The 72,089-nt window shown below is 35.4% G+C and overlaps 4 protein-coding genes across 4 annotated transcripts; all 4 read left to right on the top strand.

Moving 5' to 3' along the window:
• The first annotated feature begins 14,617 nt into the window (after positions 1-14,617).
• On the top strand, positions 14,618-15,592 carry LOC112855651 (olfactory receptor 4K15-like). The gene has a single exon (XM_025919264.1). It carries the CDS (start codon positions 14,621-14,623, stop codon positions 15,590-15,592), a length of 972 nt encoding a protein of 323 aa, XP_025775049.1. The 5' UTR covers positions 14,618-14,620.
• Positions 15,593-31,770: 16,178 nt separating this feature from the next.
• Positions 31,771-38,242, top strand: LOC112855242 (olfactory receptor 4K15-like). Its single transcript, XM_025918818.2, has 2 exons — positions 31,771-32,685; positions 38,159-38,242. Exons 1-2 carry the CDS (start codon positions 31,771-31,773, stop codon positions 38,240-38,242), a joined length of 999 nt encoding a protein of 332 aa, XP_025774603.2.
• An 8,293-nt stretch (positions 38,243-46,535) lies between these two features.
• Positions 46,536-47,516, top strand: LOC112855125 (olfactory receptor 4K5). The gene has a single exon (XM_025918675.2). It carries the CDS (start codon positions 46,545-46,547, stop codon positions 47,514-47,516), a length of 972 nt encoding a protein of 323 aa, XP_025774460.1. The 5' UTR covers positions 46,536-46,544.
• A 15,529-nt stretch (positions 47,517-63,045) lies between these two features.
• On the top strand, positions 63,046-63,981 carry LOC112855193 (olfactory receptor 4K1). Its single transcript, XM_025918742.2, has one exon. The coding sequence runs from the start codon at positions 63,046-63,048 to the stop codon at positions 63,979-63,981; it is 936 nt and encodes a 311-aa protein (XP_025774527.1).
• The last annotated feature ends 8,108 nt before the right edge of the window (positions 63,982-72,089 follow it).

Consider the following 72,089-nt stretch of genomic DNA (forward strand, 5'->3'; position numbering starts at 1 on the left):
AGTGAGGGAGAGATAGAGAGGGAGACATAGACTCCAAAGCAGACTCTGGGCTCTAAGCTGTCAGCACAGAGTTTGATGTGGGGCTGGAAATCACGAACTGCAAGATCATGACCTGAGCTGAAGGTGGACACTTAACTGACTGAGCCACATAGGTGTCCCCAATTCTACCAAACACTTAAAGAAGAGTTAATACCCATTCTCCTGAAAATATTACAAAAAAACAAAACAAAACAGAAAGGAAAGCTTCCAAATATATTTTATGGGGCCAGCATTACTCTGATATCAAACCAGACACAGACACAAAAACAAAAAAAAACAAAACAAAAAACAAACAAATGAAAACTACAGGCCAATATTCCTGATGAACAGAGGTGCAAAAGTCCTCAATAAAACATTATAAATCACATTCATCAATACATTAAAAGGATCATTCACCACAATCACATGGGATTTATTCTGGGTATACAAGGATGGTTCAATATTTTCAAATCATTCAATGAGATAAACTATATCAACAAAATAAAAGGTAAAAATCATGATCATCTTAGCAGATTAAAAAAAAAGCATTTACCAAGTTTCAATATCTGTTCATAAAAACTCTCAGCAAAGTGGGTTTAGAGGGAATATGCTTCAACATAATAAGAGCCATAATGTAAAGCCCACAGTTAACATCATACTCAATGTGGAAAAACTGAGAACTTGTTCTTAAGATCAGGAACAAGACAAGGATGTCTACTCTTACCACTTGTACTCAACATAGTACTGGAAGTTCTAGCCACAGCAAACTTACAATAAAAAGAAATGAGGCAACCATATTGGTAAGGAAGAAGTTAAATTGTTACTATTTGCAGATATATATACAAAAAAACCTAAAAACTCCACCAAAAAACTACTAGAACTGATAAATGAATTCAGGAAAGTAATGCAAAATTAATACCCAGAAATCAAGTTGTGGTTCTATACATTAATAATGAAGTACCAGAAAAAGCGATTAGGAAAACAACCTCATTTACAATCGTACAAAAATAATAACATACCTAGAAATAACTTGACCAAATGGTTGAGAGATCTGTACTCTGAAAACTGTAAAACACCGATGAAAGAAATTGAAAATGACACAAAGGAAAGATATTCCATGCTCATGGATTGGGAGAACACCTATTTTTTAAAATGTCCATAGTACCCGAAGTAATCTACAGAGTCAATGCAATCCTTATATAAATACCAACAGTATTTTTTCACAAAACTGGAACTGATAATCATAAAACTTGTATGGAACTACCAAAGACCCCAAATAGCCAAGTCAATCTTGAAAAAGAACAAAACTGGAGCTAAAACACTCCAGATTTCAAAATATACTACAAAGCTGCAGTAATCAAAACAGTACAGTACTGGCACAAAAATAGACATGAGGATCAACAGAATAGAATAGAGAGCCCAGAAATAAACCATTACTTATATGGTTAATCTATGACAAAGGAGACAAGAATATACAATGAGGAAAATACAGACTCTTCAATAAATGGTTCTGAGAAAACTGGACAGCTACATTCAAAACAATGAATGGACCACTTTTTAAGACCACAAACAAAAACAAACTTGAAATGGATTAAAGACCTAAATATGAGACCTGAAAGCATAAAAATCCCAGAAGAAAACATAGGTAGCAATTTCTCTGACATCTGTCACAGCAACATTTTTCTAGATATGTCATCCCAGGTAAGAGAAACAAAAGCAAAAATAAACTGTTGGGACTGCATCAGAATAAAAAGCATTTTCATGGTGAAGGAAACTATAAACAAAACAAAAAAGCAACCTATTGAATGGGAGAAGGTATTTGCAAATGATATGTCTGATAAGGGTTAATATCCAAAATAGGTAAAGAATTCATACAACTCAACACCAAAAAAATCTGATTAAAAAAATGGGCAAAAGACCTAAAGACTCACTTTTCCAAAGAAGAAATACAGATGGCCAACAGACACATGATAAAATGCTCAATATCACTCATCATCAGGGAAACAAAACCACAATGAGATATTAATTTACACCTGTCAGAATGGCTAGAATAAAAAGGAAAAGAAATAACAAGTGTTGGCAAGGACATGGAGAGAAAAGAACGCTTGCACACTGTCAGTGGAAAATAAAACTGGTTCAACTACTGTGGAAAACAGTTTTGAGTTTCCTCAAAATATTAAAAATAGAAATACCATATGATCCAATAATTCTACCACTGGGTATTTACCCAATGAAAATAAAAGCACTAATTTGAAAGGATACACCCACCCCTATGTTTTTTGCAACATTATTTATAATAGCCAAGATATGGAATCCACCTAAGGGTCCACTGATACATGGATGGATAAGGAATATGTGGTTTGTACACACCCACACCTAACCCCGCAGGAATATTATGCAGCCATGAAAAAGGATGAGATCTTGCCATTTGTGACAACATGGATGGACCTAGAGGGTTTATGCTAAGTGAAATTAGACTGAGAAGCACAAATACCATATAATCTCATTCATATGTGGAATATAAGAAACAAAACAAATGAATAAACAAAAAGCAGAATTAAACCAATAAATATGGAAAAAAGATGAGTGGTTGTCAGAGGGAAGGGAGTGCAGGGATGAGAAAAATGGGTGAAGGAGAGTGGGAGATACAAGCTTCCAGTTATGGAATGAAATAGGTCATAGGAATAAGAGGCACAGCACAGGGCATATAGTCACAGGGCACAGAGCCCAATGTGGGCTCAAACCCACAAACCATGGGATCATGACCTGAGCTGAGGTCAGATGCTTCACGGATTGAGCCACCCAGGTGCCCCATAATACTCCTTTTAATAATTAACTGCTTTCCCCCACCAAATGGCTTTTTATTGTTCTTAAAGGAAGTTTGACACTATATAATATTTCCTATCTAGATAAATCCCATATACTTTAGATTTCAGTCATATTGTATTCTTTTGTTTCTTCAGTTTTACATTTTCACCAAATGTTTACCTCTTGACACAGATACTGGTGCTTTTTCTTTTTTCCTGATTTAAAAATATCCCCATCTAGAAACATGAACATCCACTAACCTGGATAACTCTGATTCATCTATTATGTGCTAGCCAATACCTTCCATAAATTTTTTATATAAGCTTAAAGCCTTCCATAATTTACTCATACCACTCCCTAACTCTCTATGGTAATTTTACTTGCCAATTTTACTTTATTTGTCAAGGTATCTGCTTTCTATCTTAGAATATATATTTTGAAGTTGGGAACTATTTGATCATGTACTCCAAATGCATTCTTACCTCCTACTTTAGTAACTGGGAAATAATTAGTGTTCAACAACTATTGAGTGAATGAATGCAGTAATATATTGTTAAGAAATGACTTCATATTAACCAGGCATTTGATTTGATAGCTTATAATAAAACTACAAAATAAGCTATATAATATGAAGACATTATAACTACTGTTGAAATCAGAAGTGATTTTTAAACTTATTTAGATTTAAAAACTTTATACAAAAGATGAGGAAATGCTCACATGTTCCCCCTATGCATTTATTACCCAGCTTCAACAGTTATCAACACATGTATAATCATCTTTTTCCCTATTCATATAAGTAAAATTGCTAAGTACAAGAGTCAATTGTATATATAATTTCTAGCCATTGATAAATGTATTGCTATAACAATTGCTACATTTTGCATTACCATTTGCAATACATAAGTCCCTCATAACCTATAAGATAGTACATTATGAAATTTTGAATTTTTACTAATATGATATATTGGAGAATGTATTTCAGTATAGTTCTGTTTTCAAAAGAGGAGCTCTTGAAATAAAAACAAATAATGTATTTACCAGTGAAACCAGAAATACAGCTCTTGGAAGGTAATACTACTAATAGGACAAGTATTTGTCAAAGTAAAAAGGGAACCATAGAAGTTATCATTGAAGATTAGAAAAATGGCCATAAGTTCATATGTTGAGGAGATCAATTAAAGAATGCTATGTAAAAGCAGAAGACACGTTCATCCAGATGAATTTGTTTATTTCCTAAGAAAGAATAAATTGCCAAACTTGCTTAATACGAGAAAGAAAACTGAAATCAACAATAACTATAATAACATACATTGAAAAAGAGACTTCTGGGGAAGATGGTGGAGTAGGAGGAGCTTAGGTTCACCTCATCCCACTGATATCAGCGTCAATAAGCCAGAAAACAATCCAAAGACTAGTAGAACCAACTCCCCACAGCTACATGTAGAGAAGAGGCCACATCAAAGAGGATAAGAATGGCAGAGAGTCAAATTGACCCCTGGAGCTGTCTGTGGGAAGGAGGGACACCATGGGCACAGGAGGGGAGGGGAGCAGACCCCACACCAGGCACCCCAAGCACAGGAAATCTGCACTGGGAAGATGAATCCTCATAACATATGGCTATGAAAACCAGAGGGGCCTAAACTTGCAAGTTCTTTTTTTTTTTTAATTTTTTTTTTTTAATGTTTATTTATTTTTGAGGCAGAGAGAGACAAAGCATAAACGGGGGAGGGTCAGAGAGAGGGAGACACAGAATCTGAAACAGGCTCCAGGCTCTGAACTGTTAGCACAGAGCCTGACGCGGGGCTTGAACTCACTGACCGCAAGATCATGACCTGAGCCGAAGTCGGCCGCTCAACCAACTGATCCACCCAGGCGCCCCAAACCTTGCAAGTTCTTACACTCAGTGTGGCTTAACACTTAAGACTTTAAAAATCAGTGGGTTCAGCTCTGACAAGAAATTGAGTCCCCATCCTTAAAGAGACAGCACAATGTTCAGCCCCACTGAGATACAGCAAAGCAGCAGCCGTTTGAAAAACTGGGGTATAGGGGCACCTGGGTGGTTCAGTCGGTTAAGCTTCTGACTCTGGGTTTCAGCTCAGGTCATGATCTCATGGTTTCATAAGTTTGAGCCCCACATCAGGCTCTGTGCTGACAGTGCAGAGCCTGCTTGGGATTCTATCTCTCCCCTCTCCCTCTGCCCCTCCCCACACTGCTGTCTCTTTTGGAAGGAAGGAAGGAAGGAAGGAAGGGAGGGAGGGAGGGAGGGAGGGAGGGAGGAAGGGAGCAAAAATGGGGTATATGGGGGGGACTTGTTTACTAATCTGAGAGTGTGTGCTGGAGGCGCAGGAATCTTTGGGAGATGTTTCCAAGAACAAAAGAAGTGGCAAGTATCATTTCCTTCCAGCCTAGATACACAACACCTTTGGAGAGCAGTGCAGTGCAAATACTCTCCACCTAGCATGCTAACAGCACTCTCCACCCCTGTGCTCTTTTGCAGACCCACCCCCTCGTGCCCAGTCACAGCTGAAGTTCACCAGAGTGGCAGAAGGTCCCTTCCAGAGCACCAATACAGATCTTTTTGTCACTGAGTGTCCCGCCACACCGTGGTTTCATGCAGACTTGCCCACTACAACAGACCCTTGACAAAAATCCATCCAAAACAGTGCCACAAGCCTGGCGATATGCAAACAGCATTCACAGGGGCCAGCAACACCCCAAGGTGATACTTGCCCCAAGAGAGTTAAAACCACACCTACCAGCTCAGTAGTGGCCTGGGGGCTGATATCTGGTCTGACTATAGGCCCCACCCACCAACAAAAGCTGCTCAATGAAAGCTTCTCAACAGACAACACAGGTAAAGTACCCCGAAGTTCAGTGCTATTGCATTTCTGGCAAACACCTGGTCAGACTCAACTCAAGCCCAAGGTGGCCCCAGACTGGCCCACTAACAACAAACTCTAAGGCTATAAACTGATTTTTCAGCAGAAATTTTTCAGGCCAGAAGGTAGTGACATGATATATTCAAAGTGTTGAAAGAAAAAAAAAATCTATGATCAAGAATATTCTATCCAGCAAGAATGTCTTTCAGAATGGAAGGAGAGATAAAGGGAAAAGATAAAAATGCTAAAGGAATTCATCACCACTAAATTAGTCTCACAAGAAATGTTTAAGAGGACTCTTTGAGTGGAAAGAAAAGATTATAAGCAGGAATAAAAATAAGAAGCACAAAAGCAGTAAAATTAAGTATACCTATAAAAACTATTCAAGGGATTCACAATATAAAAGGATGTAAAGTATGACACCATATGCCTAAAACATGCAGGGAGAGGAGTGAAAATTTAGTGCTTTTAGAATGGGCTCAAACTTAAGTGACCATCAACTTAATACAGATGGCTAAATGCCTAAGATGTTATATATAAACCTAATGGCAACCACAAAGCAAAAACCAGTAATATATATGCAAAAATGAAGAGAAAGGAATCCAAGTATATCATTAAAGAGACCAAACAAATTATGAAAGAGAGCAAGAGAAGAAAGGAACAGAGAACTCTTAAATTACTTTGTATATAAATAGATTTTGTATGTAAATGGACTAAATACTCCAACTGAAAGACACAGGGTGACAGAATGGATAAAGAACCAAGACCCATATATATTCTTCCTACAAGAGACTAATTTCAGACCTAAAGACATACAGATTGAATGTGAAGAGATGGAAAAGCGTTTATCATGCATATGGAAGTGAAAAGGACGCTGGGGTAGCAATATTTATATCAGAAAAAATAGACTTTAAAACAAAGACTGTAACAAAAGACAAAGGAGGACAGTGAGTAATCATAAAAAGAACAATTTAAGAAGAAGATATAACAATTGTAAACAGTTATGTGCCCAAAATAGGAGTAACCAAATACATACAGCAGCTAATAACAAACATAAAGAAAGTAATCAATAGTAATACAATTATAGAGGGGACTTTCTAAACAGATAATCTACAAGGAAACAGTGGCTTTGAATGACACACTGGATCAGAATGATTTTACATTCAGAACATTCCATCCTTAAAGAGCAGAATACACATTCTTTTCATTTGCACATGGAACATTCTCCCGAATAGATCAAGTTAGACCACAAAACAAAGCTTAATGAATTTAAGAAGACTGAAGTCATACCATGCATCCTTTTGAATCACAATGCTTGGAAACTAGAAATCAACACAAGAAAAAATCTGGAAAGGACACAAATACATGGACGTTAAATAACATACTACCAAACAATGAACAAGTCAACCAAGAAATCAAAAAGGAAATTAAAAAAAAAATACAAGGAAACAAATGAAAATCAAAACACAATGGTAAAAGTCTTTGGGATACAGCAAAAGCTGTTCTAAGAGGAAAGTTTATAGCAAACAGTTGGAAAAAGAACAACAAAACCCCAAAACACTGGAAGCGAGGAAATAATAAAGATTAGAGAAGAAATACATTTAAAAAAAATTTAAAAACAATAGAACAGATCAATGAAACCAGGAGTAGGTTATTTGATAACATCAACAAAATTGATAAACCTTTATCCAGGCTCTGAGGGGTGGGGAGGACTCAATCAAAATCAGAAATAAGAGATGAGCAGCGACTCACCAAACAGAAATACAAAGCATTACAGGGATTGTTATGAAAAATTTTATGCCAACAAATGGGACAACCTAGAAGAAATGAAAAAATTCCTAGAAACATATAACCAAATGAATCAGGAAGAAACAGAAAATTTGAACTAACTGGTTATCTAATGAAACTGAATCAGTAATCAAAAAACTACCAACATACAAACGACCAGGACCAGATGGATTCACAGGTGATTTCTACCAAACATTTGGAGAAGAGTTAATATCTATTCTTCTCAAACTATTCCAAAAAAACAGAAGGAAAGCTTCCAAATTCATTGTAGGGCACCAGCATTACCCTGATACCAATCTAGATAAAGACACTACAAGAAAAGAAAACTACCGGCCAATATCTTTGATGAACATAGATGCAAAAATCCTCAACAAAATATTAGCAAACAACCAACAATATATCAAAAAAAATCATTCACTGCAATCAATGGGGATTTATTCCTGTGATGTAAGGGTGGTTTGCAAATCAAGCAATGTGATACATTACATCAATAAGAGAAAGAATAAAAACCAAATGATCATTTCAATAGATTCAGAAAAAGCATTGGACAAATTACAACATCCATTCATGATAAAAGCCCTCAACAAAGTAGGTTTAGAGGGAACATACCTCAACATGATAAAGGCCATAATGAGAACCCACAGCTAATATCATACTCAATAATTAAACGCTATGCACTTTTCCTCTAAGGTCAGGAACAAGACAAGGATGTACACTCTCACCACTTTTATTCAACATAATACTAGAAGCTCTAGCTACAACAATCAGACAAGAAAAAGAAATAAGAGACATCATTATAGGTAATAAAGAAGTAAACTTTCACTATTTGCACATGACATGATATTATACATATAAAACCCAGAAAGCTACTACAACTGTTAAATAAATTCAGTAAAGTCACAGGATACAAAATCAATATACAGAAGTCTGTTGCATTTCTATACACTTAAAATGAAGTAGCAGAAAGAGAAATTAAAATCACAATTCCATTTACAATGGCATCAAAAAGAATGAAATACATATGAATAAATTTAACCAAGGAGATGAAAGACCTGTTCTCTGACAACTACAAAATACTGATAAAAGAAATTGAAGATGAAACAAATGGAAAGCTATTCCATACTCATGGAGTGGGAGAACAAATATTGTTTATACACCAATACTACCCAAAGCAATCTACAGATTTAATTCAATCCCTATCAAAGTACCACCAGCATTTTTCAAAAAATTAGAACAATCCAAAAATGTGTATGAAACCACTGAAGATCCTGAATAGCAAGAGCAATCTTGAAAAAGAACAAAACTGGAGGTATCATAATCCCGAATTTCAAGATATACTACAAAGCTGCAATAATCAAAATGCTATGGTACCGGCACAAAAATAGACACATAGAAATGGAACGTAATAGAGAACCCATAAATAAACTCACAATTATATGGTCAATTAATCTATGACAAAGGAGGCAAGAATATGCAATGGGAAAACGATTGTCTCTTTGGCAAATGGTGGTGGGAAACTGGACACCTAGGTGCAAAAAAATAAAACTGGACCACTTTTTCACACCATACACAAAAACAAACTCTAAATAGATTAAAGACCTAAATATGAGACCTGAAATCATAACGGTCCCAGAAGAGAGCACAGAGAGTAATTTCTCTTACTGGGTGTAACAGCAGTATCCTAGATATGAATTCGGAGGCAAAGGAAATTAAAATGAAAATAAACTATTGGGTCTATATCAAAATAAAAAGTTTCTGCAGAGCAAAGGAAGCAACCAACAAAACTGAAAGACAAGCTGCTGAGTTGGAGAAGTTAGTTGCAAATGACATATCTGAAAAAGGGTTAGTTTCCAAAATATATAAAGAACTTCTTAAACTCAATACCCAAGAAATCAAATAATACAATTAAAAATGGGCAGAAGACATGAATGACATTTCTCCAAGGAAAATGATCAGATGGCCAACAGACATAAGAAAACATGCTCAACATCACTAATTATCAGGAGAATGCAAATCAGAACCACAATGAGATACCACCTCACACCTGTCAGAATGCCTACAATAAAAAACACAAGAAACAACAGTGTTGGCAAGGATGTAGAGAAAAAGAAACATCTCATGCCACTGTTGGTAGGAATACATATCGGTGCAGCCACTGTGGAAAATAGTATGAAAGTTTCTCAAAAATTAAAAATAGAATTACCACACAATCCAGTAATTTCACTACTGGGTATTACCCAAGGATTTTGAAAACACCAATTCAAACAAGTAAAAGTTTCCCTCTGTACATAGCTTTTGTTGTTTATATAATACAAAAAGCATTAATGCTAAGTAGCATGATTACATGCAACACATAAATATGAACTACAGATAGTTCTCTAACTATCTACAGATAGTTCTCTAACTGAGAACTAAGGCACATAGAATTGAAAACTAAACAGAATGCTTTAATGTAAGTAAAAACTAGGACTGCACACTGCAATAAATCAGAAGTCCCTCATGTACATAACTTAATTATTTATAGCTAAAGTTAAGCATTACAACACTAATGTAACCATATTCACTTATATATAAAAACACAAGTTTCATACATCACAAAACCTTCCATTAACACAGATGTGATATTATCAGACAAGCATCAGTATAATGCCTCTTCTACTTGTTTTTGCATATTGCTATGCAGTACACCCAAGTACACTAGAGTCCTATACCCAAGTACAATTAAAATGTTAAAGAATCTCTCTGCAAGTGGTGCTGGATACTACTAAGAAGTGTACTGCAGCCATATTGGTTATGATTTTCAATGCAGATGGGTAAGTTACATTAAGAGCTGAAGTACTTTAAAAGCTTAAAATATTCTTTCTTGAACCAAAATATTAAAAAAAAAGGTACACGTGAAAAATTAACTTTTCAGACACCTTTGCAACTTTGTGTTATTCAGTAGAGCCCCTACATGTAAAAATAAAATGTAGTTTTAATTTCTTCTTGTAAACAGATTAATCCTAGTGCAGTCCTGTGCTACACAACAATTTGAGCAAAAAGAGTAATGCAGACATCTTCTGGGGCAGGCCAGCACAATAAGCTTCAAAGAGAGCTCAAGACCCTGCTGGCTTGATGGCTATACTCATGATAATCAGTTGCCATGCTTACCTTTCACAGAATGTCCTATTTTACAGCTTCTAGAAGACCAATTAGTCAGGCTTACATATGGCACCAAATACCAGTTTCATAGAAAGATCTGATCCTCTTTCTTGTTTTCCTCCTACTTCCAGAGAACATGTTGTGGAAATTAATAGGGTGAACTTTAACTATGGTAAAAGTAGAATGCCAGTCCTTTTCTGGTGTACCATTGAAAAAAAATACAGGCATATAACACCAGCCAAAGATTATATCTTGATTACATTCGCAGATACTGCAAACATGAAGAGATTTCATGTATTATGTTTAGCATGTGGAAACTAAATTTTGTCCCTGTTATCTATTTCAATTTGTTGTGAAGATTTTCATCCAACTTTTTTCAGGGGAGGACATATCCGTTTTGTAGGGCTGTATCTGTCCAATTCTGCTTCTAACAAATACTCAAATATCCTAAAACACCAATTATAAGATAGACAAGGAAAAATCTGGAGAACATCAAATGAAAATAGCCATGCATCTGCTCTTTAATGTTTTCCTATGATATATTAAAATAAAAACATTTCAGTCTCAGAGGAAAAAAATAAAAAAGTTAATCTACAATGTCACAAGACAAACTCAAGTTTATGTACAATGTCTTCCAATCCTTCAAAGAACAGATAAGACTAGGGTATAAAAAGACTTTTCTGAGTACTCCAACTTATTTTATGAACCTATCGTTGTCTCAGTACCAAACTGGATGTGGTAGCACAAATAACTCCAAAATACTACAGGCCAATGTCACTTGTAAAACTATATGCAATAATCCTACATAAAAATTAGCATATCAAACACAGGCTATGATATTCTCATATAACACATCATAATTAAGTAGAATTTATGCTAAGAATACAAATATATCCACACTGGATACTCTATTAATGGTGTTTAACAGAAAGATTAAAAGAGGAATTCATTATACATCCCCATTGTGGGGGATTAGATATTCTCTGAGTTTTTCTATTTTTCCCACTAAGGTGGGGAGTATCACTAAAAATTCAATTCTTGATGAAGTATTTCAGAAATCCCTACATGTCAAAATTTCCCTAAAACCATCAGAACATAGTGCATGTAATTGGTAATAAGAAAGACACAGGGGAAATGTCTGTGTTGTTGTTGAGAGAAAGGTAATAGTGATTTGGTTCTCGGACTTATGCCATTTTCCCTGTTCAACAAGCTAGTGAATATCTAATGACAAAAACATTCACCATGGGACACATCTATCCTCCCATAGTCCCAGTTCAATCCCCAGTCTAGAATGAAATAGAGAAATGATAAAAGGGAAAAGGGTGAAACAGAGAGCTGAGAGGAAGTCTGCCTAAGTCAATATTTATTATAGTTATGATAGCTCAGCTCAAAAATATGTACACATTTCATACAGCTCTCTTGTAAGAGAATTTGATTTGAAACTAGCCAACACTTATTTCAACATCCTTAAAAATCTTCAGATATTAAATCAGGTATGTTTTCTTTATTTTATATCAACAATTTTCTTGATCCATCTGCTTGGGATTTTCTCTTTGGAAAATATTAATATGACCTTTAACTACAGAGAGAAACTTAGAGCAACGGCTTATAATATTTGGACTTACAGTTTTGTGAAAATTTCTTCGCCCTGACTGCAAAATATTTACATCCATGTTAGTGTGGTACAGAAAATTTCACTTGGGTATAATGGAAAATGGTTTAAGGATCAAGTTCTGTAACATTTGAGCTGATAGTTTTGGTTCTAAGTTTTTTTTTTTTTCTTCCAAAAAATGGAGTAAAGGAGACTCTACAAAAACATACTAACATCACTTTATATTTATCCTAGTTCATCCCAGCCCAGTCCAGCACCTAGACAAAATTGGCATTTAGAAGGATGCAGTGTCACTCTCTGTGAAGATTTCTGACATTTTTCTTCTCCTGTCTCCCATATCTATTTCTCATTCACTTTCACTAAAATAAAGTTGTCATTTCATAGGTGACTAAAAAATTTAAAAAATATGGTCAAGAAGAGTTTTACTCCCAATCTTTTCTTAAACCCATACTTTATCCTTTTGAATATGAATTCCCTTCCCCACAAGAGAATGGTCCAGGGAAGATGCCCCTTCTCACTCCAAGTGATAATTATTGATCTAAAGATTCTTTGGAATGGTTCCATTTTAGTTATGTTGTCACAGCATTCATTGTTCATTCACTTGACTGTTTTTTTTCATGTTTCTTTGGGGGAGAATCTCTGTAAAGTTCAATATAGCAATAACCCAGTTAGAAAATATTACCAGGGAATAAGGTTTTCCAGGTTAATAAATTTTAAGCTAGAATTTATCTCTTTAAGCAAAAAGCATTAACCATTTTGGAAAACAAAATACATATCCCCCTCCTACCTTTGTAACTAGAAAGTGCTGTTATCACAAAGTGCATTTATGGTACATTTAGAAATATTTAATAGGGTTTTGCATCAACTTCTTAAACTAATTTATCATTTTCCAATCTTGATAATTCCACTTGTCTATTCTTAAACCATACTCTTTAGGTTTCATTAGAGATTCTACTATCAGGGACTGTGAAAAGAACTTTGAAGAACTGGAATGAGTTTCTGGATTTGTTACTTGCTAGTTGTATAATACTGATCATTAACCTTTCTGAGTCTCAATTTCCTTATATGAAAACTAAGGACAAAAACTTCCTCCTCACCAGATTGTTGTGAAAAGTTTGATGCTCACGTACTGCATGTAAAAACACTTTCAAGTTAAATAGTTTTTCTCACTGACATCACTTTTTTTTACCACAGTTTTTTTTTTTTACAGAGATTGACACTTATCATTTCTAATTATAACACAAAAATTGAAAAGTGAGAGTCTTCTTTCTTAAAAATATATAAAAAAATTGTCTTCCTTTCAGTTAAAATATTCTTGTTTTTCTAAACACAAATTAAAAAAAAATCAATCTCAAATCCTTTCCTGTCTCTTTGGAAGTGTTTTCTCCATTCTTCCAAAGAAGATGCAGACAGAACAGAAGCAGAATTGATTATTTTATAATCTATCAGCAAGTTATTATCTCAATTGTGTATTATCTTATTTATTATTTCTTATTGTTAATTATCTCAATTTTTGCCTAATGAGAAAGTATGGTGTTGTTGAATATTTTTCAAATAATATACCTTATTTTAGTAAGTTAGAGAAATCCTAATCAAAGCCTACAAATTCTATATCTTGGATATAATTACTTCCTTTGGAAGTTTTCTGCAGTGAAAAATAACATGTTATAGTTGGCCTTCAAGTGGTCTACTTTTCAACTACCTTAACTAAATCAGATCTTTGCATTTCATTGCTATAATTACCTTATATATCAATATTCTGTTCTGATGTATTTGCCATCTCTGTTTACTTATTTTCATATAATACAATGTTAGCTTCAAGGAAGTTGACTTCAAAACAGCTATCACAACTTCAGAGAAAATATGTATTAAACACTTTTAATGGTGTAGTTGTTGAGATTAAATAGTAGACAAAGGACAGAGGCAAAGGAGAACCATATTAAAAGCCACAGTGAAAAAGATAAGTAAATGCAAACTTGGTCTCTTGAGAATTCTCTAAGACTTGAAGCTGCTTGTTGGTAATCCCAAGTGGATAATGAACAGAAGCAGGGCAAGGAAGGTAGTACTAGGAAGGAACGTGGTTTTGTAATACTGATCTGTTATTTGCTTAGCATCAGATTTAACCCACAAATATATGAAATGGAGTTGTTGATTTACTACCTGTGCACCTCATAGCTTTCCTTCATTAGTAAGGACAACTGACAGAAGAAATATCTGTCAAAATTACAGATAAACTATTTCCTAATAGGACTAGCTCTAAATCATTTTAATGTTGAGACAAACCCTTCAGTATTGTGGTCTACTTTTCTTGCTGTTGATAATAATCTATTAATGTTTCTCTCTGTAGGTACTTCTCTTGTAGCCTGAGACCATGGATCAAGGAAATTATTCTAGGGTGGCTGAGTTTGTGTTGCTGGGACTCTGTAGTTCATGGAAGCTCCAGTATTTCTTCTTCGTGTTGTTTAACTTCTTGTACATTGCCATTGTACTCGGCAACCTCCTCATTGTCCTCACTGTGATTTCTGAACCTGCCCTGCACACACCCATGTACATCATGCTTGGTAACCTTTCTGTTCTTGATATATTTCTAGCCACTTATGCAACCCCCAAGATGATTCATGACTTCCTTTATGAATCTAAGACTATCTCCTTTGAGGGCTGCATGGCCCAGATATTCTTGCTCCATGTCTTTGCTGGTGGTGAGATGGTGCTTCTTGTAGCCATGGCTTATGACAGGTATGTAGCCATATGCAAACCTCTCCATTATACAACCATCATGAACTTGTACAAGTGTACAGGCCTGGTGGTAGGCTCTTGGGTCATTGGGATCATGCACTCCCTGAGCCAGTTAGCTTTCACTATAAACTTACCTTTCTGTGGCCCAAACATAGTGGACAGTTATTACTGTGACCTTACCGTGGTCATTAAACTTGCTTGCACAGACACTTATGTTCCTGAACTGTTGATGCTTTTGGACAGTGGTCTCATGGGGGTGACTTCATTCTTACTCTTGCTGATCTCTTACACAGTCATCCTAATCACTGTACAACATCATTCCTCAGTGGGCAGGGCCAAGGCCTGCAGTATTCTGACTGCCCACGTCACTGTAGTGACCCTGTTTTTCGGGCCCTGTATCTTCATCTATGCCTGGCCTTTCAGCAACTTCCCGGTGGATAAAGTCCTTTCTGTGTTCTCTACGGTCTTCACACCTATATTGAACCCCATTATCTACACATTGAGAAACAAAGAGGTGAAATCAGCAATGCACAAGCTGAAGACCAGGTATGTGAGTTACAGGCTGCTTTTCCACCTGTCTCTCACAAGACTAGATTTGCTGAATTGAGCAGACAAGAAGAAACTTGAGAAAACATTGACTTATTTTTCTCTTGTTGTTACCATTGTTTTAAAAGTTACCTTATTTGTTTGAAATGATAAATGTAATGTATGTTCTTTGTTATATAGTTATAGTAAAGAAATCCCACATGATTATGCAGTTTCTAATCTAATAAATTGCCTATATATGCTACCTAAAATCAGTGACAGGATGTTTCACAAATTATTATGTAATTTAAATTTTATGAAAATAATTTCATAAAAATTTCAGTGGATATCCATATTGGATAAACAAAACAATGTTGTTTCTTTTTAAAAATGTTGATTTATTACTGAGAGAGAGGGAGAGAGAGAGAAAAAGGGAAAGAGAGAGAGAGGGAGGCAGAAAATCCCAGGCAGGCTCCACACTGTCAGCATGGGGCCTGAAGTGGAGCTTGAACTTACGAACAGTGAGATCATAACCTGAGCCGAAATCAAGAGTTGGATGCTTAACTGACTGAGCCACCCAGGTGCCCAAAAAATGCTGTTTCTTTTATGGTCTAAAATATTCCAAGTAATCTCTAATTTAGTTCCAGTAGTAAAAACAATCCTATGAGTATTCCTGTTTTCACACATTTAACATAAAAAAGTTCGTGCAATCCATCAAAAAAAATCCATTTAGCATTAAAAAATAATTTCACAAAAATTCAAGGTGATACTCTTTTTTAATTTTTAGTTATTTTGAGAGAGAGAGAGAGAGAGAGAGAGAGAGAGAGAGAGCAGGGGAGGGGCAGAGAGAGAGAGAGAGACAGACAGAGAGTCTCAAGCAGCTCTACACTGCCAGTGCCAAGCCTGACACAGGGCTCAAACTCATGAATCATGAGATCATGACCTGAGCCAAGATTAAGGGCAGGATACTCTTAGCAATCTACACATTCAATGCAATTCTAATCAAAATTGCACCAGCATTCTTCTCAAAGCTAGAACAAGCAATCCTAAAATTTGTATGGACCCACAAAAGGCCCCAAATAGCCAAAGTAATATTGAAGAAGACCACCAAAGCGGGAGGCATCACAATCCCAGACTTTAGCCTCTACTACAAAGCTGTAATCATCAAGAGAGCATGGTATTGGCACAAAAACAGACACAAAGACCAATGGAATAGAATAGAGAACCCAGAAATGGACCCACAAACGTATGGCCAACTAATCTTTGACAAAGCAGGAAACAATATCCAATGGAAAAAAGATAGTCTCTTTAACAAATGGTGCTTTAACAGACAGCAACATGCAGAAGAATGAAACTAGACCACTTATACCAGTCACAAAAATAAACTCAAAATGGATAAAGGACCTGAATGTGAGACAGGAAACCATCAAAACCCTAGAGGAGAAAGCAGGAAAAAACCTCTCTGACCTCAGCTGCAGCAATTTCTTACTTGACACAGCTCCAAAGTCAAGGGAATTAAAAGCAAAAAATGAACTATTGGGACCTCATGAAGATAAAAAGCTTCTGTACTGCAAAGGAAACAATCAACAAAACTAAAAGGCAACTGACTGAATGGGAAAAGATATTTGCAAATGACATTTCGAACAAAGGGCTAGTATCCAAAATGTATAAAGAACTCACCAAACTCCACACCTGAAAAACAAATAATCCAGTGAAGAAATGGGCAGAAGACATGAATAGACCCTTTTCTAAAGAAGAAATCCAGATGGCCAACAGGCACATGAAAAGATGCTCAACGTCATTCCTCATCAGGGAAATACAAATCAAAACCACACTGAGATACCACCTCATGCCAGTCAGAGTGACTAAATGAACAAATCAGGAGACTATAGATGCTGGATAGGATGTGGAGAAATGGGAGCCCTCTTGCACTGTTGGTGGGAATGCAAACTTGTGCAGCCGCTCTGGAAAACAGTGTGGAGGTTCCTCAAAAAATTAAAAATAGATCTACCCTATGACCCAGCAATAACACTGCTAGGAATTTACCCAAGGGATACAAGAGTGCTGATGCATAGGGCCACTTGTACCCCAATGTTTATAGCAGCACTCTCAACAATAGCCAAATTATGGAAAGATCCTAAATGTCCATCAACTGATGAATGGATAAAGCAATTGTGGTTTATAGACACAATGGAGTACTACGTGGCAATGCGAAAGAATGAAATATGGCCCTTTGTAGCAACATGGATGGAACTGGAGAGTATTATGCTAAACGAAATAAGTCAGGCAGAGAAAGACAGATACCATATGGTTTCACTCATATGTGGATCCTGAGAAACTTAACAGAAGACCAGTGGGGAGGGGTAGGGGGAAAAAGTTACAGGGAGGGAAGGAGGCAAAACATAAGAGACTCTTAAATACTGAGAACAAACTGAGGGTTGATGGGGTGTTGGGGAGAGGGGAAAGTCGGCGATGGGCATTGAGGAGGGCACCTTTTGGGATGAGCACTGGGTGTTGTATGAAACCAATTTGACAATAAATTTTATATATAATTTATATATATATAAATATATATATCTATATAATTTATATATATATAAATATATATATCAATATATTTTATATATAAATTTTTTATATACTCTTTTATAAAAGAGTAGGATACTTAACTGACTGAGACATCCAGGTGCCCCTCAAGGTAATACTTTTAAAATTCACCTTCATCTTTTCTGCCCCTCATACAGAACTTAAGAGTCTTCACACACATTTTTGTACAGCTTTATAAAATCACTTGATGTTGGTCTGGTACCATTTATTCTTCTTACCATTTTATTTGTAAAATTGTGTTGACATCAAAATATGGGAGCACATGAAGCTTTAGACATCTGACAATAAGACCTTGTGAAAACAGAACGAGACTCCCATCATACATGCTCTGTATCAGGTATTTTTGGGGCACACCAGTCTAAAGGGAAGGCAGGAAATGCAAATGTAGTTACTTTGGAGATCACTAAACATTATGAACTGGAAACATATTTTGTTGCCCCAGTGTCATGTACCACCCCAACTTCCTCCAAGATGGTCTCACTCTAGAATGGTAGCCTCAACTGATAAAAAAAAAAAAAAATACAGTCTAACATTTACTCTGGGGAGGTATACTACTCATGCTATGCAATCACTGGGACTGTGAGTGTAACTTGTCCCAAGAACTTCATCGTGGGACACTGTCACTGTCATCTTAGATTTTTAGGTTGTACCGTACTGTTGCTTCTTTCTTGGTATTATCATTATAATCAAAGATTACCCAGACAGCAATGACTGCTACGGATATGCCACATGCAGTATCTTTTCTGTCATACTGTGAAACTGTATTAACTCTATAACTCCATAGTAAGGAAAAGTTATTGGAGTTGCCTGTGTTCTTCCTGTTTAAAATTTTTATTTAAAACATTTTTTATTATTTATTTTTTGAGAGATAGAGCATGAGCAGGGGAGGGGCAAAGAGAGAGGGGAACACAGAATCCAAAGCAGGCTCCAGGCTCTGAGCTGTCAGCACAGAGTCCAACATGGGGCTTGAACTCACAAGCTGTGAGATAATGAGCTGAGCCAGAGTCAGATCCTTAACTGACTGAGCCACCCAGGCAACCCCTGTGTTCTTCCTTAAAATCACATATTATCCTTGGTTCTACTTGAGGCTTTATGCCAATTATTCTGCTCATTTCACAATACAAGGGTTTATTTTGTAAACACCCAAATCAGGATCATCCATACCACTGCATGCTTCAAGGAAAGTAGCAGGAAACAACACGCATTATAAACTGAGCCCTTCTGTTCAAAAAGTACAGGGCAGACTATGAGATTATTCTATGAATCTTCGGAAAATTATTAAAGTTTGCCATGAACCCATCACAGGAACTTAAATCAGATGCACTGAACATATATTCCAATGAATGTGTATTCCTCTGGTTTTGGAAAAACCTTAAATCCTGGACTAGGATGCTGGGCATGACATTTTGGAACTCTGTCATTTAGAGTATGAAGTATAGCTCACACTGTGAATAAGAAAAGTACAGTTGAGCTGATCAGGAGCAGATGGGAGTTTATCAGCACAGATGGAGGTGGCCAAGGGGATAAAGGCAGCAGGAACACTGAGCCAGGTCCCCACCCAGGCTACACAGCCAGGTAACAGCAACAGAGACAGGTGACAACTGGCCTAAAACACCTCATTTCTGCAGCAACACTGGAGTCAACTGTGGTCACTCAGGTTTAATATTGTAAGTATACTGGTGTATTCCATACCTTATATCATAAACATTTTCCCAGATATTTAAAAGTCCTAATGTATCTGAAAAGGGATTAATATCCAAAATATATAAAGAAGTTATACAACTCAGCACCAAAGATCCCCCAAACAATCTGAAAAATGGGAAGAGGTCCTTAATAGGCATTTTTCCAAAGAAGATATACAGATGACCAATAGATACATGAAAAGATGCTTGATATCACTAATCTTCAGGCAAATGCAAATCAAAACCACAATGAGAAATCATCTTACATCTGTAAGAATGGCTAGCATCAAAAGGAAAGAAATAAAAAGTGTTGGTGAGGATGTGGAAAAAAAGGAACCCTGGTGCACTGTTGGTGGGAATGTAAGTTAATATACTGTGAAAAACAGTATTAAGGTTCCTCAAAAACATAAAAAATAGAAATACTATATTATCCAATAATTCTGCTACTAGCTATTCACCTAAAGAAAACAAAACCACTAATTTGAAAAAATATGTGCACCCCTATGTTAAATGCAGCATTATTTAAAATAGTCAAGATAAGGAAGCAACCAAAGTGCTCATTGATAGATGAATAAAGAAGATACGGTATATACACAATGGAATATTATTCAGCCATAAAAAGATGAGATTTTTGCCATTTGTGACAACACGGATAGACCTAGAGAGTATAATATTAAGTAAATAAGTGAGAGAAAGATGAACAACATACAATTTCACTTCTATGTGGAATATAAAAAACAAATGAATAAGGAAACAAAGTGTATGATCAACCTATAAATACAAAAACAATCTCATGGTTGCCATAGGGAAAAGATGGAGGCATGAGCAAAATGGGTAAGGGGAAGTGAGAGATAAAGGCTTACAGTTATAGAACAGATAAGTCACAGGAATAAAAGGTACAGCATAGGGAATACAGTCAATGATATTGAAATAGTGTTGCATGGTAAAAATGGTAGTTATGCTTGTGGCGAGCATAGCATAACCTCAGAGTTGTTACAAAATTGTAATGGGATTCCTAATTTAAATAACTTTCTGCTGTTGTATTTTGAGGTCCCCCTATTGTTTTGTTACACACCAACACTCCAATAAACATATTTTACATAAATAAATAAGTAAATTAATTAATTTTGGAAACAAATTGTCAATATACCTCATATACTTCGCACAATATCATAGTGTGGCTCAGTTTGGATTGCATAATTATTTGAAACTATTCGTGAATTTTGTTTATATAATATTCAGTTTCTCCACTCTGGAATATGACAATCTATTTATTGAGGTCTGATTTTCTCTTACAGAAAAGTATTTAATTTTCTATACATGTACTTCTACAATATAATGTCCTCATTTACTAAATTATTTACTCATTCAATTATGATAAGTAAACTAAAGGAGATGAGAAAATAAGAATTTAACCATAATGGAAAAAAAACCATTAATTGTTCATTATTTTATTTTACATCTATTAATTTGAAAGTATATTCAATGGATTCTGTGTATCAAACACAAGTTAGGATCATGACTTATATTGCAAATGCCCAAAGGAGCACTCAGAATTATATTTTCCTCATCAACTTTTTCCCAGAGATGTAAGATTTTAATTCAAATTATACATGTTAAATACCTACTTATTACTTTAGGTCACTGACAATGATAAATTTTAAATTAATTAAAATTCCCATATAGAAGAACCAGTCTTAGAGTACCTTCCCAGAATAAATTTTAAAATTTATAATCATTGATTAGGTCATTACATATTTGGGCAGGTGTTTAAGATTTTCTTTTGTCTTTCTTTAGGCTAACATAATTTGATAGTTCCTTCATATACATGATTTTTTTCAGCATCTCCATAACTTTCATTGTCTTCTGCATTTGTTACAAAACAAAAACAACACAGATGATTTTTTTAATTCATTGTTTTCTTTCATGGGCTTCAAGGTTTCAACTATTTTTTCCCTCATTTTTATGTAATCAATTTTGCTTTCCTTCTTGAACTTTTTCACCATTTACAGTTAATTTTTTAAATAAAAAGAAACAGCAAAAAAGAAAAACCTTTTGTTATCAATTCTTCTCTAGCTCTTGATCCACTTCTCAACTTTGTCCTTGTCCATAAACAAAATATTTATGGGGAAACCTCTGAAGACTTGTTCATGCTACCTCCAATAGTTCTCTTCTTTTTCTCTCTTGCGCCCACTTCAGTAAGGCTTTTATCTCCATATTCCACTAAAACTGCTTCTTTCAAGGTTACTAGTGACTTCTCTATTGCTATATCCAGAGATCAATTCCCAATCCTCATCCTAATTGATCTATCACAGTTGTACAATATTTGATACAGCTGCTCACACTCTCCCTGTTGAAACACTCTTCATTTAGCCTTTAGAACACTGGCTTCCTTTATATATTTTTGGAGGTGCTTTCTGAATCTCTTTTGGATCCCTCCTCCTTTCTCTGACCTCTTAGATTACCCCAGAGCTCATTCCTTGAGAGTCTTTACCATGAGTCTTTCTCCACCGTTGATCTCATTTAACTGCAACGCTTTAAAAAATATATGGTGATGAGACATAGCTTTATATTTTTAACTGGACCTCTCCTTCAATTTCCAGACTTCATTATCCATCCTCACTTGGATATCCTCTGTCCCAGATTTAACCAGTCTAAAACTGGACTCCCCCAAAACCCTCAAATACCTGTTCCTTCAAGTAAATGGAGAAATCAATTTCAGTTAATGTAATCTTCATCTTTCCAACTGATCAGTCCAAGGGCTTTGGAATTATCCTCCATACTGTCTCTTACATCTCTTGTTATAGATCAGCAAATTCTACTGAGTCTATTTTCAAAGTATTCTCAGAATCTGACCACTTCTCACAACCTCTAACCTTTACTGCTACCACCGGATCCAAATCATCATCATTTGTTTAGATTATTACAAGTACTTACTCCTAGTAAATTTCTATGTTTCCACACTTTTCAATCTACTCTAATATGGCAGTTAAAGTAATCCTAATAAGATCTGTCATATTGTTTCACTTTTCTGCTCAGAACCTTCCAAAGGTTTCATCTGTTTCATGCATATTGAAACTATAGTTGTTACAGTTGTTACAGTGTTACAGTTGTTATAGTTGTTACAGTGACCCGTAAGCCCCAATATGTCTGGTTCTTCTAATTTGACTCAAACATTTCTCATCTTTGTTCACCCTGCTTTAGTCAACCTGTTCTTGTTAATGTTTCTAGAAAATTCCAGGCACCTACCTCAGGCTCTTTGCATTTGATATCCCTCCTGGAAGAAATGCTCTTCCTTTTGATATCTGTATGTCTTACTTCTTCACTTCCTTCAGGTCTTTTCTTAAACGAATCCTTTCAGTGAAGTCTTCTCTAACAACTACATCTACAACTGCAACACCTTCAACAGTATCTATCACGCTTCCTTGCTTTATATTTTGCTCCATAGCATTTACTACCATCTGACAAGGTATATTGTATACTTATTTATTTTGTTCACTGTCTGCTTCTCCCAACTACCTGATAAAAGCTTCATTGAGGGCAGGCGTTTTGTTTTATTCACTGCTATATCCATCAAGCTTGGAAAATTTCCTGGTACATGGTAGGCATTCAGTAAATATTGTTTAATCAATAGGCTTTACTGCTATTAAGGCCAAAAAACACTCTCTGTATAAACATAGTGAAAGTAAAAGCTATGTTTTTACTCACATTCCACAGAAAGGTTCTAAATAAAAACGCTAATTTATTTCCCAAACGTATAGAAAAGTTCTAAGCAAAAATGTCCCCTCCTCAAAGTGATTTATAAGCAGCTACTGAGTATCTAAAAGTCTACAAAATATTCCTACTGCAAGGGGCACCCTTTTTCCAATACTGTTACTGGTTGAACTAATTTGTCCACTGTGGTGGAAAGGGTTGGACTTTCAGTTAGGAGACATAGTTTTTACCCTCAGATCTGTTCTACAGTTCAACTTCCTTGAATTTCATTTCCTCATGTGCAGAAGGTACCTACTTAATTTTTTTCTCAGCCAAAATAAAAATAAGCACTGACAAACTTTTTGTTAAAATGTGAAACTATAGGAGTTTACTATGTCAACAGATAATTGTAAACCTGGTCTTACAAAGGTAGATTAGAGGGAGATCTGGAACCTTCACTTCCCTTTAGGAATACGTAGGGCCACTTGCACAATACCTCCAGGGTTCCATGAATCAAAGTTTGAAATGCCCTGGACTAGAGATCCCTCTGGTACTTCCTGGTTTTTTTTTTTTTATATTCTGATTTCTTTCCCTCTTGATACTTGCTTGCAGACAATTAAGTCTGAATATCCAATCCCCCAAATTTTTATTTCCTTTGTCCTTCTTCGCCTATACCCATTCTCAACTTCAGTAGGCATACAAGAGAGTTTTGAAGTACTCACCTCTAGCGTTTTATATGCTTTAGTTAATTCTCCAACCCCTGCCAGATACATATTCCTAAAGCATATTCCCCTGCACTGAAAAGGTGAGTAGCATTCCATTTTCCAACAGTTACAAAATCCTAAGAACTGTATTTAAGATACTCTAAAATATGGTCCAATAAAACTCTGACATATGCTATACTCTAGCCAATCTAGAGCATCTGTTCTTGGATTACTTATAATTTTCTTTGCTCATGCCTTTATGTTTGTCTGTATGTGTCATGGAATCTTCCATCACCATCTCTGCCTTTCACAACATTTATGTCTCATTTAAGGTCCTTTGCAAATATACATTTTTGTCTTCTTCTGTCTCTTTTGTATTTACCTCATCCTTTTCCTCCAGCCTCTTTTCCTTATTTTCACTTTTATCTTTTCTGAACTTTCCAACAAAATATAATCTCTCCTGATGTTCCGCATATTATAAAGTGTATATATGCATTATACATATATATTTATAAACATACTATATATTATAAATATGTGTATACACATATACATATATTTAAAACATTATAAATGTATATTGTACATATATTTATAAATATATTTTAAATGTGGGGTGCCTGGGTGGCTCAGTCGGTTGAGCGCCTGACTTCGGCTCAGGTCATGATCTCACAGCTTTGTGAGTTCGAGCCCCACATCGGGCTCTGTGCTGACGGCTCGGAGCCTGGAGCCTGCTTTGGATTCTGTGTCTCCCTCTCTCTCTGCCCCTAACCCACTGGCATTCTGCCTCTGTCTCTCTCAAAAATAAACAAACATTTAAAAAAAATCAAAAAAATTTTTAAATTTATGCATGTACATATATACATATATTTATAATACATATGGTCTTCTATTTGAATTTTATGTTACATTGTTTATTTTAATTGCCCTTCACATTTGCAAGCTACTTACAGATAAGCGCTTTGTCTTACGTTTTGAAATCTTATTTGCAGTTTTGCATGTAGTATTCAATTTTTATAAATTTCTGAATTAAATTTAATTGGGGAATACAGACAAAAGTGACATATTCTATTTGGCCTAAGTGATTTATAGTTTTGCAATATTGTAATATTTTGCTATACCTATCTTTACAGTATTAGAATGAGGCCTAAAACAATAGGTATTCCACAAAAGTGCTAATATTAGTGATTGGGACAGAATTGAACCTGCAGAGAGAATGAGTTACTTTATAAGAACAGTCTAATTAAAACACTCAGAACCTTGCCTTTGGATATATTTTCACAGAAAATGAATGCTATATCAGTTATAGTAAGGCATTAAAGTAACTAATGTGTAGATAGATTGGGAACATGATTTTTCAGTAATGTGAATCCCTAGATAGAAATAATATTTACTGGTCTCTAATATAAAAGTGCTTGTTAACAATGGTCCCAGTGGGACAAAATTATGCATCATTGAGAAATACATGGTCACCCTTACTTCCTTTTAAATAAAATGTGTAAAGCACAAGGATTATTGCAAGCCATATGAAAAGAACATTTCTCATATCGTCGTGACACCTCAGGTTATACATGTGACACTTCTGAAATAAAACAGTAAACAAATTCCAACCTCTCTTAGTGAATCTGTATGGCAACTGAATGTTGATTCATGTAAGTTTTAATACTTCTGCCACTTCAAATAGGTCTCTGTAAATGAACTATTTTAGTATAATACTTTAATTATAGGAATGAGATTGACTTTGTATATGCATGTTTGAGCTCCCTCTTAATGTTCTGATTGAGTTCATTTTTCCTCATGGAACTAAACTTCAGACCCTCTTCTGCACACTCAGCGACTGTTATCTTTAAGCTTACTTCTGATTATATGGCACCTAGTGTAGTGACACAGTTAATGGTCAATATATTTGCTTAAATTCACTTGCTTCTTTACACATATAGACACACATATAGTTTTTAAGTTGTTGCACTGATTTCCATGCAAATAGTTATGCCAACATACCATTATTAGAATGCTTAGCATACGATTTTTACAATGAAAATTTTGGCCTTGTTACTTGCTTCCCATATTATTTAACTTGAGATTTGGTAATATAATGATAGAATATACTTGAAGGGTTATTGTGTGCATTCTAGATTTTATATGTACATATAATATGTATATATATGCATTTTTTGCTGAAGATTGTATATGTGTGCATAATCTAGTAGGATATATATATATGTATATATATATACTTTATACTTCTGTATATGTCTATATTTCTGCCTACATTCTTATAGAATTCTTAGCACATAATAAGCACACAAGAAATGGAAGCTAATTATCTCATCCAAAAATTATAGGGTACATATAATAATCCAAGTTTATTCTGTATTTAATAACTTCTAGATTTTTTTTAGACCTTGTGCTTTGGAAATGACTGAATCAAGTATTATACATACATATATGTGTACATACACACACAACACATCATTTCTAAGTAACTGGATGAAACCAAAAAAGGTTTTCGAAGTGGAAAAATCAGTGAAATAAAAAAAAATGATTATATTTAGTTATTTCAGTTATTTTAATGGCATCATTGGTTCTTCTAATTAAAAACTATTGATGGGCAATTTATAAACACTGTGTGCACTGAACCATTCTTAGTTTAATGTGAACTACAATGATTACTTCAGTCTCTATTATTTTACGGATCTTATAGTATTTGTGTACTGGCTTTGGTGACTCAGCTAGTGAGTAAAGTGTCCGTAATATAGTGCTCAGAAAGAGTAACATACATAAAAATCTCTAGCTCACTTTCATTAGGAAAAGTTGGAGAGCCCATTTTCTTTATTATATGTGACTTGTAGTTTGTCTCTTTTGGAGTTGTTTTCACTTCAAAGATTTTTTTTTTTAATGTTTATTTTTGAGAGAGAGAGAGCACAAGCAGGGGAGGGCAGGGGGGGGCGGGGAGAGGGACACACAGATTTATAAGCAGGCTCCAGGCTCTGAGCTGTCAGCACAGAGCCTGACACAGGGCTCGAACTCAGGAACCATGAGATCCTGACCTGAGTCTAAGTCAGACACTTAACTGACTGAGCCACCCAGGCACCCCTGTTTGTTCTTTTACCTTTAATCTACATTATAATAATTTTGGGGTGGAAGGGCACATGCTTTTTTAAGTTTATAGGGTACATAATTAATGGAATTACTCAAAAGTAAATAGTTAAAGGCAGAGATTTGGATTAATATTTGGTCTGGTTGCTAGTTATACAGTCTGAGCACTGTGTGTCTTGCAAATTACAGGACTGAGTGATCCAAGAATTCTATTTATATGAAAACATGCCTGTATTCCTTATCATTTATAAAATTTCACCTGAATTAATAACATATAATAATTTTTCTGGTGTTTAAAGCTCTCTATATTAGATGGATTCTTATGGAATCATTTATAGGCCTACAGGGTCTTAGAGTATCCCCAGATCAACAAAATCTCTGGGATTTTCATATTTCTGTGGAAAATATTTATAGTAAGCCTTGGCTTATTTTAAGAGATTAAGGTTAGGAGTAGTATATTTCCAATTGCAAGGAATATGCAAAAGAGATTAGCTTATTTATAAGGCTCCTTACCCTGGTATTAGGAAAACTGACAAGCTAGATGAGACAGAAATTTCAAGTTGAGAAGCATGCTGAGAAAACCCATTCCTTACCTTCCTTCAACTCTTTATTGATAGCTGTAATTTATAGGGCAGAATTTAATTTTCTTTAATATAAGGCTTTGATTTCCACAAAAATGCCATCCTTTACAACCACCCCACCCAACACTGGCACTCCCCTTTCCAATAATAGGCAGCATTGGAAGATGAAACCTTTCAAACTTTAACTCCTAACTACTTAAATATGCTTTTGCTTAATGTTTAAATGTTTTGTTTAAATACTGAATTAAGTAATATGCCTTTTAATAAATTTTAAAAATAATGAATCTAATTGATTATATAAAAACTTTTTTTTAAGTTTTGTTTTTGAAGAGAGAGAGCACACGTGTGTGTGCAAAGGGGAGGGAGGGAGGGAGGGAGGGAGGGAGGGAGGGAGGGAGGGAGGGGGGGGAGCCCCAAGTAGGTCCCCCTCAGTGCAGAGCCCTGATGGGATGCTCCATCTATGAACTCTGAGATCATGACCTGAGCCAAAATCATGATACACACACACACACACACACACACACACATACACACACACACACACACACACACGCACACACAAATGACCAATTCAATAAAGAATGAGGTGAAAAATAAATATTCTTACAGATCATTTTAGTGGTATAAATTTTGGTACAATAAGTCAAAAATTTCTGAGCTCCTAAACAAATAGTTATGTATAATTGTAAGTTTAGCTAAATAAAAGCAAGGTTATTACACGTTAATAACAGGGAAAATTGAAAAATTCCATAAAATAAAAATACCACAAGTACATTAAAAAACTGGTATAAAAGTACTGTATTGACATGGGGAAATATTTATGACATATTGTTAGTGGTAGGTTATAAAAGAATATGTACTGTATATATAGGGATAATAAATATTAATATTTAGTTTTTGAGAGAGACAGAGCACAAGCAGGAGAGGGGCAGAAAGAGAGAGGGAGACACAGAATCCGAAGCAGGCTCCAGGCTCTGAGCTGTCAGCACGAAGCCCACTGGGTGGGGCTCAAAGGCACAAACCATGAGATCAGGACCTGAGCCAGTTAGACCCTTAACTGACTGAGCCACCCAGGTGCCCCTAGGGATATATATTTAAATTAATGGTTATTATCTCTATGTGTTCTCATTAAAGATAATTTTATTTCATCTTATTACTTGATTTTCCTAAATTAAAAAACTGAAACTTGTAAATTAAAAAGAGCTTTGCTGTTTTTTCAGATTAAAAAGATTATATGCTTATTGAAGGAAAGAAAAACTCAGCAAATAAATAAATGGATAAAGAATAAAAACTATTATACTCTCTTACCCAGAGATAACCACTTTTAATACTTTACAGTAGGTCTTTAAAAGTTTTTATATATATATGACAGTAACAAGAGATGTCCATACAGGTGATTTTTGCAAATGAGTTTCAGACCCCTATAGTACTTTTCCTTAATTCCAGAAAAAGAAACAGAAGTTTAGACATTTATCTCATCTACTGCAGGTTTCACTAGGTGTGTGGACAAAGGAACATGATGACCTTGCATTTTTAAGATAAAGTTTAAATTAAAAATTTTTTTTTCTATTATTTATTTATTTTTGAGACAGAGAGAGACAGAGCATGAACAGGGAGGGTCAGAGAGAGACGGAGACACAGAATCCGAAGCAGGCTCCAGGCTCCAAGCTGTCAGCACAAAGCCCGAAGCGGGGCTGGAACTTCTGGATCGTTAGATCATGACCTGAGCCAAAGTCGGCCACTTAACTGACTGAGCCACCCAGGCACCCCACTTAAGATAAAGTTTAAATTAAAAAAAAAAAAGATGGAGTAGTAAGAAGGAGAGAGACCACTGGGTTGACAAAGGTTAAGTAGAGACAGACAAACTAAAGACAGACTCTATCATTTTGATTATTTTGCCTAAGGTGAGAAAGCTTCTTTGTGCCCTACAAAGGCTTCCTGGCTTCTCTTCCAGAAATGGAGTGCCACGTGTAATGAGTTAATGGTCTACAATTCACAAGATAGGCTTTTGAGAAATTTCACTCCAGAAAAAGAGCCACCTACTTTTCTTAATTAGTAGAACCTAAACTAGGGTGTACATTCCCAAGCAAGTAAGCTGCTTGAGTATAAGAAAACAACATTTAGAGTTCTCTACATTTATGAAATATTCTTTAACTTCAATTATAGTTTATAATGTATATATTATTGTGGTGATATGTACATATAATTTACAGGTAATATACATGGTCATAACTATTGCTGTTAGAGGAGTTCAGCGAAAAACTCAGGGCTGCTACCTATCTAAAGGTAAGTTTTCTTATGTTGTGGCATTCAGTTATTCTTCAATATGCATCCTGTTTAGTTTCTTCAGAGTCATCTTTAGTAAATTAATTTTAATACTTAAATAAAACTTCATAAGTTATCAACATAGAGCTATTTTTCAAAGAAAAGAATCAGAGCCTCTAAAAGAGAATTTTTTTTTTTTTTTTTTAGTTTCCTACAAACTATACAGGGATAATTAGCATGTAGAAGAAAATAAAAGCAATTCTCTTTTGGCTGATATGAAACCAAAAATTTTAGTTTTTGTATATTTGGATCAACAAATATTATTGAACATCATCTATGAGTGAGGGACTGTAGAAAAAGATCAAAGAATGAATAAAATAGAATTTCTTTGAGAATCATAACACCTGTTTACATAAATTGTTAGAGAAGATATAGATTGATAATATCAGTAAACATGGGAATTTTTTTGTACTTAATGCTGACTGAAGATCACATGTTAAAGTCACAGAAATTCAGGGTCACTGGGTAGAAAAGAGCCATTATGCATTTACACAGAATCTAAATTAGAAACTAATTAAAAAAATAAAAATATATTATTAAGTCAAATAGTAACATGCTTAAATGTAAATAAACACCATTAAAATGCATGAAGGAGCTATTGTCTTAAGTAGGATGAATACATACTTAATAATTTAGGTACTATGTTAATTTATTCCTGCAAATATTTTCATCATTGATGGAACAAAGGCATAGTACCTAACATCTATTGATGTTATGGGCCATGTGCTGTCCTGAATATTTCATCTATTCTAACGCTCTTAATAATGACAATAGTCCTTTGAGGCATATACTATTATTTCTCCCAACTTACAGAAGGAAAAACTGAAGCACGCAAAGTTTAATTAACTTCCCCAAGGTCACACTGCTAGGAATTATAGGAAATACCATTTGAAACCTGTCAGTGTGACTCAGACCTTAAGTTTCCTATTTATCAAGAGATTTATTTATTTATTTTTTATTTAGCACATATTTATTTTTTCAAAAATACAAATTGGAGGAAGAAACCAGAAATAAGTAAAGTTGATTACTTATACGGAGTGATTTAAAATGAGATGGAAGTTATGGAAGGGATGACACTATTATCAGTATGCCGTTAGTTGTGGAAGTGATATGTAAACTTATGTTTTAATTTTTTTAATGTTTATTTTTTTGAGAGAGAGAGAGAGGGGGAGGGGCAGATAAAGGGAGAGACAGCATCCCAAGCAAGCTCCATGCTGTCAGTACAGAGCCAGACACGGTGTTCAATATCACAAACTGTGAGTTCATGACCTGAGCTGAAATCAAGAGCCATATGCTCAACTGACTGAGCCCCCCAGGCACCTAAAGTTGATTTTAAAACATGACTATCATGCTGGGATTCAGAGATGAAAGCCACGGTTACAGAGTCATTACAAAATGACTGCATGCAACATTTATTTGTGTGCTTATAAGGATCTAAATACATAACTATGCTGAGGGGAATGGGATAGCAGGCTTGACTTTGCTCATTCACTGCCACAATACTATGATGTTTTTTTTCCATTTCACTTTACAGGAATGTTTCTGATCCCATCTCAAAAATTTGAAATCATGGACCAAGGAAATAAATCAGGAGTGACTGAATTTATATTGCATAGTCTTTCAGGTTCTCGAGAGCTACAACTTTTCTATTTTGCATTTTTTACACTTTTCTATTTATCCATTGTGCTGGGGAACCTCCTCATTGTGCTCACAGTCATCTCTGAACCTGCACTACACACACCCATGTACTTTCTGCTCAGTAACCTCTCCTTCATTGATGTGTGTCTATCCACATTTGCCACCCCCAAAATGATTATTGACTTCCTTATGGAGCACAAGACCATCTCTTTTGAGGGATGCATGACCCAAATATTTTTTCTGCATGTTTTTGCTGGTGGTGAAATGATGCTCCTTGTTGCCATGGCCTATGATAGATATGTAGCCATATGTCGACCCCTGTACTATGCGTCCATCATGAGTGCACGCAAGTGCACAATCCTTGTGGTGGGCTCCTGGCTTACTGGGGTTCTGCACTCAATAAGTCAGTTGGCCTTCACAGTAAACCTTCCATTCTGTGGCCCCAATAAAGTGGACAGTTTTTTCTGTGACCTTCCCCTGGTTATCAAACTTGCCTGCACCAATACCTTTACTTTTGAGGTACTGATGCTTTCAGACAGTGGTCTAATGGCCATGACCTCCTTTGTGCTCTTGCTGATCTCCTACACAGTCATCCTGGCTAGTGTGAGACGGCGCTCCTCAGCACGCATGGCCAAGGCGAGGGCCACCCTGACTGCCCACATCACTGTGGTGACCCTCTTCTTTGGTCCCTGCATCTTCATTTATGCCTGGCCTTTTAGCAGTCTCCCAGTGGATAAGGTTCTCTCCATATTTTATACTGTTTTCACCCCTCTTTTAAACCCGATGATTTACACCTTAAGAAATAAGGAGGTAATATCAGCAATGCAAAAACTAAGGACTCGACATGTGCATTTCTGAAAGTCTCCCAGATAATCCTTATGATAAATAAATAGCCTATAATAAAAGCCAGGTTAGTGTATCTTACTCTGTAAACTACTGTTATGTCTGAAATATCAGAGTACTCATTTTCTTCTTTCTGGTATTTTCTAACAGTAAACAAACCATGTTAGATAACAGAATTGGACTTATTTTTTGTTTATGAAATAATTCTTATTTAATTTGGACCAAATTTATTTATGTCTTTTCCTATAAGATGTGTCTGTCAAAATTCATGCTTCATCCAATAAACTTCATATGAAAATTTACAAAATATTAAAATATTTACCTCATATTTTAAAGTTTCAGAAGAGTGATTGATTTGCAGTTTTTCTCCAGTCATCATCTTATCTGGTATTACAAATTAGAAAGAGGAATTGCCATAAATTTTATCTTGTTCTTACCATCTTTAGGTGACAGAATAAGTTTTCTGATTATATACCTCAACTCTGTCTGTCTGCCTCTGTAAATTTATACAAATACCCACACTTACATTCTTTGCTATTCAAATGATTTCTCTCTGAATTAAGAAACTAAATAGATTGAGATTTTTCTTCTTGTATATTTTGCAATGAACTCTCACAACAAACTACCCAAACATAGGGACCAAAGAGCAAATAGATTGTTTCAGGATTCATGATCTGAACTGAGAAACCTAGGAAAATCCATACATTTACATTAACCATGTTACAAATACTAAAACTTGAGCCCACAATGCTGCTTTATATCAGCATATTAATGTGGGAAATCAAATAGCTATGTCGTGGGCTAGGAGGTTATACGGAATGCATTGCAAAGCAGAAAACTGCTTTCTTGACTTGCTGAAAACAGCATGCTATGCTTCACTTATCTAGTTAATGTATATCTAGGGGGCACTCACTTCGCTTATCTAGTTAACGTATACTTAGGGGCTAGGTCCTGCCTATGCTCATAAATTCCTTAGACCATGTTATTGCATGGAATATTTCACCTTGTCTTAACTTGTTTTTCTGCACCTTTCTATACGTTCTTACTGGCATGTAGCCCACTGAGTATTGCACAATGTTATCCTACATGTCTGCTCAATAAATACGGGAGCTTGAGAGCAGCTCAGAGAGACTTCCTTTAGCCTCCCTCTCACCTCTCCTGACTTGCATGCAGTCTTGAGTAATCCTTTGCTGGGCAAAGCCGATAGCTGAACCCACATATTAAAGTTTAGAACTGACATTCAAAGTTCAATGACTACCTACAAAAATGTATATCACTCCATATATAAGTAGACACTTTTCACCAACAGTACTAAATATATATTTTTGCTCTATATATTTATTCTCTTACTTATCTATATCATTTATGCTCTCTAATCCACAACAGCCAATAAAACGTAATTCAGAATATATTTTTTCAAAGCTCTAAGAACACAGAATGATTTTAACTTTTTAAAGGAACACTACATATTCACACTTCAATTTAATATTTAATTCTTACAGTCTATCCCCTCTTTCATCAATTAGAAGACTAAGAGTCACATGTTGTACAAGTTAAGTGACTTGAGCACATTCAAAATCAGCAAGTAGAAGAAATGATACAAATAACATCCATTTCTGATTTGTAGTATTTGAAAGGAAAGCCATACCCCAAAGGCAAGCTGTTTCTGAAACAGAGTGTGTAGAAGAAATGGTAGTTTGGAATAGGATTTAATACCAATTATGTTTTAAACAGTTTTTGATTCACTTTTCACTTTCATAATTTTACCACTCCACAAGGCTCTGGTGATTCCTTTGGGAAACATAGAATTAAAAAAATAAACCAATATAGTACAGAGTCATATGATAGGGGTGATGATGATAATGATAAAGCCAAACATACTTAATGATAACAATGTTAATTTATAAATTATGTTAATATGTAATCTCTTTTGATTCTCACAAAATTTCTGTAGATAAGAAAAATAATATTATACCTCTGCTTCTGACAATATTGAAATTTAGGTCATTCTGAAACTCTTGCAAAAATACTTACGAATTCTAGATGCATTCTTTAAAATAAATAAATGACCTCATGGCATCTGAAATAGTGGGAGCTCTGAGAGAGGAAAATTGATGGGAAGTGACTGCAGGTCATAAAAATGATGGACAGTGCTTGGTCATTAGGGGGGAAATTTTGTCTGTCCAAGAGTGTGAGGTAGGATTGGATCTTTTCAATCTGGGACTCTTAGCAAAGGTATACAGAAGAGGGTGCTATGGAGCACAAGGAAAAGCTAGTGGCCTAGCCTACAGATAGAAAAACTGCTTTGTCTTAGAAATTATAATCATGGGATTGCCCACATATAAATTTTGAGTTTGAATTTATAGTCTCTGCACAGTCAGAAGAGCTTTAACCTGAAAAATCAGCGTTAGCTTTTGGGAACCCAATGGGTCATTGAATTTTTGGGGTCATTTGAAAACACAAAGACCAAAACTTTTCTGAGTGGTTGCATCCTAAAAACTGGCCCAAAGATTGAAATACATGAATTGTGGCTGAACCTGAGTTTACAGTCAAATTCAAAAACACACGAGGAGTCTATCCACAATGAACAGCAAGTCAGGGGAACAAACAGCAGACTAACTTCCTGCTCTCTTCTCAAATCAGTAATAAATTGATAGGATATATGTTATGAAACAAATATGTTCAAAATGTCTAAACATACAAAGCCAATATAAAAGAAGAAATTGTTACTTCATAAAAGAAAAGCAGGTGACTTCTGTTCTGGGGAAGAGGAGTAGACATAATTTCCATATTCCTCCTCCTAAATACAATCATAATCACTTGTTGATATAAATTGATTTATATATAAAACAAACATTACAACACTCTGAAATTTGGAGAGAAGAAGGTAGACTGGATATGGACCCAAGAAATTACATGACATGACAGAAGACTCCAACAACTCAGGAACGCTAATGAAAACAGCCCAAAAAAAGCCCCAACGAAAGCCTGTTCATTCTAGCCAAACAACCAGGAAAGGGTCAGCCTAGCAAGACAGAAAACTTTATACGACTTCTCTACTTCAGCAAAACACTCTAAAAAAATCTTTGGTCCCACCTCACCTATACCAGCAAAAGCCAAATGAGTAGCCTAGGTTCCTACTGCTGGCCAAGATGTAACAAGCTACCCCAGCACTCCCACACACAGAGGTGGTGTCAGAAAAGGCCAAAGATGGAGCCTGAACTTTCATCTTTGTCAGACTGGACTCAGCACCTCCTCCTATGGTATAAGTAAGTAGCAGTGACAAAGTAATCCTATCCCTCCCAGCCAGGGAAATCAATGGAGGCTTAGTGAGGCGTCAGAACTCTTCTTACCTCCCAGTAGTAACAAAAAGTGTCCTCACCTCCCCTTTGGTGCCTACTGAAGCAGAGTTGGGAAACTGAATTTCTATTCCCACCTGGCAGTAACAAAGTGGTGTTCCTTCCGTCTTTGCCTGTCAGAAAAGTGTAAAAATAAGCCAACTAAAACATAAAGTCTAAACAAGGTTCAGAGTCTTAAATATACTGCACATAATGTTGAGATTTCAATTCAAAATCAATCATACAAAGTAGAAAAATCTCAACTGGAACAAAAAAAGAAAATCAGTATATGTCAACATCAAGGTGATAGAGGTGAAGCCATCCTAAAAATGCTTCAATGACCAATTATGAATACATTTAAAATAAATGATAAAAAATTGGACCTCTCAGCAAAGAACAGAATAGAAAGTCTTCGCAATTAGAAGATACAAAAAAGAATCAAATATAAATAAAAATGTGAATGTAAATCAAATGTAATCGATTAATGATTACCAAATATAAATTAAAAAAATAAAAACAAACACCCGAAACTCAATGGATGGTCTTACAGCAGAATGGGAGACACAAAGGATTAAATCAGTGAAGTGAAATGTGCAATAGACATGTTTCATTTTGAACAAGAGAGAGAAAATAGACTAAACAGATCATTCTACTCTCAATGAGACAGAAAATAATTCTTCCTACCTCAAGGGAAAGGGATAATGATATCGATTAATTTTGACTTATTATATTATGTGTGCATGTTAAAATTGTGAGGGCAGCCACTAAAGTAAAAATAAAATATATGATTTTCAAACTAGTAAAGGAAACAAATGTGAAACAAACTTAATCTGCTTAATAAAAGGCATGAATGAAAAAGGAAAGGAACATAGCAAAAACAAAGCATAAGATAGTGAACATAAATACAAGTAGGGGAGAGAGAGAGAGAGAGAGTCTTAATTTACCAGCTTTTTATAAACCTAATGACATAGTTTCTAAATGCATAAAGGGAAGAATTATAAGAAAAAGTGGAAAATATCACAATCACCATAAAAACAACAGGCAGCAAAATTTGCTAATTCTACAGAACTGAAACGTGATCAGCTAGATCTAAGGAGCATGTGGGAGAAAGACATAGCACAATTACCTTAGACATGTTATCTAGTTCATTTCCTGTGAATGGGCATACTTCTGATTGAACCAAGTCCACGTGGGTTCTGTGAATGAGAAAGACCATTAATAGTTTTTACAACTGTTAAAAACAGGCATTTCACAGAAGAAAACTAAATGTATAATAAATTTGTGAAACAAGTTAGAAGTAATAGTCAAGGAAAAGCCAATAATAACCATAATAATATACCTGTGAACATATGCTTAGTTGGTAAATATCAATATGTACTTATTTTACTTTTTAAATGTTTATTACTTTTGAGAGAGAGAGAACAGGGGAGGGACAGAGAGGGAGACAGAGGATCTGAAGTGGGTTCTGAGCTGAAAGAAAAGAGCCCACTGTGGGGATCTGATGAACCCCAAGGATCATGACCTGAGCTGATGACCTGAGCTGAAGTTGGACACTCAACCGAGTCACCCATGTGCCCAAAAATCAATATATGTGTCAATATATTTTATGTGTGCCCAAAGAAGGACAATCTTGAAAGGGCACAAACTCATTGGGGAAAGTGTGGTTCCTCTCACAGCTTAGTACAGAAGTTCACTGGTTTGGCCAGGTAAGAGCTAGTCTTGATGGCTGGGCAAGTGTTAGGCTACTCATTGTGCTGGTGAGGAAACAGCTAGTCAGCAACTGGTGGGGTGTGTGTGCACAAGAACTCTAGGTTCTGACATGGGTAAAAACCTTTCAGAGTGGGGAGACTTGGTTTTTGTGTGGAGAATGCTGTGAAAAGGTTATCACCAGAACGGGGCCACAAGGTCACAAAAGTATTGCATTCTGGGTCCCTGGCTGGGACAGCCTCCAGTGTGTTTCCACACATCCACACCACTGACTCTAGACCATGCCTGAACTGGTAGCAGAGTCTCTTCATCTTGCAATGTGCCTCTGGGTTCCTACTCCGAGAAAGGTTAACATCATGCTCACTGTAAAGGAGAAGTATTTAAAGGCATTCTGTTTATTACAGGGTATATAATGAAGGGTGAATTCAGAGCTGAGAAGCAAAAAATTGATAAAAAAAAAAAAAACTAAGTTCAAATGCGTTAAGCCATTTTGTAGGATAACTGGAAACATCTAGTACTGTTGAAGATACGTGCCCTTTATGATTTAGCAATTATTCTGCTAAGAATACATTCTGGAGAACCTCTAGCACATATTTACTCACAAAAATGTTCATTTTAATATTGTTTGTAATAGCAAGCACTGAAACAAGCTGGGTGTCTATTCACAAAAACTTGACAGATTAGTAGTGTATTCATACAATGAGAAAACTACAGCATTAAAATGAACTAAAACAGGGGCGCCTGGGTGGCTCAATCTGTTAAGCATCTGACTTTGGCTCAGGTCATAATCTCAGGGCTCATGGGTTCAAGCTCCACATCGGGGCTGACAGATCAAAGCCTAGTGCCTGCTTTGGATTCTGTGTCTCCCTCTCTGTTTACCCCTCCCCTGTTCTTGCTTTCTCTCTCTCTCAAAAATAAATGTTAAAAAAATAAATTAAATGACCTAAAACTATGTGTATGACTATTGATAACTGTCTCAAATAAATTATTTAGTGGAAAATAGCTAGTTGCAAAAGATTTAAATACACATGCAAATCCAGGCTATCTATTTCTTTGTGGATATGTTCCTGTGAGTAAAACTATAAAAATAAGTCATGGGGATGTTAAATACCAAACTCAGGTTAACTGTGGAAAATTAATCTGTGCTGCTATATAAGATGCTCCAACTAACAAGTGTAGGAGGGGGAAAAAACCATTTTTCCCTCTACCCATCCTAGGCTTATTGGCTAAGGCCCTGTACATTAAACAAAAGACAGATAAACAAGAGAAAAGCACGCAGAAGTTTATTAACATGTGCAATGGATCTACATGAGAGCACTCAGAAATGAGTAACACAAAGAGTTGGTTAGAACTTGGTCTTATACAGCATTTTTAAAAGAACTATGAATTTTAGAGAAATGACCAGACAAAAGAAAAGGTGTCTGAATTTCCATGGCAGCCAACTGTGGGAAGGCAAATATATGGAGAAACAAATAAAACATAAAAGTCATCAGCCTTTTAGTGAGTTTGTTATATAGATTCCTTTGGTGCCCTCTCTGGGCTGAAAAGGATCTAGAGTTGTCTGTGGTAATTAACTTCTATCCTTCCTGGTAGAGAGCAGATGGGGGGACACCATTACAAATTTATGTCCTACTTTTAGGCAAACAGCCGGGGCAGTAGTGAGCTTTTCTTGTATCTGCTTCTCAGTTACCTTCAGCTCAAAATGATTTAGATGCCAAAGTGGTATATTTTGGGGTGGTGTGTGTGTGTGTGTATGTATGTGTATGTATATATGTATCTATATAGTTATATATAGTTATGTTGTTATATTTATAATATATATATTGAGGATTGGGGTGGCATATTCTAATACCTTTCACAATGTTTTAGTCCTAATAAAAATAAAGGAAATATGGTAAACATTAAAATGTCACAAAGATGAACATTTTAAACAAAGATATTAATAGTTGTCTTTATTTTCAGTGTACTTGAAATATTTAAAGTCATCTTATACAAGTAAGGATAAACAGAGACTCACAAAGTTAAGTCATTTGTCCAAATACTTATTCTTAGTTTTTGACAGAACTGAGAACAAGAATCCATGTCTTGTAAGTTCTAATTACTTATCCTTTCCTCCATATCCACCACGTGCTCTAGAAGCAAGGACACAGCATACCCTTCCATTAAAGCCAAAGCATTTCCATTTAGGCAAGAAATGTACTTTTCCACACATCTTCCCTAGAGTATCTGGTTGAATTGTGTAGAATTCACAGAAGATATTTACTCTACATACTGTCCAAGAGTTGAATGACACTGTCTTTTGCTCCTATGGTCATCATTGTAATTGTCAATAATATGGGATGTTACTTACTTTTTTCCATTGGGCATATGTAGTGAAAGGTATTAATAATAATCCCCATTGGAAGATGGAACTTGGCTATCTAATACTAATTCTCCAAAGCTTCAATTAGTCAATTAGATAAAACCATGGGACTACTCCAATTTGACAAAAAAGACATCTATAAATATTGCTACTAGAAAGAGATTAATCCCACAACAGAAAAATTGAAAAATTCAAGTTACATCTCTGATATGCATTATATCAGGTAGGTTATACCTGAAAAAGATATATATTAGAAATAGATTATGTCTAGTTACAAATTCAATTATTACACTGTGCTTTAGAGAAGATCTATAAATGGGAGAAAAGTGTATTAGAAGTCAAAGAAAGTGAATCAAGAGGAGGATGTTCATGTTGTCTTAGCATGATTAGGAAAATTTGTTAGCAATTACGTACAAAGGTAAAGTACCTTGGGAGATTATGACAAACTCTGTACTTAAAAAAATCCATTATTACACTCTTACCTATCACCTAAAGAAACTAAATAAAATGCAAATCAAGGCTATATATTTCTTGGTGGACATGTGCTTATGGAATAAAGCTACTTTTAAAAATAGTGGGTGTTAAATACCAAACTCAGGTATTTATATATATCAGGCTTTTATATAGCATTAATGATTTATTTTACTTACTGTGTGTTTAGAGTAAATCAGACAGCATTTATTTAACTTTATAGAATTACAGTGGAAATTTCTTCTAAGTATCTCATTTCTGTCACTTTTTAAACAGTTGGTAAACAAAATATGGTTTACTTTTAATACAACAAATAATATTCTATGCTATGACTCAAAAGAATTATTTTATCCCCTTTGTAATTGCTGGTTTGATTATTGGCACTGTTTTTTTAAGTTTATTCATTTTGAGAGAGAGTGGGGGAGGGGCAGAGAGAGAGGGAGCGAGAGAGAATCCCAGGCAGGCTCTGCACTGTCAGTGCAGAACCCCATGTAGGGCTCAAACTCACAAACCATGAGATAATGACCTAAACTGAAGTTGAATGCTTAACTAACTGAGCCATCCAGTTGCCCCAGTCATTAAGGTGTTAATGATTTAAGTGTGAGTTTGTATTGCTAATGAGATGGAATATTCTTGTTCCATGTAGAAATGAAGTTTATATAGGTGGTTTATGGTTTGCAGAGTTGAAAGTCATTCACTGGGAAGGTCTTTTTGGCACAGATTATAAGGCAGAAAAGTTGAATAAATGACCGATGTGAAGTGAAATATATTTCAGTTAACACTAAAACACATTCATGGAAAATATTCCATGCACATTTATTTAAAAAAAATTTTTTTTAACGTTTATTTATTTTTGAGACAGAGAAAGACAGAGCATGAACGGGAGAGGGTCAGAGAGAGAGGGAGACACAGAATCTGAAACAGGCTCCAGGCTCTGAGCTGTCAGCACAGAGCCCGATGCGGGGCTCGAACTCACGGACCGCGAGATTGTGACCTGAGCCGAAGTTGGAAGCTTAACCAACTGAGCCACCCAGGCGCCCCTCCATGCACATTTATATAACAAGTCCTGTGAATGGTACATAAAAAGCATAAGAATACAAGAATCACCGAACATGGCAGAGAAAGAATATCTACACAAAAGCTCTTTGAGAGAGTACATAATCTACATACAAGCAAAGTGCTATAGCAACATTAAGAAAGAAATTTCAACTTTTAAGCCTCTAGGAAGGCTTTTAGAGGACGTGGCATTTGCACTAGAATAGATTATCTGTGAAGGACATCAGAAAATGAATATAGGGGCACCTGGGTGGCTTAGTCGGTTGAGTGTTTGGCTTTGGCTCAGGTCGTGATCTTGTGGTCCAGGAGCCCTATGTTGGGCTCTATGCTGACAGCTCAGAGCCTGGAGCCTACTTCGGATTCTGTGTCTCCCTCTCTCTTTGCACCTCCCCTGCTCTCTCTCTCTCTCTCTCAGAAATAAACATTTTTAAAAAAGAAAATGAATATCAAGGTTTATCAGCTTGACAAATGTTGAATAGTCTGGTTTTGGCTAGAGACTAGCAAGTGATATATATATATACACCATAATATATGGTTGTCTGTCATGCTAAGGACTTTAAATTTTACTATCTTTTTTCACTTCAAGGAGTGATGAGATGTTACAAGTGGGAGAGGGAGGTCCAGGAAAAAGTAAGTTTATAACTTGGAAGAACAGTGGCAGTTTCATAGTGAAGAAAGGTTTAAAGGGAAAAAGAGCTGAACTGAGTAGAAAAATTTTGAGCTGTGGTCTGAGATGGCTGTGTAATGTCCACAACCAACAAACTGTCAGGAATATGTGTGGATTACTGGTGTGTAGTGAGAAATGGTGCTAGAAAATTAAAGGTCATCACACAGAGGCGGATGGAATGCTCAAGGAGGAGAGGGAACAAAATGAAGAGAGATAGATATGAACATAAAGTAAGAGAAAAAGCGAATAAGATGTATAGAAGGGGAAGGAACAAATCTGGAAATCTAGGCCAGGTCCTCAGTGGAAATCTATTTGTAAGGGGCAGTGCGTGGATGAAGGAATAAAAATATAAATTAAATAGTTAAATAATAAATTAAGACTATTTACTAAATAGTAAAAAATTCCAAGAGGAATTCCAGGGGTTGTCTCACTTAAGAGTATAACAAAATTAGTTATCCTAACCAGGTCTTTAAAAATATTTGATAAATAAAATTTTCCTTATTGTGGTAGCAAAGGGCATAATTGAGTGTAGTAAGGTCTGAATAGGTAGAAAAGCAACAAAAGAAAGTAGAAGAATTAGGAAATTTTTTTTCCTTGTTTTTGGGGAGGGGGCTTATTTCTCTGATGGTTCACACTGAACCCTTTGTCAGTAGATGTAAAGATAAAATGACAGTGGGAGAGACCACAAGGGCAAGCTAAAAATGGCTTAACTCAGTGATTCTGAACTCAAGGTGACTCTTGCCCTCCCTGATATTTGGCAATGTCTAGATACATTTTGATCATCACAACAGTGAAGTACGTGCTACTGGCATCTAGTGGGTAAGACCAAGGATGCTACTAAACATCTTACAGTGTACAGGACATCTTCATAACAATTATTCAAACCCAAATGTCAACGGTGCCCAGGTGGAGAAATTTGGCTTAAGTGAAGAACTAATATTTCATAGTAGGTGGAAAGATAAGAATCAAGAGCATTTATTGAGGAGCTCTTCAATTGTAACAGAGTTACACAGTTATGGGTTACACAGTATGGGTTTCATATCATTCAGATTTAAAACTGTATAATGCAGAGTCAGAGAGAGTTAGCCCTGAAGTCAAAGATCTGGGTTCAAGTGCTAGTTCTTGACTTTCCAGGTATAACTCTAGACAAGTTACTTATCATCTCTATTACTCTGATTTCTTACTGCAAAATGGGATTAAGTGTGTTTATCATGTAATATGGGAAAATACAATTAGTCTGCATAAATTGTGTGGAGATTACTAAATCCTTGTGTTTCTCCTCTATAGCTCCATAATAATAAAACCTTTCCCTCAGGTCTGGTGTACAGATCACTTGATATAAAAACACAAACCTCTAACTCAACAGATGCTACCAACAGGTTTTCAACAAATCCAAGCTTTCTTTTCCATTCCTTTTCAGATTAAAAATTTTTATTCATCACTAAAAAAATCTACCTCATTTGTTAATTTATAAATAATACATCCATAAACATTTTCATTAGGTAGAGTTCATTTTACATAACAAACCCATATGGATTGTTTATGGATTGTTCTTGCTCAAGAACACTATTTTAGAAATGGGGAAACAAAGAGTCACATACAGGATAAGGAAATAACATAATTTACAGTATATTTCAGAATCTTCTCAACTATTGCTCTCATATATTATAAATACTAATTATTAGTAATTCGTTCATTAAATTTTTATGAATCATCTTAAATTTTTGCTCTAAATCCATACCCCACAAAAATGTCTATCTGAAATGTGGACCAAATGTGTTGCTCTGAATATTCTAGTGAGTACAGGAAATGATTCTGTACTTGAGGGTTTTCCTGTATGGAATGTAATTACATTGTAGGAGTGGAAAGTTTTTAGTTTTCCCTTCTAGGTTCTTTGGCTGATAATTAAATTGATGTACGAAAGCTTAACAGGAGAAAAGCAAATTTAACTTTTATGTATGAGAGACCCATAAAAAATATAAGACTCAAAGAAGTGACCAAAGCAGGAAGCTTTCATACCTTTTAGACAAAGAAACAATAAATATATGAGGAATTGACATGACAAAGGGCTTTGGGCTTGAGGTATTAAATTAGTGAAGAAGTAATAATGTTTGTTTATAGGAGCCTTCTTAGCCTTAAACTCCCTATGTCTGGTGATAAGGATAACTTCTACCCTCTTGGTGTATCGGAGATTTCACATGGGAGATTTATCTCCTTTCAGGGGAAGAAAGGAAGGTCAGAGTGTTCTTCTTGCACTGGCTATTTCTCAAATAACATTAACTCAAAATAATCAATATGCCAAAGTGGTATACTTCAGGCTGATATAGTCATCCATCTAAATGAGCAGCTATATTGATGAAAGGATACCAAGTTTCAGATATTCAGAATGAATAAGAATGAATATTCAGAATGAATCTAATGTACAGCATGGTGACTTTAGCTAATAATACCACATCATATACTTGGAATTTGCTGAGAGTAGATCTTAATTGTCCTCACAAACAAAACAAAACAAAAAAACAAAAACAAAAACGGTAACTATGTGAGGTAACAGACTTGTTAGTTTGTGTTAATCATCGCACAATGTATACGTATATCAAAACATCACATTGTATACCTTAAATATATGTAACTTTCGTTAATTATAACTCAATAAAGCTGGTGGGAAAAAATGAAAGACTTGGGATATATATCCTAGGGACTTAGACTGGTTTCATGTATGAAATAAACAGGAAGTGAAAGCTATTTTTGCTTTCATGTGGGGCTAAGATTACATCATGCTCAAGTTCCTTACTAAAACTGGTCAAATTAATTGTCAGAACTAATACGATTTCCTAAAATAGAACTTCTTGAAATTTTTTCCAGTTCAATGAAATTAGATTTATATAGCAGGGCTGTGTCTTTACCAAAAAAAAAAAAAAAAAAAAAAAAAAAGAAAGAGATTGAGAAAGAGACGTGGTTTAAGCTAATTATTAGGATTAGTCTGATTCCAAACAAAATATATTTTTAGGAGCATGGGACATTTATAACTCAATAATTTTTCTCTCTGTGCAAAACATCCTAAAACAACTATTCTTTCATTAATTATAAAAAAGTATTAATAAGGTCACGGATAATAATAAGCAGGGAAACATAAGTTGGCCTAAATCCAATTTTTTTCTCGTATTGAGAAATAAGTGACATATATCACTGCATAAATTTAAGGTATACAGCGTGATGGTTTGATTTACGTATTTTGAAATGATTATCAAAGTAGGTTTAGTTAATACCCATTATCTTACTCACATACAATAGAAAGAAAAGAAAAAAGATTCTTCTTGTGATGAGAACTTTTAGGATCTCTTAACAATTTCCTGGCCTAAACCTAATTTTGACCAGCAAAGGCAATGTATAAAGAAAATTCAGGCACTGCTTCTAAATAAGCAAGTAGAAATGAGTTTTAGATAATTAAGGTAAAGTTATAATATGCATTTTAAGAAATTACACAGATGAACAACTGATAGACTGGATTAACTAGAGACCCAGATAATATATAACAGTATCTTCTTAGTAGGAATTATCTAAATTGTGTATGATTCCCACGATAGCAATAATATAAAATTTTGTTAATTTGGGGGTATTTAACATATTAACATTTACCATATTATAATTACTTTGATAGCAAAATGTCAGAACCTATTATCTTTACATTTCGAAGCCTTCTGTAAGGTAGGCATTTTTACCACCTCCTGTCTTTTTTGAAATGTAGAATTAAAGCTCAGAAAAAATAGTCTAAAGTCAATCAGTGTGACTTTACACAATAAACACGAAGCCATGAATATCTCTTGGAGAGTTAAAGAGATTACAACCTAAAAAGATTACAACTAATGATAAAAATGACCACAAGAACCACAGATGTAAATTATTTTTGCCAATCAACAAAGCCTATGCAATTGGTTTTAAGTCACTCCTCTTGTCTTGTGATCACGAGTAAGCTCATGGATAAGCTTTTTTACTACTGTTTAGCATTATTAAGACTATCCAAAACTAAAGGGGTTCTAATGAAATAAAATTATTTAGCATTATTTAGACATTGCCCTAAGCTCCTTGCTACTTTCCAGATATATTTTTGTGATCCCTTCAAAATTTTTTATTTAGCAAATGCACACTGTATCTGGGATCTCAGAATCCTTTGCATTAAAAGTCTATGGCTCATAATTCTGATCCTTTCCTATTTCCCCTTCCTTAGGGCTGTTCCAAAGCCTGTGTGCAGCCTGGATCCATGGATAAGGTCAATTCTTCAGTGGTGTCTGAATTTGTATTGCTGGGACTCTGTAGTTCTCAGGATCTCCAACTTTTCTTTTTTGTTTTCTTCTCTGTGTTATATGTGGTTATTGTGCTGGGAAACCTTCTCATCATCATGACAGTAACCTCTGATAATAGCCTGCACTCCCCCATGTACTTCCTCCTGGGAAACCTGTCCTTTGTGGACATCTGTCAGGCTTCTTTTGCTACCCCTAAGATGATTGCAGATTTTCTGAGTGAACACAAGACCATCTCCTTCAGTGGCTGCATAGCCCAGATTTTCTTCATTCACCTTTTTACTGGAGGAGAGATGGTACTACTTGTCTCCATGGCCTATGACAGATATGTAGCTATATGCAAACCCCTACACTATGTAGTCATCATGAGCAGAAGGACGTGCAGTTTCCTGGTAATGGTCTCCTGGGCTGTGGGCTTGGTGCACACATTAAGCCAGTTATCATTTACTGTAAACCTGCCTTTTTGTGGACCCAATGTTGTAGACAGCTTTTTTTGTGACCTTCCTCGAGTGACCAAACTTGCCTGCCTGGACTCTTATACTGTTGAAATACTAATTGTAGTCAATAGTGGAATTCTTTCCCTAAGTACTTTCTCTCTCTTGCTTGTCTCTTACATCATTATTCTTGTCACCGTCTGGTTTAAGTCTTCTGCTGCAATGGCCAAGGCATTTTCAACACTGGCTGCCCATATAACCGTGGTAATATTGTTCTTTGGACCTTGCATCTTTATCTATGTGTGGCCCTTTACCACTTACCCTGTGGATAAACTTCTAGCCATATTTTATACCATTTTCACTCCCATTCTAAACCCCATTATTTACACACTAAGGAACAGGGATATGAAGGCTGCCATGAGGAAGATTATGACCTATTACCTGAGGCCCAAGAAAATTTCTGAAATGCCACTAGTAGTGAGGAATTCTCTTTATTAAGACAAAAGTCCTTCAAATTCCTCCAATCAGTACTCTATCTATAAATATTTTCAATATGTTCTTGTGGTATATTTCAACTATGGTGGAAGTGATAAAGAAGATGATATAGAGAGAATATGATTGATATTAACAAGTCTTTTCCCAGCTATTACCTAAGCAAAAGCTAAATATAAAAAAATAAGGAAAAATATATGGAATATATAAGGAATATATATGGAAAAATATATATGGAATATATAAGGAAATATATGGAATATATAAGGAAAAATAAATGATTACTGGTTCTGAAAATAAAATATAGAACGATGAAAGGTGAACAGTATCAGTGCTTTCACTGCTTTAGTTGCAGGTAAATATGATGGAAAAAAGGGGAGTGCCTGCTTATTTGGTGAATATAATTCTTGGGGGGCATAAACTTAGATGCTTCCTGATCTTATCAATTTCCTAAATTATATACTTATATACAATCTATATCGATGAATAGTATTCAGGAATCTGAAACTGAATTTTCCCAACCAGAAGATAGCCATTTCACAGATTTAAGTGTGAAAACTCAAGAGGAGATTCTTAGATTATGAAATCCCTCTGCTAATGTCAATTATGCCCATCCCATATTGTTTTCCAATAACCAATGATACTTTAAAATGAATTATACAGGGGCTCCTGGGTGGCTCAGTTGAACATCTGACTTCTGCTCAGGTCATTATCTCATGGTGTGTGGGTTTCAGCCCTGAGTTGGGCTCTGTGCTGACAGCTTGGAGCTTGAGCCTGCTTCTGATTCTGTGTCTCCCTCTCTCTCTGCCTCTTCCTCACTTATGCTCTCAAAAATAAACATTAAAAAAAATTTTTTAATGAATTGTACATAATCAGGGGCTTGCATCTCAAATATTTCATTTTATGGTCTACAATCAGTTAAGGTAATTTCAGTTTCCTCTGCAATTACAAGTTGCAGAAAAGACGGAATTTTTAAAGCTGAACTACTTCAACACTGACTTTTTACTTTGTGCTATAAGTAGTTGTATAACAGGTCTTGCATTTGGAGCAGGCATGGAGTTCTTAGTGACAATGAATCAATGTTAAACATACAACCCAACTGCAATCTGGACCGCTCCTCACCACCCCCCCCCAAGACCTCTGGATCTCTACCCTGAACTCTAAAGACCATTAGATTTATTTATTAATGGTGAAGTTTTTACTTTCCCTAACTCCTCAATTCATAAAAAGTAATCAAACACAAACATCACTCTCTCCTTTATGCCAAGAATGAAAATGCTACGTTTGCTTTTTGCTGTTTGCTTTATCTTCCCAATTCCATTTCATCTTCTTCGAACTCAACTGTAATAGAGCATCGTTTAGTAAAATACTGAAAAAATCTTGAGAATTTTCTCTTCTCCCATCCCACTCAATTTTTAGTCTCTCCATAGCATTCTAGTTCTTCTGAGACCTGATATTCTTTGCTATTTTCTACTCTCAAAGTTTACCTTCCAATAAGGGTAGCTTACCAGTAATTTACATTTCAGTGCTAATATAAATCTACCAGTTATGTCTTAAAGGAAAACATACACATTCATTTTTTTCTAATTTTAGGATAGAATTCCATCAACAGGAAGAGAGGAGAGTTAGCAGATTAAACCTGAAAAAAGAGCAGAAAGAAGAGATCTTATCAATGTTTCCTGACTCTGTACCATACAGGCTGCCTTTTACTCTATTCAGGGAACAAGGTCCAGCCTTATGATTCATCTTATTGAATAAAGGATTATGTAATATATGATTTTTTTTTTCCTAATCAGCCTGTAGTACCAAAGTATGGGGGAGGCAGAATTCATTACAAAGCTTATTAATTTCATTCTTTCTGCAACGCTAGGTGGTTTGATTACTCTAATATGAAATTAAGCCGTCTTGCTTGGTATTTTATAAACATGTTATGCTAAATATAGTAAACAATGAGAATCAATATGCTAAGAAATTTAAAAGTATGTAATCTGCTTAACTACACCAGTTATTAGCTATTCAGTACTCATTCTGTGACTATGAGATTCTTTTGAAAATATGATGAATATTGTAGTTCTCCTTTGCAAACAAAGCATAAACACTTAAACGTAAGATTCCATGTAATGTTTTACTTCAGAAATTAATTTCATTTTTTTGAATCAAATATAAACAGAATTTTAAAAAATTATTTCCTTTTTTACTTCTAGGATATTTTTGTAAAATTAATAAATTTTTACTAAAATAATATAAAACTTGTGTAAGTAATTTTAATTTTGTTCAGTTGTTCATTTTAATGGGAAGACGGTTGTCAGTTTAAATAAAAATACTTTGTAAAGTGATATTTAACAGGGAAAATTATATGCTGTCTATGATATTGAATTAATCCTGAATTTTTATCTTAATGGAATCCTTCAAATATAATAAGTATTAAGAAATGGAGTCTGCACTCTCATAGCTAACATTTACACACAAGGAAATGTTTGAGTCAAAGAACTCCAAATTCTTCCAAAGTTTTTGAGTTTTTTTCACATGGCATCACTTACATTGCTTATGAATGAACACATTATTTTTGTAAGGTGTCATTCAAGAAAAGTTGATGTGCCATGCATACTTCAGTGAAGTTCTTCAAAAGAATGCCTGGAAAGCCAACAAATTTTCTTGTAATAGAGAAAAACATATTTATTCTTAATTCTTGATATAATCTCATGGCAAGCTGGATATTCAGTCCTACATTTTGAATGTTGATGAAATTGACTACTTAGACACAATTTCAGAGCTGTTAGAAGGATTTCTAGCCAATGCATGCCAGGAAAAAGAACAATGATCACAACAACGTGTGGTGTTTCCTCTCACCAAAAAAGTAGCAAGAGTGGATACATTGCTGAAAATAAAATACTCTATTTAATAAAGAGAAATGTATTTTTTCCTTTGTGTATTTCTTGACAAAGAAGCTCTATCAATGACCAACTTGTTGCCTCTTGACATGAAGTCCACCATTCATTGGCCTGCTTTGTGATACCAGACCTGGACTCAAACCTTTCTCCTTTGTCATGAGAGGATGCTGGATGAATATGACAGAAGGAAGAGGCTTCTCTTCCCACTTCCAGTATGCTTAATTTCTTTCTCCTACAGTGTAGCTGCCATGGGCCACTCAGTGGCACTCAACCTCCAGCAAGTTTTGTTGCCAGTCTCAGTCTTAAATTTCCTGCACCTCATTCATTCCATCTGTGGACCAGTTCTGGCACACGGCAATCTGGGGAACTTCTCATCCAGGAGGCCTATTCATATGCTCTCCAGAGTTCTGAAACCACCCTTGGGGAAGGGATCCCCCTTCCAAATTTATTCCTTTTTTGAGGTCTCTCCTTCAGCCTTAGTGCAATTTGGAGTTCTGTCTTACCCTCTTTTGGTAATCTCTATTACCAGTTACTAAGTCTTCATATTCAGTATTCCCTGTTCAAATTACCAGTGTGGTTTCTGTTTCCTAACTGAACTCTGATATAGAAACACGTAAGTATTTTGAAGATACTGAAAACTCAGAAGCGTCTAAAAGTGGTTCATAAAATATGACATATAATGAGGAAAGTCAGGAGCTGGCCAAACCAAAAAAGTGTTGGCAGTTTTATCTGTTTATATACTGAAGTGAAATTCATCTATAACATATTGCAAAATATGAAAAATCCTAGCACCTATGAAGTGGATAATATCATTTGCAAACTCACTGTTTAAATTTATTTTCTCTCATTTAAGACAACAAACACTAACCTCATAAAAATTAAAACAAAATAAAAATGCATTCTCTGCCCAAAGCCAATGAGACTATTTCCATTGATTAAATAAAGGTTTGTTTTTGTTTGTTTTTCCTCAATCATTCGTGGATTTTTTTTTTATGTGATAAGAAATTTTGTGGAGTGCTAATGAGGGAAAATAGATAACTCAAGTGTATAGAACACTTATTCCTTAAAGTCTGTATTAAAGTTTTAATCATCAGTCTGCTTTTCACAAAAAGATCCTACTGAAGAAAAGATAAAGCTGCTTGTTATCTTTACCCTGAAGCACTTAAGACCACTGCCAAGGCAGAAGCAGCACCACTTTGTGTTATCACATTTGTGTGTCATACATTCAATGACAAAAACAAAAAAATAAAGCCAAAGAGTTCAATGACTTTAATAAACTTTTTTCCATAAAATATTTCAAATTATTCTAGTTCCAATAAAACAAAGAGAGAAATTCATAATACTAAAACCAATGTATTTTCAATTTACTTTCTAACAGCTATTCAAGGTAAATAGCATAATATTTCAGCTGGAAATGAGACATTTAGTACAATAGAATCCCATGAATCCCCTGTTGTATTGTGTTTAAAACAAATCTTAATATAATTTAGTAATAAACTTTTTTTCATACACATATTTCAAAATGGTAAGACAATTCAAAGTATTTTTTTTTTCCGTCTGGTTCACAGATATCTGTAGACTTTTCCTCTACTACCGAGAAACTGAGAAATAAATTCAACTATAAAAAAGTGGCAAAATACATGTATATTTTAGAAATGGGAAAATAACATTTGTACTGCTTGTCAAAAGACTTGGATTTGAGCACTGACTACATTACTATTACATGACCTTGAGCAGGTGATGTGCTTTTGCTCAGGTCACCTTTTTAAAATCTTTCTATTCTTATCCATTACTCTCAGGACAAAGGGAAAAAAAATCCTCATTAACCTGGTTAATAAGGCTTTTGGCTCTCTACTCATATCACTGTGCTAACCACACACCCTCATTTGATTAATATATTTCTCCCTGACAGAACTAAACTCCACGAGAATAGGGACTGTGTCTATGGTAATGAATACATTCCTAAAGGGTTTTTTGTGACATGAACATTTTAAATAGTAGGGAGATGATACCAAAAGCTAGGGAAGACCTGTTTGTTCCCTCCACTTTCAGAATGTAAATTACTTCTGCTATATGTATGAGCAAAACTTCAGACAAGGAATAGAAATTTAATGCATAGCTCAGAGGGTATTTAAAGGAGTTGATGTGATGTAACAGACTCTGGAGAGAAAACAATATGGCCAGTGGGAAGTGGACCTCAAGATGCTAGCTTAGGATAAGAGGTGAAGAAATTTTAGTTCCATTAAAATCTAAATACATTAAAATCTTGGTTTGCAAGGATAATTCATCCCGGAAACAAGCTTGTAATCCAAAGCACTTGTATATCAAAGTGAATTTCCCTACAAGAAATAAGGGAAATTCAGATGATTCATTCCACAACCCAAAAAGATTCATATAAAAATGATTACAATACTGTAATACAAAATAATAAAGAAACAACAGATGTTGGCTAGTATGTGGAGAAATGGGAACCCTCTTACACTGTTGGTGAGAATGCAAACTGGTACAGCCAGTCTGGAAAACAGTGTGGAAGTTCCAAAAATTAAAAACAGAACTACTTTACAACCCAGCAATAGCACTACTAGAAATTTATCCAAAGGATACAGGAGTGCTGATTCATAGGGGCACATATACCCCAATGTTTACAGCAGCGCTATCAACAATAGCCAAATTATGGAAAGAGCCTAAATGTCCATCAACTGATGAACGGATAAAGAAGATGCGGTTTCTATATATTATGGAATAACATATAGAATAATATATTCTATTGCCATTCCAATAATATATTCCATATATTCATTGCTTGGCAATGAGAAATCTTGCCATTTGCAACAATGTGGATGGAAATGGAGAGTATTATGCTAAATGAAGTCAGTCAGTCAGAGAAAGACAAGTATCATATGTTTTTACTCTTATGTGGAATTTGAGAAATGTAATAGAAGACCATGGGGGAAGGGAAGGGGAAAAATAGTTTCAAACTGAGGGAGGAAAACCATAAGAGACTCTTATATACAGAGAACAAACTGAGGATTTATGATGGGGGCTCGGGAGAGGGTAGAATGGATGATGGGCATTGAGGAGGGCACTTGTTGGGATGAGCACTGGGTGTTGTAAGAAAGGGATGAATCATGGGAATCTACTCCCGAAGCCAAGAGCACACTGTATACATTGTATGTAAGCTAACTTGACAATAAATTATATTATAAAAAAAGAAAAAGAAACAATTAACCTGCACTTACCTTTGAAAACCTTCATGGCTGGTGTCAGGAAGACAAAAGAGAAGAAGGTTATTGTGTAGGATGACTATCGCTAGCAGAATCACTGCTATCTTTTGGCTCAATGGAATCTTTTTCTGCATGGGGGCCATTGTGTACACTTGCATGGATGTTGACTACAGTAAACTAGTAATAAATTATTGTCATATACTGTATTTAATGTAACTGGCAATAAGGCAGCAGAGGAAAGGGTCTATATCTGCAGGCAGCCTGACCTAGAATGAAGCACAGTATTCCTAAGGTTACTCTTCTATGGAAAAGCAAAGGACTGTCCATAGGTGCTTTAAAGTGACAAAAAATACACTAGCGCCAGTTGTGGGCACCTTCCAATGTTCTGAAAAATCAATGATTTCTGCCAAGCACTGTGGCCAGAGACTGAGCATGTGAGAATGGGAGACAATCATCCACAATCCTGCAGTGAATGAGCGAGTGAGAGGAGAGGGGAGGGGAGGGGAGGGGAGGGGAGAGGAGAGGAGAGGAGAGGAGAGGAGAGGAGAGGAGAGGAGAGGAGAGGAGAGGAGAGAAGAGAAGAGAAGAGAAAAACCACTGGATCAGTTGTGATCATGTGACATTCAGCACCACATATTACTCATATTGCAAAACATTGTTTATCGAATTAAAATTTATTACAAATGTTTGCTCATCTTGTGGGACACTCATAGAAGAAGTTATTCACAGTTCAAGGTTTTACTGTAATTAGAAATAATTTGATTCAAGTTAGCCATAGGGTAAAAGGAAAGCATTAGCAGTACAATCTCTAAAAATGCAGAGTAACAGAAACCTTCAGGAGAAACATGAAGTGCAAGGCACTTCAAGATGGTCCTTAGAAGATCGAAAAGGGAGAGAACAATCTGAAAGCAGAGTCAAGATACAGTATTTTGCCATAAGTATTTTACTTTTTTGTCAAGAGCTACATTTCGGGGCGCCTGGGTGGCGCAGTCGGTTAAGCGTCCGACTTCAGCCAGGTCACGATCTCGCGGTCCGTGAGTTCGAGCCCCGCGTCAGGCTCTGGGCTGATGGCTCAGAGCCTGGAGCCTGTTTCCGATTCTGTGTCTCCCTCTCTCTCTGCCCCTCCCCCGTTCATGCTCTGTCTCTCTCTGTCCCAAAAATAAATAAACGTTGAAAAAAAAAAAAAAAAATTTAAAATTTAAAAAAAGAGCTACATTTCATCATAAATATTTTTCTTTGGAGAAGATCCTTGCTATATAATATGCTGTATTTTCTTTTTTTTTTTTTTTTTTTTTTTTTATTTATATATGAAATTTATTGTCAAATTGGTTTCCATACAACACCCAGTGCTCATCCCAAAAGGTGCCCTCCTCAGTACCCATCACCCACCCTCTCCTCCCTCCCACCCCCCATCGACCCTTAGTTTGTTCTCAGTTCTCAACAGTCTCTTATGCTTTGGCTCTCTCCCACTCTAACCTCTTTTTTTTTTTTTTTTTTTTTTTTGTTCCCCTCCCCCATGGGTTTTTCTTAAGTTTCTCAGGATCCACATAAGAGTGAAACCATATGGTATCTGTCTTTCTCTGTATGGCTTATTTCACTTAATATGCTGTATTTTCAATATCCTGAAATTCCAATATAAATTTTTCTCAGGACCTAATACACGAAGGATACCATGAAGTACTGAAATGCCAATAAAAAGCTGAAGAAATCTTAACTCTGTTTTGTGATAGCATTCTCACAATTAAAGAAAAAAAATAGCAGTCACTCCCTAACCCTCTGAAACATTTACAGTTGACTGATTTCTGTATTGGCTCTCCTACTTTGTCACAATATAGTCCTTAGGGAACTTAATGGTCCTGGTAATCTATACATAATAGTTCACTATATTGAAAGCATGTAGTGATCACACCTGTGAGCAGAAAGTGACATAAAACAAGGGTAAGAGATAATCCCTAACATTTCAGGGATCAGCCAAATCATTCAGGTTTCAAGGGTTCGAATACTCTGGGACATGCTATATAATCCCCTCATGGACATACAAGACATGTAATTTTGCTTTGTACTTCTTACAACTGATAAAGACATACACTGCTTGCAGGCTCAATGTATATTGGAGGCAGCATAAAGTTGCTTTGTAGACACTACTTTGGTACAATTTTAGCTTGACTCACACAGCATTTCCAGTTTTCAATAAATTCTTGTACTAAGTCCAGTTTTGAGTGCAAGCTTCCTTGCTACTCAGACTATATAAACCAGGAAAAGCAGAAAGAGAGGTATGGATGATACATAAGAACATTTTGGGGACACCTGGGTAGCTCAGTTAAGCATCTGACTTCAGCTCAGGTCATGATCTTGTAACTTGTGGGTTTGAGCCCTGCATCAGGCTCTGTGCTGACAGCTCAGAACCTGGAGCCTGCTTCACACTCTGTGTCTCCCTCTCTCTTTGTCTCTCTCTTTGCTCATACTCTGTCTCTCTCTCTCAAAAATAAATATTAAAAAAATAAAAAAAAAGAACATTTGGTAAATCTTTTGGTAAAGTCACTTAGAAGAATGACAATACTAACCCCTAGGATCCTAGAAAAGAAACCCTGCATCCTGCAGCAGAGAACTACACACTGACTGAAAAGCAAATCCTAGCATGCTACAGGACCTGTCAGAGACTGAGTTCCTAACCACGGGTTCTCAAGTGACTATGACACTAACACTGCTCATCTCGAACAAGTATTAACAAGTCACTATTTCTAGCTGTCAAGGCAGCAAGCCATCATGTATTGTAACCAGTACATCTGGGAACGGGCTGAAATAGGTATAAAAGCATAAATAATTAGCACCATGAAATAGTCCAGAATTCTATATTACCTATTTCTGTTTCATCAATGCCTTTACTTCAGATCAGTGTTATGGCTTTATAGAAGGGTTCTATAAGTAGTTTGACTATCTTGATGCAAGCCAAAAAATGGACTACTGTGGCATTCTAGCCCACTCAGATGACTCTAACGGAAACTGCTGAGGGAAAATTCTGTTCCTGGGAAGAGCCAGAAACATTTCACTCAATTATCAAATTTGGGATGGAGAATTGGTCCTAAGTAAAAATAAATATGAATTCCTGGACAGTGAAAAATAGTTTTTCTTGTTTGTTTAGGGGTTTTGAAAGATCAAAATTGGAAAACGTGGGAGAGAAAAATGAGGACAGATCTATGGGAGTAAGCACAAAGTGTGTGGATTTCTGCATTTCATATCAATGCCCATCTGAGACCAAAACCATGGAATCCCTTTTATCAAGGTTAGTTCCCAATACCTGATCAGCAGAAAGGACTGATCCAGAAAACCTGTTAAGGTGTAATTCCTCAGTAAGACCACATCCATTTAGTGGCAAGTCAACTACATTACACCCCTTCCTCCAAGCAGGGCATAGTGATTTGTCCTTATTGGGACTGACTCTTACTCCAGATATGGGTTTTCCTTCTCTGCCTGGGATCCCTCGTCTAGGACATTATCCTAGGAGTATGCTTTCGTTAGCTTCTTAAACCGATAAAATAAAAAATGATAAATATTTTCTTAAAAATAAATATTTTTTGAAAGAAGTTACTTTATATTATATTTAGATTTGATTTAGAGACACTAATTGTTTGTCAATACTGATTCTCTCTAATCAATAAAAGACCCATGCCTCCCTATATCTTTTATTCCTTTCATATTTTCACTGTTTTAAAATTTTCATCATGTGAGACCTGTGAATTTATGATTAAATTTTTCCAGATACTTTATATTTTATCTTTTGTTTCTGCTCTGAGTGGAAACTGTCCTTCATTGTATTTTATTTGCAATTTTATAAAGTTGTTCTTAGGGGCATTTGGTTGGCTGAGTCAGGAGAGCATGCAACTCTCAATCTCGAGGTCATGAGTTTGAGCCTTACATTGGGCATAGAGCCTAAAGTTTTGCTCATTAAAATGCATTTTTAAAATTATTTTGAAAATCATACTTTTACCAAATATTCAAGATATAAATGCATAGAAAGTAAAACTTTAAAATATTTCCTAAACTTACTATTATGTATATAGTAAATATATTTCGCCAGAGCTTATACTTTTAAAAATATTTACATTAGTAATTCACGTTAACTCCCTTTTATACATTTCTTTACCCATATCATTTTCTTTCCAGTCCAGAATTTGTATTACTAAGACATTTTAAAACTTTTTTCATAAGTTTGTCCATATTTTTGTTTTGGTTTATAAAAATGTACACAAAATTATTTTATCAATATCTGTTTTGACATATTTTATAATCTCACACATATTCAGATACAAAAAGTTAATATACAAAAATAATTGTAATAATTGAATATATTCCATTACATCAAAAAATTATATTGCTTCACTCTCAAATTCATAGGTATGTAAGTTTTTTCCAGTATCACCTCTTTCAATCAATGCTGCAATACCACTGTTCATACATCACTAGGTATGTGAACATTTTACTAGGGTTTACACACACACACACACACACACACACACACACACACACACACACACACACACACAGTGCCTATGTGCTAAGTGATAGGGAAACTTATTTTCAATTTCCTTCTTTAAAGAGGACCACTTGAAACACATCTACATTGCAACTTTTGGAAATCTAGAAAAATTAATATGTAAAATATAGTTGGAAAGACTGGTGACATATTTTTAGGGAGAAAGAAAAGATTTGTCATGGAAAAGAAATGACATCACCTTCACATATTTGAAAAACCATCATGTTGAAGTGAGAATATTTTGTTCTATTAAACTACTAATGGTAGAACCACTTGTGCACTTTAACAATAGATGGAACTGTCTTGGGAAGTAGGGAGTTCCTTATGATTAGAGGAAATCACCCTGATTTATTTTATTCTGAGAGAGGGAGAGTGAGCGAGCATTGGGAAGAGAGGCAGAGAGAGAGAATCTTAAGCAGGTTCCATGCTCAGTGTGGAGTCTGACGTGGGGCTTGATCCCACAACCTGGAATCATGACCTGACTGAAATCAAGAGTTGGATTCCTCACTGGCTGAGACACCCAGGCACCCCAAAACTGATTATTTTAACAGAAAGTTCATGGTTGAAAAACCAATTGCTGGCTGGTTGTCGGTGAAAATCTAATAATATTTTGCTTTCCTAGGTACCAAATAGTTGGTTAAAACATAACACACCTTTTTTTCTTTTCCCTTTCAGGAAAGGTAATTTTGTAAAACATAATTACTCCCACTGCAGGGTGACAACAGATTTCTAACGAGTAATTTCTCACTTCCCCAGTGAAATGAGTTTCCTAGAATGAGGAAGAAGGCTTTATATTGCCTTAACTTAGGAGACTGTAATTGTATGGTCCAGGAGCAGAGGAGGAGCCTCACTACCTCAGGGCACAGCCTGAAGGGCTTGCTTCTGCTCAGCTTAGTGCAGAGACCAAGTTAAAATGCCTCAAGAATATATTGCACATATTTTCTGTATGAAGACTCAAAAGAAAGTGGGAAGCTAAGAAACTAACTGTGGGACACAAAATTTGGAGAAAATAAGGAAGAACTAAAGGACTGGGAGAAATCATTAAAGTGCAAATACTTCACATGCATTTGATCATTGTGTTTAGACTAACTGATTTGTAAATTGTCTTCTAGATGCAAAATCAACAACTGGAAGATAGCAAAGGAAAGGTTATTGTGGTCTCAAACTGGAAACTCTACCTAGAAGAGGGAAATGCCTGCTCTCCATTTCTTTGTTAATTTCCCTCTGCATTGGCTTAAGGTAGCTCTGATTAACAGGGTCAGCATCTGATAAACAAAGGGAAGTATACCATAACCATTATCTGTCCTTTCTCTGCTCCTCTCATGCTTTCTATTCAGAGAATATTTAGCCATTTGTTAAGCAATTATTTATTGACCAAAGGAATAGATATACAAAGTAGGTAAGTAAGGGTTAACCCTTATTGCTTTTTGCTGCTAGGCTTACAGGTAATCAACTATTATAAGACAAAATAATGAAAAGAAAAATTATGCATGTTTAACAGTTTTAAGGGCAAAGAGAGAGGGAGACACAGAATCTGAAGCAGCCTCCAGACTCTGAGCTGTCAGCACAGACCCCAATGCACGGCTTGAACTCAGGAACTGCAGGGCCATGACCTAAGCTGAAGTGGCACACTCAATAGACTGAGCCACCCAGGTGCCCCTGATGTAATATCATTTTCTATATATCAAACTTTATATTACGTCAGGAATGGGGAATTCTCTGTTTATTTTGTGATCTGAAAACATTTTATCTCTGAAGTATACTAGCAATTAAAAAGTGAATGACTCATTAATGGAGAAGATTCTGGGTGTTCTGTGCATAGTACAAGGAATTCTGGGTGACTTGTATAAACTTCACATTTCCATATTATAACTCTGCACTTAAGAATTTTATAGATGGGAGCGCCTGGGTGGCTCAGTCAGTTGGGCGTCTGACTTCGGTCAGGTCATGATCTCACCGTCTGTAAGTTTGGGCTCCACATCGGGCTCTGTGCTGACAGCTCAGAGCCTGGAGCCTGCTTGAGATTCTGTGTGTCCCTCTCTCTCTCTGCCCCTCCCCCACTCACGCTCTGTCTCAGTCTCTGAAAAGTAAATAAAAAACCTTAAAAAAATTTAAAAAAAAAGACTTTTATAGATAAAAAAAAGCCTTGGAAATAGTCTAGTTCTATCTCCTAAGGTCAGTCACACAACTATTAAGTGGTGTATATTATTTACCTTTTGTTTTTAAAAATATTTTTTCATGTTTTATTTTGAGAGAGAGAGAAAGAGAGAGCACAAGCAGGGGGAGGCAGACAGAGAGGGAGAGAGAGAATTACGAACAGGCTCCACACTGTCAGCATAGAGCCTGATGTGGGGCTTGAACCCACAAACTGTAAGATCATGAACTGAGCCACTCAGGTGCCCTATTATTTATCTTTTCTAATGAGGATCTACCTTAAGTATCAAGAAGAAAATGAGGTATAACAGTGAACCTGGTTTACTCCACTTGGATTAAGAAAATCAGTAAATTAGAGTAGAAAGGATTTTCCAGTTGGTTCCTGTATTTTGGAAAATGACAAATCTTATCATTCATTAGATATTAGAAACATGGAATTTACAGAAAACTTCATTTTCAGAAAATCTTTTTTCAAAGATAAAATGATCTTTAAAATTTGTATTAATACCACTAACTTCATCTAACATGTGTTAACATGAAGCTTTCCCCATCTCTTCCTCCTCCTCCACCTCCTCCTCCTTCCTTTCACTTTTTATTGTTATCTTACTAAATTAACATAATATTTGGCAGGCTTTACACAATGACTCAAACACTGTAAGAAGTTCCTCATGGCATCACCTTAAACATTTTAATCTTATCGTTTTTTAAAAATTATTAACTGTAGTTCTTTGGGATTTTAGGTCTTAGGTCTTTAGGTCTTTTTCCTTTCTAATGTTTATTTTCCTCCTTCTCTACACTTTACATTGTAAATATATGATCAGACATGTGAGCACTGTCTCCATCTTTCCACATGGAGATAAAAATCCCATAATAGAAGTTCATATGAAGGTCAGTTCATGCCTTATTTGCCTGTTTATATTCTTGAGTAGTTTAAGTTTTGGCATTATTCTTAAAACTAGATATCGCAATTCAACTGCAAAGATGGAAACCTGCGAAAGGGTAGGATTTAGTGCTTCAGCAACCGTAATGAAAACTTGTAACAGTTTAAACATTTTTAAATTGATATGTTTACCTGTATAATTTTGCTTTTAAAATTTTAAATATTGGGGCGCCTGGGTGGCGCAGTCGGTTAAGCGTCCGACTTCAGCCAGGTCACGATCTCGCGGTCCGTGGGTTCGAGCACCGCGTCAGGCTCTGGGCTGATGGCTCGGAGCCTGGAGCCTGTTTCCGATTCTGTGTCTCCCTCTCTCTCTGCCCCTCCCCCGTTCATGCTCTGTCTCTCTCTGTCCCATAAATAAATAAAAACGTTGAAAAAAAAATTTAAAAAAAATTTTAAATATTTATTATATTAGATATATATATATATCTTATATATATAGTTATATATAAGAGTTATAAGTTATATATATATAAGTTATATATAGTTATATAGTTATATATAACTATTCATATAGTTATATCTTATATATATATATATATATATATAACTATATATATAACTTATATATATATATAACTATCCATATAGTTATATATATATATCTTATATATATATAGTTATATATGAGTTATAAGTTATATATATATATAAGTTATATATAGTTATATAGTTATATATATATATATAACTTATATATATATATATATAACTATCCATATAGTTATATATATATCTTATATATATATATAGTTATATATAAGAGTTATAAGTTATATATATATATAAGTTATATATAGTTATATAGTTATATATAACTATCCATATAGTTATATGGAATATTTGAAAAAGGATGGTTTCTGAAAGTTGTCACAGATTTTGCTGAATCCAGGTATGTAAGATGTGTTTAGGAAAAGACAAAAAGCAGGGCCAGAATAAATTGAAAACATACTGGTGGTTCATGCAAAATCGATCTGTATGTGACAGAAGGTAGACTTTGATAAACTACTGTTAAAAGGATGAAAGAAACATTTTTAATCTTTACAGAAACTTTCAGAGTATAAACAGTGCCTCTTCTTTCCATAAATAATATGGCAAACTGCTTCCATTAAGCTTCTGAAAACACTGTCAAGCAATGTTTTGATGTTTATGACTCTCAATTTCAAGCATATTAATCTACTCCACTTAGCCTTTCTTTCAGGGCTAATTGCATCCATGCTTTGCTCCTGAGGTACCATTCCCACCTTCATTTTTATTGTTCCCTAGCATACCCTCCTCCAGCCAGGCCATTCAACAGATGACTTCGTGAATATGTCTTTCATACTTTTACCTTTAAATCTTTCTTCCTGTTATTCCTTTTGTATGAAACAGACTTCTCCTTCAGTTTTCGCTGCCAAATTCCAAATTTTTAAGAGGTTTTAGCTTAAATTTTATCTACTTCATGACACCTTATCTCACCATTCTGGCATAATTTCTTTTATCTTACTCTAGTATTTGTTATATTAATGTATCATTTGCATTTGTTTGTTTTAGACTTAATATTTTTATTTTTTAATGTGTGTATCTTATCTACCAAATCATGATACGATCCACAACGTACCTTTTCTTTTCATACTTTACTTTCCATAGCCATCACAGATGTTAAATATTAGTCAACTGATTATTAATAGTTTCATTAAACTAAATTGACTTTTAATTGAAATCTTACATTTTTTTTGTCTACATACTAGATATAATGCAACAACTGTTATATTTTTCTGATTTTCTTTTACTTAGGTAACAGGAGAGTGGCTATATGGCTCACACAAATGAATCAGTGGTATCTGAGTTTGTGCTTCTGGGACTGTCTAACTCTTGGGAACTTCAGCTTTTCTTTTTTGCCATCTTCTCTTTAGTGTATGTGACATCAGTGCTGGGCAACATCATGATTATTGTCATAATTTCCTCTGACTCACATTTGAACTCTCCTATGTACTTCCTACTCAGCAACCTTTCTTTTATTGATATCTGCCAATCTAATTTTGCCACCCCCAAGATGCTTGTGGACTTCCTTGTTGAGCATAAGACTATCTCCTTTGAGGGCTGCATGGCCCAGATACTCCTTCTTCACAGTTTTGTTGGGAGTGAGATGATGTTGCTTGTAGCTATGGCATATGACAGATTTATAGCCATCTGTAAGCCCCTACATTATAGCACAATTATGAATCGGAGACTATGTATAATTTTCGTATTTATTTCCTGGGCTGTGGGTATTCTTCATTCTGTGAGTCACTTGGCTTTTACAGTGGATTTGCCATTCTGTGGCCCCAATGAGGTAGATAGCTTCTTTTGTGACCTTCCCCTAGTGATAGAGCTGGCTTGTATGGATACTTATGAAATGGAAATTATGACTCTAACTAACAGCGGCCTGATATCATTGGGCTGTTTTCTGGCTTTAATTATTTCCTACACCATCATTTTGATCACTGTTCGTCGCCGGTCCTCCAGTGGGTCATCCAAGGCACTTTCTACATTAACTGCTCACATCACAGTGGTGATTCTTTTCTTTGGGCCTTGCATTTACTTCTATATATGGCCTTTTAGCAGACTTTCTGTGGATAAGTTCCTTTCTGTGTTCTACACTGTTTGTACGCCCCTGTTGAATCCCATCATCTACTCTCTAAGGAATGAAGATGTTAAATCAGCCATGCGAAAGCTGAGAAACCGTCATGTGAACTCCTGGAAAAACTAGGGATGACCATGAAGGAATATAATCCTGAATGGGAATGAAGAGACTCTACTGGATCACAGCATCATGCCAATTATCTTTGCTAATGATATGGGTTACTGAATTATGGAATTGCAGTTTTGTACTAAGTGCAAGGGTATTGCATAAAATCAGTTCCTGGTTTAATACTGAATATAATTTTAACCCATTTGCCATTGCTTATGATTCTAAAGTATAAATTATCTTGAAAACATTTGGTAATCCTTTTAAAATATTTATAAACTTAGAGACTCTAATCTACATAAAATGCTACTCATGTTACTAAACTTATGATTCTCTTCAACCCGAACACATGACATTTTTATAGCTTGCAAACAAAATATGTAAGCAAACTGAGCTTCTGATACCTTCAACTTATTAATAGCATTTTCCCATATATTGACATACTAGAAAGAAATGTGTTTTACAACACAGATTTAACCTCATTAATGTATGTTAGTTTATATTTTCTTTCCATACTGAATATTTTGGTCATTCATAATTTGGTTGTATAGACAGTTGATTCCTGAACAACATGGGTTTGAAGTGTATGGGCCCAATCATATGTTAATTTTTAAAAATAAATACAGTATAATACTGTAAATTTATTTTTTATGATTTTCTTAATAACTCTTTTCTTAAACTTACTTTATTGTAAGAATACAGCACATAATATGTATAACATATAAAATACGTGCTAATTGACTGTTCCTGTTACAGGTAAGTCTTCCAATCAAACTTAGGAGTTCAGTTTTGAGGGAGTCAAAAGTTATACCTGGATTTTCAACTATGCATGGGGTTGGTGCCTCATAATACCCACATTGCTCAAGGATCAACTGTATTTGGTTGTTTATAATTTTCCCTATCTCGTAATAGGTTACAGTAACATTTTTCTATTTTCCTTTAGATTGTTTAATATGCATTTATACTCATTACAAACCTTTTTCTAGCTATTTAGTATATCAGTAGCATATGCAGACCTTCCTCAAAGTATAATGAAGTTACATCCTGACAAACCCATTGTAAGCTGAAAATGCATTTAATACACCCAACCTGTTGAACATCATAACTTAGCTTAGGCTACCTTAAATGTGCTTAGAACACTTACATAAGCCTACAACTGGGCAAAACCATCTAATACAAAGTTTATTTCATTAATAAAATATTCAATATTTCATATAATTTCTCAAATACTGTACCAAAAGTGACAAACAGAATGCTTGTATGGGTACAAAATGGTGGTAAGTATATTGTTTGTTTACCGTCATGATCATGTGGCTAAGTAGGAGCTGTGGATGCCAGGATCATGAGAAAGTATCATACCAGAACATGAACAAAATTCAAAATTCAAAGTACAGTTTCTGTTGAATGCTTATTGCTTTCACATCATTGTAAAGTAAAAAAAAATTGATAGGTCAAATCATCATAAGTTGGGGACTGTCTGTATATTCATTTTCCAAGTTTACTTATTTTTAAGTAGAATAAATTGATTATAATGAATTCTTCATTATTCACAGAAAAGGTTTAAAAGTTCCATATGTACTTAAAATATGCCAATGCACAAAGTGACAAAATTATTTGATGACCAACTCTGAAATCTATCCTTTCCTATTTCTTAGAAAGCAGAAATGGAAACGTGAGATTCATGCTCATCATATAGCAAAGTTAAAAAAATCTATTATTATTGTTTCATTTGCTAGCCAAAGATTTTCTTATGTACCTCTCCCTGTGATTTGCATTATGAAAAAGGCCTTGTAACAAAAAGATTAAATGTATTCTAACAATGAAGAGAAAAACAGCCATTTAACAGAAAACAGAAGGCTTGCAACTGTCATCATTCTGGATTCAGTATTTTAATTATAAGACATTAAAGTTAGTGGCTATATGCATAGAAATTAACTCTGCATGCGAAATCCTAGTACAAGCTGTTTTTTAGATATAGACACATAACCTTTTAGAACCATATTAATACTTATTAGCTAAGGTTTCTTAGAACTTCAGACTTACTGGTTCATTTGTCCAATGTCAAACATGATAATGATCTTTTAAACTTGACTACTTTTTATGTATTTTTATACATTGCCAAAAACTTTTAAAATATGCAATAAATATTAATGCAGTAATTACATTGTTGACAGGATTTTTTTTCCTTTTAACTCTGCCTTGCTGATGAAAATGGAAGTATACTAATTAAGGTCTCATAAGGAAACAGAAAACAGATTTGGCAGATATTTTGAATATAAGGAACAACTATTCCTACAAGTCCTGGCAGAATTAAATGACATATAGGGGGACCATCAGCAGGAACTTTTGCCACCCTTATCCTGAAGGACAAGACAAGGGAATGGAAACCAGTAAGAGTTGAAGGCATAAAGGGTACCACAGGATCAGAGCAGTAAAAGATGTAACTCCTGCCAGAATTTTAGTGATGTGGCAGAGAAGTAGAAGTGGTATCAAACCATCCCCAAATTTATTAACTTAAAACAACAAGAATTTAGTTGTAAGTCCATTCTGTTCCATTGATCTACCTGTCTGTTTTTGAGCCAGTACCACATTGTCTTGATCACTTTAGCTTTGAAATATAACTTGAAGTCTGGAATTGCGAGGCCTCCAGCTTTGCTTTTCTTTCTCAAGATTGCTTTGGCTATTTGGGGTCTTTTGTGGTTCCACACAAATTTTAGGATTGTTTAAACTCTGTGAAAAATTCTGTTGGTATTTTGAGAGAGATTGCATTAAATGTGTAGAATGTTTTGGTCAACTTATCTCTGACAAAGCAGGAAAGAATATCCAGTGGAAAAAAAGACAGTCCCTTCAACAAATGATGCTGGAAAAACTGGACAGTACCATAGGATTTCACTCATGTGGAATGTAAGAAACAAAACAAATGAATATAGAGGGGGGAAAAAAGGAGAGAGGCAAACCATAAAAGGGACTCTTAACTGTAGAGAACAAACTGAGGGTTACAGGAGGGGAGCTGCATGGTGGGATAATTTAAATGGGTCATGAGTATTAAGAAGAACGTTTGACATTTTAGCAATATTTATTCTTCCAATCCATGAGCACAGAATGTTTTCCAATTTCTTTGTATCTTCAATTTCCTTCATAAGCTTTCTATAGTTTTTAGCATACAGATCTTTTAGATCTTTGGTTAGGTTTATTCCTAGGTATTTTATGCTTCTTGGTGCAATTGTGAATGGGATCAGTTTGTCTTTCTGTTGCTTCATTATTAGTGTATAAGAATGCAACTGATTTCTGTACATTGATTTTGTATCCTGCGACTTTGCTGAGTTCATATATCAGTTCTAGCAGACTTTTGGTGGAGTCTATCGGGTTTTTGATGTATAATATAATGTTGTCTGCAAAAAGTGAAAGCTTGACTTCATCTTTGCCAATTTTGATGCCTTTGATTTCCTTTTGTTGTTTGATTGCTATGCTAGGATCCAAAACTATGTTAAACAACAGCGGTGAGAGTGGACATCCCTGCCATGTTCCTGATCTCAGGGGGAAAGCTCTCAGTTTTTCCCCATTGAGGATGATATGAGCTGTCGGCTTTTCATAAATGGCTTTTATGATGTTAAGTATGTTCCTTCTATCCCGACTTTCTCGAGGGTTTTTATTAAGAAAGGATGCTGAATTTTGTCAAAGGCTTTTTCTGCATCGATTGACAGGATCATATGGTTCTTATCTTTTATTAATGTGATGTATCACATTGATTTGTGAATACTGACCAGCTCTGCAGGCCAGGAATGAATCCCACTTGATCATGGTGAATAATTCTTTTTATATGCTGTTGAATTTGATTTGCTAGTATCTTCTTGAGAATTTTTGCATCCATATTCATCAGGGATATTGGCCTGTAGTTCTCTTTTTTTACCGGGTCTCTGTCTGGTTTAGGAATCAAAGTAATGCTGGCTTCATAGAATGAGTCTGGAAGTTTCCTTCCCTTTCTATTTTTTGGAACAGCTTGAGAAGGATTGGTATTATCTCTGCTTTAAACATATGGTAGAATTCCCCAGGGAAGCCATCTGGTCCTGGACTCTTATTTGTTGGGAGATTTTTGATAACTGATTCAATTTCTTTGCTGGTTATGGGTCTGTTCAGGTTTTCTATTTCTTTCTGTTTGAGTTCTTTCTGTGGGTGCTTAGGAATTTGTCCATTTCTTCCAGGTTGTCCAGTGTGTTGGCATATAATTTTTCAGAGTATTCCCATAATTGCTTGTATTTCTGACTGATTGGTTGTAATAATTCCATTTTCATTCATGATTTTTTCTATTTGGGTCATCTCCCTTTTCTTTTTGAGAAGCCTGGATAGAGGTTTATCAATTTTGTTTGTTTTTTCAAAAAAAACTCTTGGTTTCATTGATATGCTCTACTGTTTTTTTAGATTTTATATTGTTTATTTCTGTTCTGATCTTTATTATTTCTCTTCTGCTGTGTTTGGGGTGTCTTTGCTGTTCTGCTTCTATTTCCTTTAGGTGTGCTGTTAGATTTTGTATGTGGGATTTTTCTTGTTTCTTGAGATAGGCCTGGATTGCAATGTATTTTCCTCTCAGGACTGCCTTCGCTGCATCCCAAAGCATTTGGATTGTTGTATTTTCATTTTCATTTGTTTCCCTGTACTTTTAAATTTCTTCTCTAATTGCTTGGTTGACCAATTGATTCTTTAGTAGCGTATTCCTTAACCTCCATGTTTTTGGAGGTCTTCCAGACTTTTTTCCTGTGGTTCATTTCAAGTTTCATAGCATTGGTCTGAAAGTGTGCATGGTATGATTCAATTCTTGTATACTTATGAAGGGCTGTTTTGTGACCCAGTATGTGATCTATCTTGGAGAATGTTCCATGTGCACTCGAGAAGAAAGTATATTCTGTTGCTTTGGGATGCAGAATTCTAAATATATCTCTCAAGTCCATCTGATCCAATGTATCATTCAGGGCCCTTGTGTCCTTATTGATTCTGTGTCTAGATGATCTATCCATTGTTGTAAGTGGAGTATTAAAGTCCCCTACAATTACCACATTCTTAGCAATAATGTTGTTTACATTTGTAATTAATTGCAATCTCCACATTCAATGCAATCCCAATCAAAATTCCACCAGCATTCTTCTCGATGTTAGAACAAGCAATCCTAAAATTTGTATGGAACCACAAAAGACCCCAAATAGCCAAAGTAATTTTGAAGAAGAAGACCAAAGCAGGAGGCATCACAATCCCAGACTTTAGCCTCTACTACAAAGCTGTAATCATCAAGACAGCATGGTATTGGCACAAACACAGTTTGTGTCCATTGTGTCTATTCCATAGACCAATGGAATAGAGTAGAGACTCCAGAATTGGACCCACAAATGTATGGCCAACTAATCTTTGACAAAGCAGGAAAGAATACCCAATGGAAACAAGACAGTCTCTTTAACAAATGGTGCTTGGAGAACTGGACAGCAACATGCAGAAGAATGAAACTAGACCACTTTCTGACACCAAACAAAAAAATAAACTCAAAATGGATAAAGGACCTGAATGTGAGACAGGAAACCATCAAAACCCTAGAGGAGAAAGCAAGAAAAGACCTCTCTGACCTCAGCCGTAGCAATTTCTTACTTGACATGGCTCCAAAGGCAAGGGAATTAAAAGCAAAAATGAACTATTGGGACCTCATGAAGATAAAAAGTTTCTGCACTGCAAAGGAAACAATCAACAAAACTAAAAGGCAACTCACTGAATGGGAAAAGATATTTGCAAATGACATATTGAACAAAGGGCTTGTATCCAAAATCTATAAAGAACTCACCAAACTCCACACCCAAAAAAACCAAATAACCCAGTGAAGAAATGGGCAGATGACATGAATAGATACTTCTCTGAAGACATCCAGATGGCCAACAGGCATATGAAAAGATGCTCAACATCACTCCTCATCAAGGAAATACAAATCAAAACCACACTGAGATACCACCTCATGCCAGTCAGAGTGGCTAAAATGAACAAATCAGGAGACTATCAATGCTGGAGAGGATGTGGAGAAAAGGGAACTCTCTTGCACTGTTGGTGGGAATGCAAACTAGTGCAGCTGTTCTGGAAAACAGTGTGGAGGTTCCTCAGAAATTAAAAATAGATCTACCCTATGACCCAGCAGTAGGACTGCTAGGAATTTACCCAAGAGATACAGGAGTGCTGATGCATAGGGCCACTTGTACTCCAATGTTTATAGCAGCACTTTCAAAAATAGCCAAATTATGGAAAGAGCCTAAATGTCCATCAACTGACGAATGGATAAAGAAATTGTGGTTTATATACACAATGGAATACTACTTGGCAGTGAGAAAGAATGAAATCTGTCCTTTTGTAGCAACGTCGATGGAACTGGAGAGTGTGATGCTAAGTGAAATAAATCCTACAGAGAAAGACAGATACCATATGTTTTCACTCTTATGTGGATCCTGAGAAACTTAACAGAAGACCATGGGGGAGGGGAAGGGGAAAAATTACAGAGAGGGAAGGAGGCAAACCATAAGAGACTCTTGGACACGGAGAATAAACTGAGGGTTGATGGGGGTGGGAGAGAGGGGAAAGTGGGTGATGGGCACTGAGGAGGGCACAAGTTGGAATGAACACTGGGTGTTGTATGGAAACCAATTTGGCAATAAATTTCATATTAAAAAAATGAGAGCATTTGTTTTGATGAGCACTAGGTGTTGTATATAAGGATGAATCACTAAATCCTACAACAGAAACTATGTTATACTGTATGTTAAGTGACTGGAATTTAAATAAAAACTTGAAAGAAAAAAATTCCTTTTTAGTATAAGTATTATTGTGTCTCTGCTGAACCTTATGTATACCTGATTGTAGTATATTAAAATTATTGGCTCATAAAACAAACAAACACAAGTACTTAATAAATAAATAAAACAACATGCATTTTATATTTAATCACAAACCCATTGGGTTCTTTTTCTGGTCTGGGCCAACAAGTCTGATCTCTGCTATACTGTCTGGTGAGTCTGGAAACTGGAAGATTAACAATGACCTCACTCACATAGTTGGTGGCTGGCAAGTTGGCCATTGGAGCTTGCTATTAGCCAAGGCACCTCAATTTTCTCCATATGGCCTCTCATTTGTGGTTAGCTGCTTAAATCAGTCCTTAAGAGCTGATTATTAAGGTGGGGGATAACCTGTTGGTGGCTTGAAATTGACCATGGTATGAGTATTTAGATCACAGACACAAGGAAACACTACAAGTCAGGGCCCTCCTGTGCCCTAACCCAGCTGCACCTAGAACCAATTCTTAAATATTTACCAGCACACTATTGCTTCTTAAGCCTTAGAAGACCAGCTTGCACTCATTCACATCGTGGCCTCAAGATTTTAATGGAGACAAGAAAGGGCAGCTGCAATGCAAAATACTTTTGTGCTTTCTATTATCCTTTTGGACAGAACTAGACATACGACCGAGTCCAGAGTTGGAATATAATAGTACTCAGCAAAAAAAGGAAGCAACTATTGATTTATAAATGAATCTCAAAGGCATTATGTCGGGTAAAAAAAAATCCAGTATAAAGAGGAAACATATGATCCCATTCATGTGACATTCTCAAAACAACAAAGCTTTGTAGCATTTCATAAAAATAAGTAACCATTTCAAGGCCAACTACACATTCAATTATTCACTGAATCAATACTATCATTTCAGCATATACCATTGCTCAGTTCTGTGCCAGGTATAATACTTATCTGAGAGACTCAGATGTAAGCCAACAGTCTTGGGGTATAGAGGTGAGAAGGAAAAACAAACACCAACATGTAAACAAATGTAAATAAATTGTAATGAGTGTTATGAAGGGAGCAAATAATGGGAGATAAAAAAATTAAAAATTGGGAGTATGACAGAGGGAAGGGTGCGCAGATAAAGCTGTTCAGTGAAATGATCTTCCTCTCCTCCCTTCTCCTCTCCTCTCCCTTTCAATTTTTATTTAAATATTAATTAATCGACATAGAGTACAATACTGGTTTCAGGAGAATTCAGTGATTCATCACATATAACTTGCAGTGCTCATCACAACAAATACTCTCTTTAATACCCATCACCAGTCTAGCCC

Source organism: Puma concolor, chromosome B3, assembly GCF_028749965.1.
Source record: "Puma concolor isolate L17-30 chromosome B3, mPumCon1.1.hap2, whole genome shotgun sequence".
Lineage (NCBI taxonomy): Eukaryota > Metazoa > Chordata > Mammalia > Carnivora > Felidae > Puma > Puma concolor.

Bases quoted from the DNA above. Each gene is read 5' to 3' on its own strand.
- LOC112855651 (XM_025919264.1), top strand. From the start codon at position 14,621: ATGGATCAAGGAAATTATTCTAGGGTGGCTGAGTTTGTGTTGCTGGGA.
- LOC112855242 (XM_025918818.2), top strand. From the start codon at position 31,771: ATGGACCAAGGAAATAAATCAGGAGTGACTGAATTTATATTGCATAGT. The intron at 32,686-38,158 runs GTGCATTTCTGA...GTGAATTCAGAG, and splicing joins AAAAACTAAGGACTCGACAT to CTGAGAAGCAAAAAATTGAT.
- LOC112855125 (XM_025918675.2), top strand. From the start codon at position 46,545: ATGGATAAGGTCAATTCTTCAGTGGTGTCTGAATTTGTATTGCTGGGA.
- LOC112855193 (XM_025918742.2), top strand. From the start codon at position 63,046: ATGGCTCACACAAATGAATCAGTGGTATCTGAGTTTGTGCTTCTGGGA.